Source organism: Colletotrichum gloeosporioides (assembly GCF_011800055.1).
Source record: "Colletotrichum gloeosporioides strain Lc1 chromosome Unknown consensus_101, whole genome shotgun sequence".
NCBI lineage: Eukaryota > Fungi > Ascomycota > Sordariomycetes > Glomerellales > Glomerellaceae > Colletotrichum > Colletotrichum gloeosporioides.
Genome location: NW_025544746.1, coordinates 387,618 through 456,886, shown reverse-complemented (window position 1 = coordinate 456,886; position 69,269 = coordinate 387,618). Strand labels below are relative to the sequence as shown.

At 54.4% G+C, this 69,269-nt stretch overlaps 11 protein-coding genes across 11 annotated transcripts; 6 read left to right on the top strand and 5 right to left on the bottom strand.

The window, feature by feature from the left end:
* Positions 1-3,510: 3,510 nt before the first annotated feature.
* Positions 3,511-4,896, bottom strand: GCG54_00010586 (cAMP-independent regulatory protein pac2; the record flags this gene model as incomplete). The annotated part of the gene is made up of 1 exon (XM_045410507.1): positions 3,511-4,896. The coding sequence occupies one exon, from the start codon at positions 4,894-4,896 to the stop codon at positions 3,511-3,513; it is 1,386 nt and encodes a 461-aa protein (XP_045257398.1).
* A 24,534-nt stretch (positions 4,897-29,430) lies between these two features.
* Positions 29,431-31,146, bottom strand: GCG54_00010585 (Asparagine--tRNA ligase; the record flags this gene model as incomplete). The annotated part of the gene is made up of 3 exons (XM_045410506.1): positions 29,431-30,636; positions 30,702-30,828; positions 30,893-31,146. 3 exons carry the CDS (start codon positions 31,144-31,146, stop codon positions 29,431-29,433), a joined length of 1,587 nt encoding a protein of 528 aa, XP_045257397.1.
* Positions 31,147-32,938: 1,792 nt separating this feature from the next.
* Positions 32,939-34,130, top strand: GCG54_00010584 (uncharacterized protein; the record flags this gene model as incomplete). The annotated part of the gene is made up of 4 exons (XM_045410505.1): positions 32,939-33,128; positions 33,178-33,311; positions 33,370-33,487; positions 33,544-34,130. 4 exons carry the CDS (start codon positions 32,939-32,941, stop codon positions 34,128-34,130), a joined length of 1,029 nt encoding a protein of 342 aa, XP_045257396.1.
* A 4,669-nt stretch (positions 34,131-38,799) lies between these two features.
* On the bottom strand, positions 38,800-42,034 carry GCG54_00010583 (uncharacterized protein; the record flags this gene model as incomplete). Its single annotated transcript, XM_045410504.1, has 4 exons — positions 38,800-38,886; positions 38,941-40,477; positions 40,519-40,622; positions 40,664-42,034. 4 exons carry the CDS (start codon positions 42,032-42,034, stop codon positions 38,800-38,802), a joined length of 3,099 nt encoding a protein of 1,032 aa, XP_045257395.1.
* Positions 42,035-42,954: 920 nt separating this feature from the next.
* GCG54_00010582 (Cleavage factor two protein 2) lies at positions 42,955-45,898 on the top strand (the record flags this gene model as incomplete). The annotated part of the gene is made up of 2 exons (XM_045410503.1): positions 42,955-43,118; positions 43,156-45,898. The coding sequence occupies 2 exons, from the start codon at positions 42,955-42,957 to the stop codon at positions 45,896-45,898; spliced, it is 2,907 nt and encodes a 968-aa protein (XP_045257394.1).
* A 5,983-nt stretch (positions 45,899-51,881) lies between these two features.
* Positions 51,882-54,989, top strand: GCG54_00010581 (Phosphatidylinositol 4-phosphate 5-kinase its3; the record flags this gene model as incomplete). Its single annotated transcript, XM_045410502.1, has 3 exons — positions 51,882-53,125; positions 53,173-54,145; positions 54,192-54,989. 3 exons carry the CDS (start codon positions 51,882-51,884, stop codon positions 54,987-54,989), a joined length of 3,015 nt encoding a protein of 1,004 aa, XP_045257393.1.
* Positions 54,990-55,677: 688 nt separating this feature from the next.
* On the bottom strand, positions 55,678-56,170 carry GCG54_00010580 (Cytochrome c oxidase subunit 6B-like protein new16; the record flags this gene model as incomplete). The annotated part of the gene is made up of 2 exons (XM_045410501.1): positions 55,678-55,848; positions 55,940-56,170. 2 exons carry the CDS (start codon positions 56,168-56,170, stop codon positions 55,678-55,680), a joined length of 402 nt encoding a protein of 133 aa, XP_045257392.1.
* An 846-nt stretch (positions 56,171-57,016) lies between these two features.
* Positions 57,017-57,736, top strand: GCG54_00010579 (Protein SYS1; the record flags this gene model as incomplete). The annotated part of the gene is made up of 2 exons (XM_045410500.1): positions 57,017-57,267; positions 57,346-57,736. 2 exons carry the CDS (start codon positions 57,017-57,019, stop codon positions 57,734-57,736), a joined length of 642 nt encoding a protein of 213 aa, XP_045257391.1.
* Positions 57,737-60,014: 2,278 nt separating this feature from the next.
* GCG54_00010578 (uncharacterized protein) lies at positions 60,015-61,674 on the top strand (the record flags this gene model as incomplete). The annotated part of the gene is made up of 5 exons (XM_045410499.1): positions 60,015-60,212; positions 60,274-60,487; positions 60,542-60,635; positions 60,693-61,032; positions 61,084-61,674. The coding sequence occupies 5 exons, from the start codon at positions 60,015-60,017 to the stop codon at positions 61,672-61,674; spliced, it is 1,437 nt and encodes a 478-aa protein (XP_045257390.1).
* Positions 61,675-62,236: 562 nt separating this feature from the next.
* GCG54_00010577 (Glutaryl-CoA dehydrogenase) lies at positions 62,237-63,614 on the bottom strand (the record flags this gene model as incomplete). Its single annotated transcript, XM_045410498.1, has 3 exons — positions 62,237-62,283; positions 62,333-63,358; positions 63,407-63,614. The coding sequence occupies 3 exons, from the start codon at positions 63,612-63,614 to the stop codon at positions 62,237-62,239; spliced, it is 1,281 nt and encodes a 426-aa protein (XP_045257389.1).
* A 2,390-nt stretch (positions 63,615-66,004) lies between these two features.
* Positions 66,005-66,962, top strand: GCG54_00010576 (Ubiquitin-conjugating enzyme E2-16 kDa; the record flags this gene model as incomplete). Its single annotated transcript, XM_045410497.1, has 5 exons — positions 66,005-66,048; positions 66,283-66,328; positions 66,453-66,482; positions 66,591-66,774; positions 66,823-66,962. 5 exons carry the CDS (start codon positions 66,005-66,007, stop codon positions 66,960-66,962), a joined length of 444 nt encoding a protein of 147 aa, XP_045257388.1.
* Positions 66,963-69,269: the final 2,307 nt, after the last annotated feature.

Sequence of the window (69,269 nt, the reverse complement as noted above, 5' to 3'; positions counted from 1 at the left end):
ATATTATTTACCCCTATAATATACTTATAGTTTATATTAACTTAAAATATTTTAAAAATACTTTATTTCTAAATCTCTACTTATTTATTATAAAAATAGGTNTATAGATATAATTCTCTCTATTATAGTTATAATATTATATATATTATAGAATATTAAGAAGTAAATTAATTTAAGATTAATATTAGAGTAAATATACCTTATTCCCTTACTAAACTTATATAAATTAGTATTTATATTATATTACTAAATAGCTATATCTAACTAGATTCTAAATTACTTCTTAAGCTTTTACTAAGGCTATTACTTTATTAGGATTAGTAAAGCTCTTATATAGGTTATAAAGCATTTTACTACTATATTTAGTAATAAACTCCTAAAACTTATATAACTAAAAGAATATATTTAGGATTAATTTAGAAATAATTAAGAAGTAATATTTATTTAGTACTTATTTATCCCTATATAAGGTATACCTATTTTTAGAACTACTTTAAAAAGCCCCTCTATAATATTATAGGGGATAGTTAAAGGTAGGTTAATAAAGTAATAATATATACTATATAATATTAATAATATAACTAAAATTAAGTCTAACNTTATATAGAATAAAGAAGTTCTACTTAATGCTATAATTTATAGTATTAATTATATATAGTATAATATAGTCTATTACTAAATAATTTAGAAATAATTTAGAATGCTTTAGAGTTAATATACTTATAGTAGTAGGTAATCTTCTATAAGGTTTTCTTAAAGATACTATAATACTTTAAGGTATTATTAGGTAGATTATTATTTATAATAATTACTTAAATCTATTTATAATTACTTATATAATTATTTAGAAGGTAGTTATTATAATACTTATAGCTTATTAGGTAGTTAATATACTAAATATAGAGTTATACCTTTCCCTTAATATTTTAAAATAGTTAAGAAGTAATTTAGAACTAGTTCTAGAATACTTACTTTATATTTTATAACTATAAATTAATAGGAATCTAATTAGTTATAATAAGTAGTATACCTCTTAAAATAAACTATTACTCTATATACTTAGCTATATATAAATATACTAATTAGTAAAGTAATTTAGAATAAGTTATTAAAGTAATATTTTTTATACCTTACTACTTTTTTATATATAGTCTCTTAATAAGTTTATATTATTATATTTTATTATAATTATATAAGTTTAAAAGTAACTTTAGAGTAATTCTAAAATATTTATATTTAGTTATTAAGAGAGTATACTTTCCTACTTATATATATATATATAATATATTTATAAAGTATATTTTAGAGGTATATAGATATAATAGCCTTCTAAACTATTATTTATTTATAATAGTACTAAAGTTATAATATAATTAGTTATATATTAATCCCTAATTAATCTAGAATTATTTATATTAATAAATAGGTTCTTAAGTTATTTTTTATTTAGTATCTAAATATTAAGTATATATAGTACTTCTTCTTTACTTATATTTAGGTATAAAGGAAATCTAAGAATCTAAATTAATTCTAAAGTAGTTACTAATACTATATTATTAATTTAAAAGTAGTTTTAAGTATTTAGTTCTACTAAGATTAAAATTAGTAGTATTTTAGTAGGTAAATAATCCTCTTTAATCTAGAATAAATTTAGAATTACTCTTAAATTACTTCTAAAATAAATCTTATTTAGAGTTAGGTTTAAATATTTTTAAACTTTTAATACTACTATATAACTACTAAGTCTTTAACTACTTTATTTTTAATATTAGGGATAATAGTAATAAGTCTAAGAGGAATAGAGAAGATTTAAAAAGTAACTATATTAAATAGGAATAATTTAGAATTAATTAGGGAGTAATTATAATAAACTTATATAATTTATAGTATTAGAGGTATAGGAGGGAAACTCTAGTATTCTAGGTTATTATCTAACTAGAGGGGTAAGATAACCTAACTAGCTAAGTAATTTTCGTAAAGTGGGCCTCTTACCTAGTTAGGCTAGTGCGGTCAGGTAAGCCCCCTCCCCCTCTGGTCAGTTTACCCCCTAACTGTTATTTTCCCACAAAGCCAAGACCGCGATGCCCCACGAACAGCCCCCGTCCACCGTCCCGCCAATGTGGGAAAAGAGGCGAACTGTACTTCGTTCTGGACAGTAAGGTACAGCCAAAAAAGCGACCACGCGATGATATCCTAAGAGGTTCAACGCCAGTATACTAAGTAGAAGCTTAACTCGCCGCCTCAAGGTCACAACTATCCGAACTGTAAAGTAAAGAGTTCATAAGTGAAGCCTCACAAAAAAAATAAAGATAGGCATCCCCAGGTGACAGACCAATACCGCCGAATGGGAACACCTCCGTCTCTCCACAGTCCCAAAAGACCAACCACGACCGTTACACGACCCTCCCCCGTCCTCCAATGCCATCCATCCACACACACACACTCGAACGAGGCCGTTTCATCTACGCGTCTATCGGCAGTCAGATTCGGGTACGCACTCCCAAACTCCTGCACTCTCTTTCCCACACTCCGTTTTTTCCTTCGTCTTATTTGTGCGGCGGCGTTATGAAAAAAAATGCCTTACCTAAGCCATCCCATCCCATCCATACCTGGGCACGGCAAACTCCACACGGCGGCCGCGCGCAATTTGTATCCCTCGGCCACCGAAAGACAGAGCCCCAATGCAGGAGAACCCCTGTGGCGGACAAAGACAGCGAAAAGGGGGGTCCCCAACGCAACCACAACGACAGACGACAGGACAGACACAAGGTAGGCAAGTATGTACCTCGATTCTCTTATCTTTTTTTTCGTCTCATGGTACACCCTGCCACGCGGTTGATGCTTAACACGACATTGAGCCTAAAAGGTTCAAGTGAGTGATCGACGGGGGAGGGGGGAAAATACTCCGCTGTCAGTTCGCCTCCGTTTCGGGGCCTTAGCTTTTTTACGAGGTAAAGAATACAGAGGTTCGCTCGTGTGGTTTTTTTGCGCGAGGTACCACCCGTTCGAAACCGCTTTGCGACGTGTGGCGGCTGTCATGATCTGGATTGGATCTCAGAGGCGTTGGCGTGGGAACTGCAATTTTGTCATGGGAGAAGATGGTTCGCGTTTGTGGAGTAGAGACTCGAAAGGTAGTTTGAAGTGATGCCAGTCTATTCCGCTGCGGTCGTAACCGGCGATTGGGGCAAATTCTGTAAAACTATGTACTGGTTCAAGTAATGACTGTAAAAGACGCAAAAACTACCGGTGATGGGAACCGTTTCTTCCCCCCGTTTTTCTGTCCGTGATGCAAAACCCAAGTGATCCTTCCCCCTGAGGTCTGTGAAATACGCAAGACCGATATCATGATCTGTGGTCCGTGGTTCCCTAATGGACTGCCCAAAGTGGCTGGTCTGATGACTCCCATACGCCGTGGCGATGCAAAAAAAAAAACATATTGAAAAGGTGAAAAAAGAACCGAGGCTAGTAACAATGCAATAGTGGTGTCCATCACGCGTTGTTCCTCTTCTTCTAAATGCAGAACTTGCGGTCCAGCATCTGGAGTGCCTTGGCGTCGTGGCTCATGCCCGCAGGACGGTCCATTGGCGGCGGCAAGCCGGCAATGGCACCCGCTGTTCTCGGGGAGCTGTTGGCGCTGCTGATGGCGTTGGCGCTGCTGGCCTCCGAGCTGGAGGGAGTAGGGTGCAGCAGGAGTGCCGACAAGCTGGCCTTGTTCGCCGGGGCCGCAGTAACACCGTTGGTGTCCGAGTGCGTACTCCTGGGAGGAGAAACGGACAGGGTGCGGTTTGGAGGTGTGTGGGTGATGGGGTGGCTGGTGGAGGGAGGGCCAGAAACAGCGTTGACTCCCGGCAGGGGCCCTTGAGAACCGCGGTTGCCAAGTCTGGGATCGATCATCACGGCCTGGGCTGCTTGGGCCTGGAGGTGAGAGATGCGAGGAGATTCTGAGGTGCTGCGCATCTGGATCTGGGCGAGACGAGGGGACTGGTGTTGAGGAGCGTACGGCGGGAGGGTCTGCTTCTGGGCCGTTGGCGGTGGGAGGGGAGCTCTCTCGTAAGGAGAGAGGGGGTGAGGCGGCGGCGGCGCGTGAGAGTAGTGAGGAGCTGGTACAGGCGCGTGCGAAACCTGCGGAGGAGGCAGGTGATGTTGAGGAGGTTGTTGAGGAGGGTAGGGAGAGGTGGTGTAGTGGCTGTAAGGAGGAGTGGCCACGGGCGACGGAGGCCAGTAGCCGGTCTGCTGCTGGGCGTACTGAGGAGGGTAAGGCTGGGCGGGCATCTGCTGTTGAGGGTGTTGCTGAGCCATGTAGGGCGCCTGGGTCATCATCGGTCCTCTCGTGAGGGCGGGCGTCGGGTTGCTCTCGTGGAGGCTGGACTCGGGGTACATGCCCTTCATGGGCGTGATGTGCCTCAGCTGGGGGTCGGTGCTGGGCTGCTGGAGCTCTGGTGTTCCGGGGTGCGGCCTTGAGTAGTAGGAGATGAGGTGGAGGTGCTGGCCGGTCGAAGTGGTGATGCTGAAGGACTGCTTCATCAGACCGTCCGCCTTGTATCTGTAGCCCTCAGGCTCGCCGTCCTCCTGGTCTTCGTCGCTACCGCGACCAGAGTCGGGAGTCTTGCCGGCACCACGTCTGCCGCCGCCAAAGCCGCTACCGCGCTTGCCCTCCATCTCGCGGTACGTCAGGAAGCTGCCCGAAACTCTGCTGGCACTCCACGACTTTCCATCGGTCCATCTCCTCATGCCGGCTTCCCTCTCGTCCCAAACAAAGACTGAGCCCGATCGGATGGATTGGCGTTCCTTTTCTGATAGCCTGCGCTGGACGCGAGGGAGAAGGCCGAGTCTGCAAGCCTCGAAGAGCTTGATAGCGTCTGCGGGTGTCCGCACAAAGCCGTGATATGTTTCCATTGTGGTGAAGTGTGATGAAGGTGAAGTGAGGAAAGAAAGGTAGGTCTACCAAGAACCTTCAATGGAAGAAGGTGATGGCTGGACAGAACCTTTTTAAGATGAAAGTAACCCTCCGGTGGTCCTCCACGGCGGCCCCACTGGGTTCGTTTGGGGCAGGGGTGGTCCGAGTTGGTATCGGCACAAGTTGCCCTCGACTTCGTAAGATCCCTGACAAGGTGCGCCTTATGGGAAAGTCGGGTAATCCGCGGCCACAAGACAGAGTTAAACCGAATCGCTATGGTTAAAACCCTTGTGACCAGGCTGATGGTATCGGCGGTCACGCCAAGGAATCAACACAAAGTGCAAGAACAGGTGAGACGTCTCGTCAGGTTGGTTGACGGTCCAAGCTTGCCGTCTGGCGGTCGTTTAGACGGCGTTTATCGTAGGTGTTCCTGGCAAACGCTTGCTTCGTGAAGAATCGGTGTTGCGTAGGCTAGATGACGCAAAGCGAGAGTGGGTTAGCTCCTCAGGTTCGGTTCGGCGTGTGAGGGCGAAGGCGAGGATCTCTCTCAAAGACAGGATGAAGGTGTTTCGCAGGCGGTGATGAGAGGTGATGACAGAAGCTTATTCACAACACGATAAAGTGAAGAGTTGCGGCGCATTGAGTCGCACGTCAAGCTTCGAAAGGGTGGATCTTGTAGAAGAGAATGGGATGTTGGAGTTGGTGAAGAGCGCTTGCAGCAGGCTTGCGAGACGTGCCGGGTATGAGTCGAGGCTGTCTGACTGGGCTGGAGCAGCACCTGTACCATATATATCCTGATACAACACGCGCAAGCCCACACTAGCAGTCGCACCCCCCAGGCAGGCCAAGCTTTTACCGACAGGGGAGTCTGGGTAAGGGAGGGTACTGGAGTGGACAGGGTTGGCAGGGGGGAGGGGTGCGGGAGGGCGTGTGACAGCGAAGGGAAAGGAGGGGGGGTGTGGCTGGCGGGGAATAAAGTGACTTTGGACTTGACTTGGGACCTCCACTCTCCAAGAGAAGAGGAGGTGACCCGAGTGACCCAAAATTCCTTCTGGAATCACCCTGCGCGCACAGCACTTGCGCCGTCACAGCCGATCCACTGAAGAAGATGACGGGGACGAGGGGGTATTGGCTCTCGACTAAAATTGCCTCTTGGACCATCCCTGAGCGGGTTGTGTAGAGAGGCCGAGATGACCGATGGCCGAGTGACACTGGGCCGACCATGGGAAAAAAGGCGATGTGCATAAAGATGAGAAGCCAGACAACTGAATAGACTTGGGACGACGATCAAGTCGTCGGAGATATGGGAGATGTGCGGTGCTAAATGTGCTTGCTGGGTGATGATGCTCAGCCGAGCCGATAAGCACTGGGAAATACATCGGCTCAGACGTATGATCTGCCTTTGACAGGTCTCTCTCTGTGCTGCGTCTTTGGACGACGACGCCTGCTGCTGAGCCTGGAGTGAACTCACTCCCTCCTCTGTCTGTCCGTCTCTGCCCTTTGCTGCTGATGCCTTGCGACACCACTGGTGCATCGGGCCCAATCGCTGACAGGCCCCTGCAAGGCTGCTGTGGCCCCCAAAGTCGCTCAAGACGGCTGGCAAGAGGGTGACACTGGACCAGTCGAGGGAGACAAGAGGTGACGCAGGTGCGGAAGCCCAGCTCAAACAAGGAGACAATGCGCCTGATCGACGACGAAGCTTGATTACGACAAACCGAGGGAAGAGGGGCCGAGATGGGGTCAAACGGGGGCAGAACAAAAGAGGGCAAAATGGATTGGTAATGATGATTGAAAGGTGAAGCGCAGACGTACCTTTCACAGTGAGCAGAATGAAGTGCCGTTCGATGCCTGCCGGTGAGGCTGGTGTATGGATTGGATGGGTACCGCAGTGCGGAAAGGTGACCACGATGATGGCGGCGGCGTCGGCGGCGATGTGGGTGCGGGTGGATGCGTGCGTCAATGTCGTGTGTCGGATCGTCGTCCAAAGTCTGGAAAGCTCGATTTTGATGGGCGTCAGGCCGCGGAATGATTATGGGGAATCTTGACACTTGTTATAAGAGCAAGACACACGGGAGATGAACGACAAGGCCCGGTTTGCGTGTGTATGGTTGAGACGAGATTGGCTGCGGCGAGCCAGGAGCTGCCGATTGCGTGGGCTTCTTTATGCTTGATCCAGTGCCGAAAGAGCGAGTCTGTCGGCGGGCGGTTCTTTGGCGCCTCTGGGGAGGGTGACGGGGCCACAGAGTTAACGGTCTTCAGGGATACCGCCGCAAGTCAAGGCCCGGCGGATCGGGGACATAGGACAGAAAAGGTTGGGTGCGCAATGCCGCTTTTGGGTTCCCTGCTGGGCGTGTCTGGGATGTGACCTCGGGGCGGGTTGGGTTTACGCGGACAGGCCGTTGGTTGCTGCGGTTGTGTCTGCAGTAGAGTTGGTTGGTTGGCTGGTGGTGGTGGTAATGGTGGTCACAACGGTATCTGCCATGTATTTGCAGAAGTATCCCGTAGTGGTGACAAGCTTTAGGACGGATGGCCGGTGGGTTTGCTGGTTGGACGGGAGTGAACAAGAGGCCGAACGGACGGGAATATTACTGCGTAGAGTAGAGTTAGGGATTTCCGGAGCTCCACAGTAGTCAAGTTTAAAGGACACTTGTGCAAGTGAAGTGACTGGTCAGCATGTGTAGCGTTAGCTAGCGTAGGGGAGTGTGGACGGGAGGGATGACGACGCAAGACGGGCGCAGTTTGGGATGATTGGCAACGGGGGAGCAGTATCGGTATGTTAACAATAATATGTGGGAACATGGGAATATGCAGTGGGCAATGATTGACGGCGGAAAAAATTAAGGTAAGGAAGGGGACGAGGGACTTGGGTAAGCTATCCGTACCAGACTCAGGGCTGCCAGAGTCTGGACGTCTCCCGGGGCTCCAGAGTGAGGGTACAGTACAGGGCTCCTTAGGATGCTTGAGATCCCAGGGCTGCGTCGGCATCGGGATGTGGGAGGTGGGTGGGTATTGTGAATATGAATCTGAGTGTGCAGTGTGGTTGTTGTCGTCGCCCGTCACCCCAAGTCAAACGCAAGCCCCAACTTTCCCGCGGCCTGAATGAGCTTGTTCTTGATCATCGGCGTAAGGCGTAGCCACCGTTCAGGGGAGAGCCAGGCTGGGCCACGGATGGGCAGAGGGCTGCGTACGTCTTCGGGATGCGGGAGGTGTTCGGCGGCGGGAACTGTAGATGGAGACGGAGGGCAGGATGGGGCCAAGGGCGACGGAACAGACGAAGTATGCCGTGTCTTGTGTAGAGAGCGAGGTGTAGCGTTCGGTGGCTGTTTACCTACCTCGGATAGTGCGCAGGATACGCGGTGTCCCCAGGAGTCAGAACGGACCAAGTCCCGACCAGTCGGACTGATCTGTTCTTTTTTTGGGGTATGGCGCTGGGGGAGACTGGAGACGGTTCAAAGACTGGCGTGCGGTGGTGAGGCTGATGATGACGACGAGGGCTCCGGCGTACGTATGTCGACGGCGGTTGTTAATTAAGTGCGTGCAACAAGTAGGCCTCCCTTATTATTTGCATGCCTCGGCAGGTTGGATGGCTCAGGAGGGAACTGGTGGTAGCAGCAAGGACTTTGTGTGTTTGATGGCCGCCACAGTCAGTAACTCAAGCCGGCCGTCTCTCTCCGTGCCGTACTTGACTCTTGTCGTATTAGGGTGCGGATACACGGCAGGACCAGCGGCACAGATTGATGAGATTGAGACTGAAGCGATGTCCGGGTGGAATTGGGGCTCCCACGGGAATAAGCTAAAATCGATAGGCTCAGGCGGTAGGATTGGTTCCCAGGGTCTGGCGTTTCTGGCGTGCCGAGTGATCCAGATGGCGTGGGTTTGCGTGTTTGCACTTTGCAGTAAATGGTGCTGTGCCTCAGGGCGGGCGCGAGAAAATGTGCTCACTGGACTGGCAACCCAACCTTGAACCCAGGGCGTGAGTCGTTGGAAGTGGTGAGGAGTGACAATCTTGGCTCGGATTTCCTCCACAATGGTCTGGCCACCTGCACCACCGTGGTGTCTCTGCCACAATGGAAGAAGCTGACGACTCGCTTCCCTTCGTTTTTTTCTGCCCCTGGGTGGCCCTCGCGCTCTCGGTCTTTGACGAACAACGGCTCCGCTTAAGCTTGTATCTTGTATATGCGGTGGGCAGACGAAAGTCCCTCTGCCGATTCGGCTGCGATCGTGGGTTATGGTATCAGTCGAAGGAGTGAGAGTGGTTGGGGTGAGAGTGGCGCCAAGAATCCCTGATGCCCCAATAAGTGGTTATCTTGTATCTCCACGACGATGGTGAGGGCGAGAAAACCGGGGAGTGGCGGACGGTGATTGCTGAGGATGAAGGTGAGGAGGGGAGGCCGTGAGTGATTAATAAAAGCTCAGCGCAGGCAGACAGGCCCTTCGTCGGTCGGCAGAAATGGCAAAAGTCCACGAGGTGGTAATTGTATAGGCGGCAGCGGATGGAAAGCACGAATGCGACGACGGGTGCGGCAACGGCTATGGCTGCATGTGTGGGATGCGATGCGATGCGTTGCGAGCATGGGATGGCAATAAGGTGTCTGTAATAACCGTCCGACCCGAGAGTGTCAGAGGCAGAGTGTAGATGATGCCGAGTAAGAAAGCAGCAGCAGTAGCAGTAGCAGCCAAGGGTTGACTTGATGCCGAGACAGACGCTGCAGGCAGGACTGACGAATCGACGGACTTGAGACGATGGGACGCAGATGACGGAAGACGAGGTGAGTGGCTGCGGGAGGTTGACGAAGACGAAGGTGGTGGTGTTGATGTTGGAGGTGGTGGGGGAAGCCACGGGCTGCTATTCGGACGAGATGGAAGGCACCTACCTACCTACCTTCCGTTCACTTGAAGCTTGGGTGGAAGGCGCGGCAAGTTCATGTCACCTGCGACTTCCTCGAACCTTCTCACTTTTAGGGTCTCACCTTCCTTGTCTTTGATTGATAGACTGGTGATATCTACGGATGGGCAGGGCAGGAACTTCTAGCTTAGAAGGAAGGGGCTTGTACCCGCACCTGCCTGTAGGCACCATAGGCAGCGCTGGAGGTGGAGGATTTCAGTGGTGACTGCCATTGCCAGAAGGTGCTGCCTACCTAAGGCAGGTGCCTGCCTGTGGAAAGTACGGGGCCAGGTAGGCGGCAGCAGCAGGCGGGTACCTCCCTCGGTGGTAAGGTGGTGCTGAGGGAGGGACCTGACTGAAAGGAAGGGAAGGAACTTTGGCCGGTCGGGGGTACGTACTGCGTGCACCTGCCGTATCGTTTGGTTCCTTCCCTCCCTTCTCGAAAAAAAAATCAAGCTTATTTCGACAGTCGCTGCACCAAGCTTTTTTTGAGTGGAGGTCCATGTCTCCGTGTCCGAGGCCGGTACGTACCCTTTCAATTGCTGACTGTCCCATGCCTCTCGTTCGTCGGCCGAGTCAGGGGTGTGTGCTTAGGCGGACGGGCTTTTTTTGTGGAGTGCATTTTTACGTACAGTTGGGAATAAGGTGCCCAAAAAGGAAAAAAAAGCTGCAACTCTGAAGTCGGAGAGACGCTCGACGCCTCGACTCGACAGATGGATATCCTCTCCTCTGCCTCATCTGCTCCACATGCGACTGGCTGCAATGGAACTGCGACGGCGACTGCATACCAAGGCAAAAGGAACGATTACGATGCGCCGCCGAGGCTCTGTCTCTGTCTTGGCTCACCTCTAGGCTCTCAGCGCCTCGCTCCGCTCAGCTCAGCTCAGTCTCTCCAGTGTCTTCGCGCTCGCTTTCGCCCAGTCACTGTGCCACCTTTGCCTTTTTCTTAGCCTCACCCCCAACTCCCACGCAACTCGACACTTGACAAAAAATCATCCTGGCCGTGGGAAGCCAAGCCAAGCCCAGCCAAGCCAAGCCAGGCCGAGCAAGCCTCCGGCGCTGGGCCCACTGGAGAAGGTATTCTGCTAACCAAATAACCGTCAAACAAGGTGCGAATCGTCTCCAGAAAAACGCCAAAACTGTTCCGTGCTTCCCGCGGCCACACGAAAAAACAACGTCACCACCACTGTATTCGAGATGCCGGGTTCCACTTTCATTTTCACTCTCACCACTCCGTATCTGGGCTCCAGCATTCCCATCTCATTCCCATCTTCGGTGAGTCTATCTGCCTGCCAGGCCGCTATTTCCCCGACTTGAGATGCATACGATGCACGCAAACCCCTCTCTCCCCTGAAGCACTCCAACAGGTACGGGTACCTTTACTGCATACGTGGTACGGATACTGTAACCCAGAACCGCTAAACAGAAAAGAAGAAAAACGGACACCAACTCCGATCGCCGATAGAGTGTGCCTCCCATCAACCCGAAATCTGGAGAACAAACCACCGTCCGTCGTCGCGCGAAACGTCCGCCCTCAGAGCCCCGACTCGTGCAACAGTTCGTCGCTACCGAAACAAGGAACCGCTCCAGAAAAAGAACAAGCTTCTTTTTTCCATGCGTCTGCACACTCAAATAGAAGAGCCCAGTCTCAACTCCCAACCGCCGGCGTCTTTTTTTGTCACCTCGACTATCCGTACGCAGTGCAGTGCAGCACGGCGAGTAGGACGAATACGTATCCCGTATCCAGTAATCCGTATCCGTCCAACCCCGTTAACTTCGGATACGGGGTGGCTTGTTGATGATGCCCCCCCAAGAAACGGACCCAGACTCCGATCTACCTTGCCTACCTTAGGCATGCAGCAGCCTCCGTGCAAATACGGAACTTTGGTCGTTGCTGACTACAATCACCTAATCTCTACCTAATCACCAACAAATCAACCACAACCATCCCTCCTCCACATCCCGGAAAGGCGCGCATCATCTCAAAATTCCCACCGAGAACGAAAAAGCCAAGGTTCTGCCGAGCATCAACTCAACCTTGTTCTCCATGCACCTAATGACAAAAAAGTAAAAAAGAACGGCACACACGCAGCGCAGATAGCGTACCGTCCACCCATCCAATCCCACCTCGCCCACTGCACCGCAGCACCATGCAACACGGCAAAGTCCGCCTACCACTTGCTTGTCTTGTTGTCTGCCAATGCTATTCTACAAACGGCAACCGCTAGCATGTCATCTTTTTCTACGGATACCTTTCAGAAGAGGCAACCTCGCGCTCTGGACTGGCCCTCAGCCCATGTCCAGTCCAAATAGCGTCGACACGCCCCCCTTCCGTGCCTCCCCCTTCAGGCTCCCCCCGTTCCCGACAGGACACTATCCAAAACCCTAAATCTTCTATTGGCGCATCGTCAATCGGAGGGGAACCACCCAGAGGGAGGCGGCCTTGGCGAAATGACACATACCAAGGCTAATGTGGACGTCCCAAGACCCCGAAGACCTTTTCTGCTCTCCAGTGAAAGGGAAACAGGGCGACCGGTTCAAGACATTTCTGCACAAAAACCATTAAAGTCCCCCCCAAACTTTGACTCAGAAAATTGTCCATGGACATGCTTGGCTCCGACACCAAGCGTGGACAGGAGAGACATCTCAGCCACTCAGCCAAAGAACCCACCAGAGACTCAGACCAGTGAACAACCACCGCACACAATGATGGGCCAAGACCTTGAGAACAAGACCGCACCAACCGCAGCGAGGCTCCAGGCATGACTGCTCATCATATCGGCTCACCCTTTGTCTCCATCCAGTATCTGCATGTACCTCTGAGGCGCAGAAGAAGCATAAACCGAGAACGACACCCACCCACATCCCATCCCATCCCATCCCCAACGGCGGCGCCCATCCCCCATCCCATCCTTCGCAAATCCTGCGACCCAGACCGAGCCTGCATCGCCCGACGACCCATAGACCAAAAAATAAATCTGACGACAAAAACCAAGCAGCATGCATACATACAACAAAAAGCCCAGAATCCCATCGAAATAAGCACCAAGTGTACTTACCTCCATCCGAGAGCCCGCAATCTCACCCACCCCCCGTCAGCAAATCATGTCATGACCAATTTTCCGGCCCCCATCCAATCAAAACACCCGGATGTAAAGCACCTCAGCATGGTCGATCATCAACCACATCTTCACTCCCGCTGGGCAAAGCCTCACAACGGCCGCCCCTAACCTTGCCCTCGCCCACGGGACCAGACTTGATAACCATAATACCAAGCATCCTTGCCATCCTTGCGGTCGACCTGACCTGTCCCCAAGGCCGCCCGTAACAGCCCCCCTCCCCTGATCCCCATCCCATGCGGCGCCTGCCCACACCCTTCCCGTGCCGTGTGCCGTTCGTGCCAAATAGCCAATCAAGCTGGTCCCGCTGTATCTGACAGGTCCAGGCAGGGGGCATGTTGAGTCCACAGCACCTGCGCAAACAGGTTATCCGTCCGTCATGCCGTCGTCTTCGGCAGGCAACTAATAACTGATTGATTTGAACTGACTGAGACTGCTGCAGCAGTCGCTACAGTCCCACGGTCACGGGGCTTCCTCCATCGCGCGCCCTGAGTCAAAATATGGATGGGCGACCCTAATCCTGAGACGAGGCTGGGTAGGAGGGGGAGGGTGGGCGACGAGGCGTCCGCCAAGCATCGGCTTAGCTCCAAGTCAAACCAACGTTAATTTAGTGCTTCTTTTTAAGGTGTCTCTCCTTTCCCTTTGTAATTAGGAAATGTCCGGCTGTATTGTAGGTGCGAAGGGAAAAACCTTACGTACTCTACACGAGACATAACAGCCGCACAAGCGGGACTATTCGTATTTTGAATTCTGACTTGTGAAACTCTCCGACTGGATGTCTCGGTCGCGGGAACGCGAGCGCAGAAGCAAGTCGCGAAGATCAACAGCGCATACCTTATCCGTTGAAGAGCAAGAGATGCAGCGCGGTTTTTTTTTTTTTTTCTCTTCCCTCAGCTGCAAGGTTTGAATAGATTGGCTACGTGAACATGACAAGTGCGTTCTGGAATACCAGCTCAAACTACCGCTGAAATTTCCCACAAATCTGCCCCCATCTCCATCTATTCACGATTCATGCTGGAGAACCCCCGATTCATGATTCGCCAAGACCCCCATATGTCCCATTTGCGTTCATTCACTCGATTGAATAGAGAAGAAGTGATGGATCCTGACGGATACATCCAGCGGCCCACGTTAACAAGCTTCATGACAGCAAACCGCCCGCTGTTGACTGGCCCTTCTGTCCTACACGCCCATCCTCCCACGTTCCATCGGGTCACTCCGCTAGCACCAAAGGTAATCGACAAAGGTAAAATTTCAAAGATTCCAATTCCCCAAGCGCCGTCGACCGACCGCCGCCCCGTCCGCCGGGTAATCCATCTTCACGAGCAACCTATTCCAGAACGGGGCATAGATGAGAAATCATCGCCTCTGATGAAAGGGCCAAGAAAGAAACGACTTGCCCAGGTGTCCTTTTTTTCGTTTTTAATGTTCTTCGCATCCGTCTCACCCAGATTAGCACCGAGATAGCACGGCGTAGCCCCCCGGGGACGCAAATAAACTCGGGGGGACGGGTGGGAACTTTTCTTGGTTCAAACTCGGAATGTAGATGCGCAAATCAGCCAAGCCCGGCGATCAGAGAAATAAGGTACACCTGCCTCTCCAAGGGGGCGTGTCCGGCCGCCCGCGGTGCACCAAGTAGCTTCCACCGCACCATGGAATCGCTGCCAGAAAGGTCCTTCGTCCCAAGAAGAGAGATCGGGCGACTGAGGAAGCTGACAGCTGCAGCAGAAAGTAAGCCGCAGTAGGAAGAAGAAGCATCCTCCAACACGTAATCTGGCCAAGGCACCGAGATAAACCTCATCATAGCCATAGCCCACAGCCATGACAATCCCTCGCATTCCAACGGACAAGACTCAGCCCAATCCCAAAAAAGGTTGCACCGTAGTCTCAAAGAGTTTCCCAAAAGAAACTAGAGCTCCGGGCTATAGCCTCCATCATCAATTCGGTCTCATTGTCTCTGCGCTCTCTCTTCGCCCAGACGTCAGCAAAACGCTAACAACCAGAATACGCCGACACCGACACCGAAACCGTCATGTCGGCAGCCTACGCCATGAACAGTCACACATCAAGCAAACAGTCTCGCGTCACTGAACAAACGTCCTTCCTTCATGCACAGGCAGTTGCAAAAAGAGTAGCCTTACACAGACCACCGCCACCCAGCCGCTCGGTTCCGGTTTCCCTCGCCGGGCGTAGCCAACATCAATCACATCACCAATGAAGCCGCGCCTTGACTCAGGCTGTATTATCCCTTAACTTATCGACATCACCAAAAGGAACCACACCACCAAAACCTTTCTCTCACAAAAGTCTAGCTGTCCGCGTATTCCATCAACCCTCCCTCCCCCAACGCACCCACAGCCGCAACCCGCCAAGCCCAGAAACCACACACAATCTCGCCTCGCCTCATGTGCCCCCTTCACTTGGCAAATCCCAATATCAAGACCAAAACATAACTGACTCCGTCACCACTCACCCCCTCCCCCACCGAAACGACATCATCGCCAGTTAACCCCCCTGCCCCGCGCCCGTTCCGTTCGCCCACAGTCCGTTCCGCATCGCCCTCGCCGTCGCCGCACCGGGTCTTGGCCTCCACCGGGCCCCAAACCAAGTGGCTGATGCTCCCCTCCCTCCCACCCCGGCCGCCTCAGCCCAGCTGTCAAAAATACTCGTAAATCATGCAAAAACCAAGAAAACCCGCGAAGCCACCAAAACGCCCGCGCCCGTCCACCGCAAACCCTAAATCCAACCGCTGTCCTTAAGATAAAGACCGCTATTGCTCGCCGTCACCCTCGCCCCTAGTCGTGCTAGTAATTCTCCGACTGCTGGCCCTTCTCCCTCTCAGCTCTCAGCCCGGGCGTCTGCCAGGCCAGCCATGCCCACAAAGCAATTAACCTTGGCATCGTATACGCCGTAGACGCGTACCGTTCTTCATGCGGCTGCTCTACCAGAAACGCCGCCGCTGCGGGGGCGTGCACCGTTCAGCCCCGAAAATAGCATCCCTCCGTTCATGCGAATCCCGTTCAGCCCTCTGATGGCGATGTTGATCTATGTTAATCGTAACCTCCCCCTCTCATGATGAACACGCAGTGGCGATGGATGTGCAAGGGGGAGGGAAGGGGTGGTGGTGATGTCGAGAGAAACGTTCATGCACAATCCACGGACGCATCCGCGCGGCTGACGCTGACATGCCGATGCTGGGCTGCCTCTTGCGAAGAAGACCTTCCGTTTTCCACGCGCTCTGTGTGTTTTCCCCAATAGGAAACTCAAGGTTCTTCCCCAATCATCCGATGTGTCCAATCAGCCAGCCCTCGGCATTATTCCATCCCATCCTCGCTCTCCCAAACACACCCAAACCCAGCCGTCTGGATCGCTCTTCTCCAATAGAACACGAGGGAAGACGTAGAAGCGCCAGCATCAATCCGAACTTCAAGGGAGACAGCACTGGTCACATTGACGTCCCAGAAACCGAGTGTCAAAAACGTAAAAACGAATTGCGCACAGAAACAGCAAAGTAGCAAGCAGCCTGCTCAGACTTGCCGGATGGGGAGTAAGTACCTAGGTTCACACGCAAACCCGGTTGAACAATATGAACGTTCAAGCAGAGGCAATTCAATTACACAGCCTCCCTCTGCCCCGTCACGTCCGGTGCGCCGTTGATGTGCACGTCACAGCCGTTGCGTGGCACGGTAGTCGTCGTCCCAGGCGGGAACCCTCCCGTAGAACACGTACATCACAACGGGCAGTGCCAACCACTCAACCTACACCGGCGGTGAGGGCGCAGACGGTAATATCATGAGGCTCAGAAACCTAGCACACCGCCAAACCCCAACCGTAGCCCTCGCAAGCTCCCACCCTAAAGGAACCTTTCATCCCATCAAGCAAAAAGCGCAAGCCAGAAAGCGAGCAAGCGCCCTCCTCCCCAAGAAAGAGTAAACCGTACAATCGCACATTGTGTAAGCGTAATCTCAGGCCAGCAACAGCCCGAGTCCCAACCCCGTGCATCGTCACCACCATCCCACAAAGGGCCGCCCAGAACAGAAGGTTAAGACCAACTCCCCAACTACACCCGTCCCGCCACCGCAACACGACACAGGAACCTCCGAACCGCCCGTCCGTCGCAATCAAACCTCCCTCGGCCGCCGAAAAGGAATCACCACTCTCACAGCCAAAATGAACTCCCACCAAGAGGACGGACGCACACGCGCGCTGTGCCCGGCCACATCCCACCTGTCACCAAGCATCCCCCCGGCCGAGGCGGCCTTGGCAGTCAATCATACTTCAAGCTTAATTCTGCTCTCCCTCTGGCGGGCGACGAGTTCGTCTCAGGATTTTCCACACACCGGCCATTTCTCCCCCTTATTCTCTTTAAACTTCTTGGTTAATTCGTGCGCGCCGGGATTGGGCCATCTCCAGCGCTCCGTATCACGCATCGTCACCGGACTCCTCCGAGATGGGGGTTGTAAGCGGTAGTTAACTTCTGACAGCAACGTCCGGGGAAGATGAGCCTGAAAAAGCGTCGTACATTGTGTCTCTTATCTCAAGAAAACCCACCGGCCACGCCGCAGCCCGCCGGCAATGCGCGCCCTTGCAACTAACAAAGGTAAGGCGAGAAGGTGAAAAGGTCAGATTGATGAAGATTGCCAACGGGCCCAGGAACAGAGGCCGATCAGCGCAGCGCTGCCCGGACGTGCCGGAAGGCCGGCGGTAGCAGTCCGTCCTGAACCCCGCCCGCCCCGGATAAGCTTCAATCCCTAATTTCCTGCTTCCCCGCGAAATGCACCGTCTCCCGGGGACATCGCTCGCGAGCAGGATGTAAGCATCGCAGAAGGGGACGGCGTCCCGGATGCTTCGAGTAACTTCCAGAAAGTAAAGACGATGAGATCCAAATTGCCATCATACAGCCAAGCCCGCAAACAGTACCCTCGGCCCCCCTGGTATCACCTCCAACAGGCAGTCCGCCACCAACAACCCAATATCCAACCCCCGAAGAGATCACCAACCGTGCCGCACCACCGCACCAACAACATGCCCAATCCGTCTTCTCACCTTCCCGAACCGGACTCGAAATCAAGTTGGGGTGTACAGAGGACGATACAGCCGAGATTGGGAGAGCCCGACACACACATACGCACACAAGAGACAGAGGTAAAACCTGGGACGTCGTACTCCAGACTCGAACTCGCCCGTTGTGTTTGTGTATGTGTGTCTCTGTGTGTGTGTGTTGACATGTCACACTGATACCCGGCCCAACGACGTTCGGCTCCCAAGCCTCGCCAACGAACAACCGTCTGGGCTGTGCAACAAGTTCCCTGCTCCAAACCCAACGGGGCCCAACGCGAAATGATACAGCGGAAATGGGCAACAGACGTTGGGAATGTATCCGTACACAAGTGCAACGCCCTGATTGCCCGTCGCAAACGTTCCCTCCTGTTACTTACAAACAAACCGTGATGATCCAAACATTCGAGTACCCGCGTGCACCGCCCCCCAACGGTCCTGTTGCTCTCTCCCAGGATGCCGGGTACAATGACTAAAAGCGCTCCCAGGTTCAGAAACGCCCTGTGGCCCATCTTACCATCCCGTCAACGGGAACAACGGCAAAAGGTGTTGCGGCGGTACGGATACAAGGCACGCAGGCAGCATCATTGCAGCATGGACCACGGTACACCGGCATGTGCTGCTGCAGCGCCGTTTAGGGAAATGCTTCTCGAACCACACACCTAACAACCCAACCTATACGGTGCACGCACCTGACTCCCCCCCTTCCCCCAAGGACCGCCGTGGTATTAAGGTTGTCAGATAGACGACCCCCTCAAATTGGACGAACGGGATTTCCGGTGCGTGTGGTGGGGGTGAGCGTTTAATCCTTCTGGTAGGTTGGTGGTAGCCTGTAGCAGCAGCGCTAGGCCACCAGCAACCTGTGCTTTCGTTGCCCGTTTACCCGTGTTGTACTCCTAGGCCCCCAAACAGGAAGAACCTGCCACCACGCCCCCCTCATCAAGTCCAAGGGCGCCGACGATCCGGTTCATTCGTAACGCGCGTGCGCAATCTCGGGAAACAAGGCATCTAGCTCCTCATCTTTAGTATATTTCGCACACACGTCTCTTTCCAAAGAGATGACTGATGATGTATTGGACGTGCGATGGCCGAGTCGGTGCCGGCGTGCCAGCTGCCCCAAACCGAGTTCGTCATAGCTTCCCTTGATAATGGTGCGAACACCTCGCACGCCGACGTGACTAGATCGCGGCGAATGAACCGAGATAGACTTTTGCGTTCCGTTTTTAGGGGTTCTCCGTCCTAACAGCCGCGCAGCAGCAGCAGCTTGGAATCTCGAAACAAGCACTAAACCTGGTCTACGGCTCACAGAAGCCGATCAGGTCGCAGCGACGGCAGCGCAGTCGAACGACAAAGGGAATGCGCGTGCGCGGCCTTTGGTGGGAGAAGCAGACCATCAGCCCTGCGGAGCTGATCCGAACCAACCCCCAACGAGCAAGAAAAGCCCGTGAGCTAACACACTATTATGGTTGATTTGAAAGGGTAGCAGCTGCTTAATTGCAGCCGGTGCCGTGGCAGCCGTGCAAGTGTGGCACGCGGCGGCCGTCCAGTCCAGCAACTTTCGGCTTTTGGGCCCTTCCCGAGTCAGCGACTCCGCGGGCCACAGACGCTCGACTCGTCAGCACGGCATGGATAGTTCCGGGCTGGGGTGGTGACTAAACCCCTTTCTGCCTCTCTTTGCAACGCTTCACGATCTTCATCTCGAGGGAACCGCACCGATCGTCGACGATGCGGGCCCACGGAAGGTGAAATTGCCTCGTTTCGACGGGGCCAGGGGCAATGATGATCCTCCTCTTTCAATGACAGCTGCGGCGGCAGGTGGGTAACGAGGGCGGCGGCACGGCAAACCGTAAAAGCGGTCTCTAATCTACCCCGGGCACCAGGCATCGGCTGGGCCATCTGTCGTCGCCGCTGGGATCCCCTCTCTTTGAAATCCAGGTAGCGTAGCGTTGCTAGCCGTACTCTAATGCAACTCGGCAAAATTGACACAGTGAGAGAATGTGTGCGCGCGACATTTTTTTTTTCCTCTCTTAAAAAATGTTCCGGGTCCTCGGCCTGCGTCGTTCCCACTCTGCTCGAGGACCGTTCCTTGGAGTCGAGCCGTGAACGAGGGGGAAAAGGGGGGGCGTGAGGCAGCAAAGCGGAGAGCTGGAGGGCCGGCAGGATCATCGCTCATCAATTCCTCGGAATTGCCTGTAAATTGGACCGCATCGGGCCCCGTTGCATCCGTATCGAGGATTGAATGTGGACTTTGACAAGAAAACGCCGCTGTTTCTACCGCCTCGGCGCCCTGGGCAGCCAGCAGACAAGAAAGGGCCACCCCTAGCCCCAGGGCATATCTTGGCGATGATCCTCATCGGGGTGTTATCAGGATGATGCCTCGAAGCGCCTGCGCGCAAACGAGGAGGCATGCACCAAGACCTTTAGCACCGGGCCTAGCTGACTGGGGAGCCAAGGCCAGGCTGGCATTCCCACGGGCACAGCGTTCGTATCCCTGGGACCAGGCCGGGGATACAGTTTGTTCAGGTCCAACATGATTTGACCGTTCGTATCTTCTTTGCGCCTCGTTCTCAGTCTTCTTCCCGCTCGAGTGCGTCGCCCCCCTCTGCTCCATCAAATGCGAGAAAAATTGCGAGCGGGACCTTTTGAGGTGTGTGTGCCGCAGGAGAGGCGGCCGGGTATGCGGTGCCTGATGTCTGCAGTGTGGGCTTTTACGAATACTTGGTAAGCGAAGAGGCGCCAGATGCAATGACCCTTGGCGGGCCGTCCAGTCACGATCGCAGATTGACAACAACGACCGAGCCTAGTCTCAGGCGAAAGGGTCGAGCTAAACAGAAAGCGGCTTTCTTGGATTGCGCCTTTTTGGTTGGATGGTAATCTGGAATAACGCAGCAGCAGTGACAAGGAAAAAGGCGACGGCTGAAAATTGGCCTGCTGCTGTGTGCTGCTGCTGCGCTGAGCCAAGCAGACGCCATTGCACCACGAGCAGGTTTAAGCATGAATTTAAGCGTTGTCAGCCACTGCTCCTAGCGTCGTCTTGGTATTCTTGGCATACCTCACAGCTCCTCTGGGATCTGGCGATGCTCCTCTGGGAAGGACGACGGAGAGGGGGCGTGAACTTAGTGTCCAAGTACAAAAACGAATTAGACCGAGAATGATGGTCTTGGCCCCATCCACTCCCACCCCTCCCCTCCCCCCCCCTTCAGGCTTCCGCAGCTATGGGGGCCTCGTCGGACTCTGGAGCGGCACCGGGTCCGAAGAAAAGGTTTCTGGAAAAATTGAGACGCGCCCGGCGAACGGTCAGCATGGACATCGATCCCTTTTGCTCTATACGCTGGGATGCTGCTTGGCCCACGGAAGCAAGGCGGACAAGCGCGCAATAGAACGCCAGATAGCGGTGCTCGAGTAGGTATTCCACCGCATGGCGGCTTTGGTCTATCGCCTCGGGGTGTGCGTCCTGGGGTGGCCCATGTTTTCGACGTTCTCCCAAGTTGCCCCAAGGTTTGCCTCCGCAGCAGATAGAGTGAGCCATCAGCGCAGCCCCAACCTTCTTTCTCGTGCCATCCGTCCCGCGTAAGATGCTTAATCAGACGGGGCGGCGGCTTCCACTCGTCGTTCGCTGTGAACTGTGTGTCTGTGGTGGCTTTTGGGCGACCCGGGAGGGACCAAGGGGAAAAGCTTATTGTTAAGATCGTTGCGACCTTGTTAAAGTCCGGGTCATTCGCTTTCGGGTGAGCCGTGCTTGCCCGCGCGGGTATCTCTGACAGGACCCCCCAACGTCCAAAGGCTGATGGACGGGTTTGTCTGAGGATGCCGTGGCTGCGTGGGTATTCTCGCCCTGCAACGGATCGCCGCTGTACATAAGCGCAGAGAGAAAAGTCTATATCGCTGTTGGCTGTTGCCCTCTCACCGAATCAGCCGCCACACACGATTCCGCGGCAGCCGGTGGGAGCCTTTTCCGGGGCACCAGAGCCTCACCACCACTGGGCTTACTGCATGCCGTTTGCAGTTTCATAATGACGATCCCGCTGCAGAAGCAGTCGAATAAGCTGAAAGAACGCGCCGTCGGGCGGGCGAAACGGCCTAGCAGCCCGCGCCCAGACGATGACTGTGCCGCCGCCGTAGTTGGAGTCGCAGTCGCAGGCGTAGGCGTAGGATGGAGGGAGGGAGGGCACAGGATGACAGCAGCAAGGCGTCAGCCCAACCAACCGCAGGCCGTCGATTTGCTTGCCCAGTGCGACCATCTCGCCCGAGCTTACCTTAATCGAACCTGCCCGCCATCCCATTTGCCTGTCTGTTTGCTTGTCTGCCTGCCTGTTCGACTCCGTCTCAGGGTGCCGCCGTCCAGCAAGCTTCCTTCGCATCGGAATCTGACATGCCCTCCTTGCTGGGAGAGACAGAGTGTGTGGGATCGATCCTGCAGGAGGGTACGAATAACCGTATTTTCCTCGCTGCAGCCTGCATGCCTGTACGGAAATGTACTTGACGTACGAATACGCTTTCCCAGCCTCCAGGTTACTTTCTCAGGGTCCCGCTGGCGTGTTGGCGTGCTCCAACAAGCTGACTTGTCAACACGATTGCCAACCATGGGCTCTCGTAAGGTTGCGACCAACGAACCCTCTTCTGGACCTTGCTGCCACGCTGCACGCCGTCCGACATGTCCGAAAGAAAGTATCGCGGTATCCGAAGCTCAGCTCGATATCAAGGTGATACATCGCCAGGGCCAAGACTCCAGCATGTCCAACAAGTATACCCTCATTCAAAAAAGAAGGTATAATCAATGAGAAAAGCCTCCGGCTGGGCACATCATCGCTCCCCTGCTCGCCCTAGCCGAAGGCTGACAACGAGCCTCCACAGGGCCCGGTACGTTTTCAAGCGGCCACAGTCGGGCGATTGTCAGCTGAGTCAACGCCTAAAGAAAACGACTTTAGCATGCCGCCAACCAACTCATACGCCCCAGTTCGCCCACAACCTAGCAGTTCGGCCGCCGACGTTCTGTTGCGTCAGGTACAGCGATGCTTGGCTTCCCACCCTGACTCGCCGCATAAAAAGGATGTGTCGTGACAGCAAACCCTAAATCAAAGTGTAAAAAAAGAAGGGATGTCGTTTCGGGGAAGGGAAATGGTAGGCATCAAGAAATCAAGGTTGGCATTCAGGGACAAGTGGCTGCCAAGGCCCCTTCGCCTCAGGGACAAGAATAGATGTCGTAGGCACCGCTGGGTGTGTTTTGCTGTTGAACCCGAAGCGACCGAGCAGCCCGTTTCCCTGAGAGTCTCTCCCCAGATAGATCCTTGGATGCAACCTTTTTGACATGTTGGCAACTCTTTGGCGCCTGTTCCTTGGCAGGTCTTCTGCCGCTGACTGAGCGGCCAGATCAGACTTGGATGTCATGATTAGTCACGTCTGCTCGCGCTGCAGCAGACGTCCTCGACCACGGACGGCATCATGGCTTTCATGTGTTGGCGATGTTACAGGCGACTGCGTCGACATCGTTCTTTTACACATCTGCCAAATCTATGGGCAGCCTCCTAGCAATCTGCAGGGTGCCTTTGCTTCGCAGGTCGTCGATGAGCTACCGCGATATACTGCGGCGCACGCATAACACTGGCTGCCCGCACTGGAATGCAACATTCCACATTGCATGTTGAACAGCGGAACTCGCGGGTGCCATGACATGATAGCTCAAGGCTCAAGCGCCAAAGACGCAATAATTAGTCTTGCGAGCCAAAATGTGGTCAATCTTAGCCGGCCTGCAAACTTTCTAGGGGCCACCAGACTTTCACTCAATTACTCTCGTGTGCGCATCAGACAGTACTCGCCCTCGCCTAATGTAGCCAAACACAGCTAATCATCTGTTGTCTAGTTGCCCAGTCCTTCCGCGTGAAGATGCCCGGGCTGTTGTCGGCAACGGTTGGGAATTGCTTGCTCTACATCGCATGTTGGTGCTGTGCGTAGTACGCAGTGCAGGCTTCCGTTGGTGTTGTGATTGAGAGGGCAACTTGAGCCGTTGGTGGTACTGGCCGTCGGACAAAAAGCTGAGATCAAGCAAGTGACCGTTGATCGCTGACTGAATCCAAATCCTCAGAGATTGGATAGTGACAGTTTGTGGCCGGCTTGCGCCGACAGGTCGACCAGCAGGCAGCTCGTTGCCAGATAACGCATTCTGGGTTGGACATTGTTGAGCCCTTGCAACCTATGCCATCAAACTCAACGTCAAGTTATGCTTGCTTAGAGACGCAACCTCAGTGTCTGAAGCCTTCTACGCATCATGCTGGGACACGTTTGAGTTCGAACGGGCGAGCAGTAGGCGACCCCAAAAGCCTCTTATTGATCAGGGAAATGTTCTTTCGGAGCTTCACGTGGGTATGGCATGCCTAGTTGCGGGCAACCTGCGGCTGAGGCATGCGCCAAATCTCGCCTGCATTAGGCAGCACCCTTTCTCTAGGCCTGTGCCTGTCGTGCCATTCGTCGACTGAAAATCGTCAAAGTTCAACGAGATGGTGTGAGAGATATCTTGGTCAGAATTAGGCTATACACCAGAGCTGTGGTCAGGCGCAGGCTAATACTGATAACGACCAGAGGCTAGTTCCAGTCTGCTTGGCGGTCAACCGTCCGGCCAAGGTCCGCTTGAGCTGCAGCTAGGTCACTGGTATCGCTTCTGCAACCCAAGGATGCGGTCGACCGAAGCGTGAACGACAGCCACTAGCAATGATTATGCCATGTTGGGCCCGCCGCGGGAAGGGAAAGATGGTCTGTCACAGAACTGTTTTGCCCACGACAAGCTTTCGACTTGTTGCTGAAGGGAGGATGAACAGTCCGCCGTGAGATGGGTGTGCAGCCCCTGCCCGAAGTGCATTAGCGGCGTTGAGGAGAAATCGACTCGTCAAGAGCGGTCCATTCTTTCACACTCTAATCTGTCGTCCAGGTACGATTGCTTCACACGGCCGGGCGCGGCTGCCTGCTGCATCATGAAAGCACTTGGCCGTGGTTGTCAGCAGGCCCTGCCTGGCGCCACAGCCAGATCCGATCACAGCGGTGAACATGTCGCACGCCGCTCGTAGGATGCAGGCCGGACGAGCGTGACGTTCGAGGCCGGCCGATTCCCCGGAGAACTTTCGAGGGTCAAGAGAACTTATCGCTCCATGGTAGCCTTTTGTCGCAAAAGGACGAGATCCTTGGCTTGCCTGTTGGTGGTTGACTTGAGCTTATTGCAAGGCTCCTTTGCCAACAGTCCCTTGCGGGCAGGTGGCCGGGATACCGGTGGGTAAACGAACGGAAGTCGACTAGGGGTCCCGCTTAAACGGCACAGAACGGTGCCGCTTGACAGTCGATTTGCGGCCTGGTGCCCGGATACGTCGGCCACCGACCAACGGTTGTTCAAAGGTTCCAGGACGTTGGTTAGCCCTAACTTTTGCAGCATCGTATTCCGCTGGTGGCCGCCCGATCGATGCACTGGCATTGAGGCAGTGCTGGCCGCCATCCACCTGCGCATGCCACACGGACGGAGATGAGATCGCAAAGAACGCAGCAAATAATGTTAGCATATCAGTCACGAGGCGGCCGTCTTAGCCAACGGCAGCGCTTGGTACAGAGTCGCCGAGGGCCCTGACAAGGATGGAGACATTGGCGACTGCTCAGCATCGTAGCCGATGGCCCAAAAGGCTTGTCGCATGCAGCTTGGCGGCTTGTGAACAACTCAAAAGAAACACAAACGATGTGTTTTCATTGGCGACGAGCAGGCAGTAGACTCGGCGCCGGTGAACCACCACGGAGTCTTGGAAACGCCGTCTCGGCGGCAGCCCGTGGGAAGCTTGGATCCCCTCGCGACCGATGGCCGCATTATCGAACGTGAACGGCGGTTGTTTCTTCGCGACTGACGGGAGTATGACCCATCGCCAGTGTTTTCAACCCTTGCAACAGGGCAGCGTATTGCAAGCGTCTCCCCTCCTCCGTACTATGTAGACGAGAATCGGACTGTTTCGACGATTCGCGATGGAATGCCAGATGGGCAGATCCGAAGAGCTGAACGTCTGCTTGTCAGGCCACATCATCGCCAACGGTCCCCTTGGGACCCCTCGTTTGCGTTCCCCCGGGAAAGGAGAGCCAACTCCGACAAGCTTAAAGTGGGTGTGATTCACCACGTTCCTTGGCCAGGAAAAGGCGCACAGGCTGGGAGTCTGCGCAAATTAATCGTCCCTTGGTCATTTTTCCACAGGTAATCCCGAGGGTGTGCTTAAGCTTAATTCGATACTGAGTGTCATCACCACGCCATGTCGACCTTGATTCGTTCGACGCACGCGGTGAGCCCCACCACCGTGACTACTATCCCCTGCTTGAGCCCGAAAGCGAATGCTTCTTCCGCGGTGGGGAACTCTGTGCCCGTGGCTTAATAAGGGGGGATTTCCTGTCGAAGAAAAGGTCCCGGTTGGTTGCTTACGCGGCCCTCTCAGCACATCGACGGCGTTAGGGTCGAGAGGGATGGAGTAGTCCGCACTAGTCTTTGACGGCAGAGCGCTATCGATAGCGCCATCCTGGATACCTCGTGGCGTGGCATGCGGGCCGGCAAAATCGGAGCACGCAGCAGCTCTGAAAGGCCTTTCGTATCTTTGATGTTGGTGTGAGTGTCGAGACAGGCAACTACTGGAGAGGCTGTCCGTACGTACTGCGCATAATGCTCGCTCACCCACTCGCAGCGGGTTGTGGGGATGAACGGAATTCAGGCAGCGGGTTCAGCCAAGGGTCTTGTCTGTCATGCGTTATTGGTTATTGTTGATAAGAAAGGATGCCGGATTTGATTGCCGTGAATGAGGATATCTCGCTCTACCTGGTAAGACGGGCGCTGTGACATGGGCGCTTGGATGCCAATCAAGGTCTTGCCCCAGCCCTCCACTTCAGGCGAAGCTTTTGCTGATCTGCTGTACAGTTCAGGTGCACTTTGTTCGGCGTTTGTGCTTAAAGCCCAGGACATGTTATGTTACTGCGGAACTTCGGAAGACGGATCACTTAGCCAACGGCGGCCGTCCGGATCCGAAAACCAGCGGAAACGACCTCCAAAGGACCTAGCAAGTAGTGGATACTGCCCAGGGACACAGCATGAATTGATGTCATTTTGGTGGGTCGTCCGTGATGCACAGTTTCTGGCTGGTTAAACAGTCGACAGTCCTCAGCCAGTGGATGAGAGTTTCGCGGCTTGAGTAGTGACACCGTGTCAGTTGTGCTCCGTCCTGCGTCGGTCGCCAAATCTTTCCTCGGCCGGGGCTTGGTTCCGTGATGCGCACTGTTCAGTCTTCGCATCACCCTCAAGCAAAGAAAGATTCGCGTTTGCTCTTGGATCAGTATTCTTGCCAAGCATTCTCCAAGATGCTTGGCAGATTTGGCGTGCGCATGTTTATTGCAAAGCGCCAGCTCGTTCTCAACACCTGCTGCCAATTTGGGCTTACAGGGGCAGCAACGGGTGAAGCTAAGAGAGGCTCATCCCTTGGCGATGCCAGCGCCGAGCCCTGTTCATTCGGTGGAGATTCATCATGGTTGGCGGGTACCATCGCTCTTGAGTCTATTGCGAGTATCCATCCGTATTGCCGTCTCGTCTGAGGGCTCGCAAATGCCCCAACTGATCTTCGTCCTGTCTTGCGTTGCCGTCATGCCGCTATGCCGCAAATCCGATGTGCCGAAAATCCGCATGTGTAATCAAAGTCCAATCAAACTTTAGTGAACTTGAAAGACGACTCAACTTGCTCCTTGCTGGCAGGTCGCTGGTAGGTTTAAGCTTTCCTCTAGATGAAACTAAATTGGACGGATGCAATAAAACTGTCTGGTCTTGGGGCAAACGGGACTTGTAATGCGTATTCGCACGCACCCGCAGCGACGACTCAGTGAGACTTTACAGTTGCAAGTGATCTTGTCTTTGGAATGTGGGGAAGTATCCCTGGCCGCGAATTCGTCGCCGATGCGAGCGCGCCGGTGGTTGACGTCAGCCTGTCTAAGCTCTTTGCACTGTTCGTGATGTACAGACCGTGGCTCGACGTCTGATGCTCTCGAACTTCTGCATTCTTCGGATGCTTCGTAATCTCCAAGCGCGCTTGGTCTGTGTATCTCCTTGCGGTCTAACACTGAAAGAATCTAACACTGAAAGAATAGTGGATCAGTAACCCGGCGGCTGTTGAGACAATGAGCCTAGCTCTTCAAGACTTGAAAATATTGCTGTTTCCAATTGCAAGATCCTCTGCACATTGGCGTCGCACGAGAGCTGCCAACCAAATACGTGCTCGTGCACGTAATTCTTGACTTGTCGCAGCAGTGTCACTACAAGAGACATGTTCTTTGCTGATTCGAAGGCTGTTGTTGGTACCGTACAGTTTGCCATTGGTCGTATGAAGACTCTTCCCATAGTCATTGAAGTTGTGTGTCATTCAGCAATAGGCTGTAGCTGTTGCGTAATTCGCCAACATCTGAGCGAACCGGCCGCCCGGCGAGAGGTTATTTATCTGCTTGTCAGAAAGACAAGTCAATGCAATCCACAGGTTTGGGGAGAAGAGCCGCAGTAATGTCGTCAAATTTTCTCTAAAGTGATGGAGTCTTGGTCCCCTGCCACCATGCATGGCCGGATCGCCGGATTCGCCGGGAAGAACTCATTGCTATTAAGCAGCCGATAGGTAACCGATGCAGCCATGTCATGTCGCACAATTCCAGTCTCAAGTGAGGTAACGTTCTGGAGGATTGGACCTCGAATAGTCGACGTGCAAAAGGTTTGATCGAGACAAATATCAGTTGACCTGCTTAGCTTATGTCAACTGTGTCTTTGCTGAAAGAACGGTGAAGAAATCTGTGCCAAGTAAAGGAGAACTCGAGACATCCAGAGTTATATTGTACAAGTACGGTATAATGATACAGGGTCTTGCGCTGTGTGACGTTCCATGAATGTAAGACTTGGCGTGGCCGAGTCGATGAACAGCAACTCGTGCAGAATGCGGATCTCACCACGAGTGTTGCCAGCCACTGGACACCTGATGGGCCCAGCAGTTCGAGTCGACTTGAATATTTCCCGTAATCATCTTCGGAATCAGAGATGGATGACATTCATCAACCCAGAGCTGCTGAAGATGACGATCGCTTCCCTGAGATACAAGTCTGATGCTGTGGTCAAGGATAACGGCACCCGTCTGTCGTGCAACCTCGCGTGACCATTCCGTGGGCTTCTGAATCTGCCATCTGCAAGCCAACGGAGGATAAGACATTAGGTTGTATACCCAGGTCTCGGGCAACAGGTTGTCTGGATGGGGACGCTGCATGCGTGGCACACAAGCACGAGGTGACTCGGTAGTGGACTCGGTCTCCAAAGGTACCACATGGCGGTCGATCGCCGTGCAACACACGTCGTGCTTGTTTCATCAAGCCAGCTTTCAGAATCCAAGGTAGGCAAAGCTTAACGAACTCTCATTGCTGGGTCCGCCAACCGCGGGTTTGGCGATTGCAGTTCAACAGTCGCACCGGCCAAACCAGCGAGGGAAAGCCACCACGTCTCTGACATTCGGAACTCCCACAAGGTAGCTGAGAAGCCTGTCAAAGCCCAGACCAAACCCACCATGTGGGTTGGAGCCCCAACGGCGTAGGTCAACGTACCAATCGAGGTTGCCGTCGGCGTTGCTCGCTTCTTTGCCGTTGGACGGCGGGATCATGCCACGAGCCTCCATGGTTTCCAGCAACTCTTTCAGGCGATGCTCACGCATAGAGCCACCAGCAATCTCGCACAAATCAGGCACCAGCAAGTCGAAGCAGTCAACCGTTGCACCAGCTTCATCCGGTCCAAGATTCGAAGAGGCTGATGTACGCATGTAGAAGGCTTTGATCTTGCGGGGGTAGTGGGTGACGAAGACGGGCATGTAAGCGCCAGCCTCATCGGTAACACCCAGGCTTTTGGCAAGGAACTTTTCGTGCTCCGAATGAAGGCCTCCTTCCCAGGTGGGCTTAATCTCGAAACGGTTTCCCTCCGCCTGAAGCAGCTTGATCGCGTCACTGTAGGTAATGCGTGGCCATCTAGATGACGGGCTTTGCATAATACCCCTCCATCGACGCTCGACTTCTTCTAATGGAACCAGATCGTCCTCGGCGGTCCGTGTCTTGCCTGGGGCTCGCCTGTGACGCAGTTCCTGAGCAGCCCGCGTACCGGATAAGTCCGTGACCAGCCCACGCAACATGTCCTCAACCAGGTCCATGACGTCGTCGAGGTCGTCGACAAAGCTCATTTCGGCTTCCAGCATGTAGAACTCGCTCATGTGGCGGGTGGTATCGCTCTGCTCAGCTCTGAATGTCGGAGAGAGGGTCCAAACATGGCCAAGCGACTGGGCCAAGGCCTCGAGATGAAGTTGAGAAGATACGGTGAGGTACTTGGGCGAGCGGAAGAACAGGTCAGTCTTCTTGTTGCGACTATTGGGTGCTGATGACGGTGTCTCGGCCGGCCCCGTGGTGACATTGAAGACCTCCCCGGCCCCTTCGCAATCAGACGATGTAATTATAGGCGGATGGGTCTGAATAAAGTCTCGAGAGGCGAAGAACTGAGTCAAAGTAGCAACGGCCTCTGAACGCAGACGTAGGATGTTGGCATTGAGTGGTATTCGCGGTCTAAGATGAGGCATTGTGCGGAGGAATTCCGGCGTCTGGTACTTTTTCTGGATGGGAAAGGTCTGTCGAAGGGCGAGTGTTAGACGCATGGGACAAGAAAAGGAAATGAGTGCTTTGGTAGACATACCTTGGCGTCGGAAGGGCCGAGAACTTCAACGTTGTCGACCTTCAACTCATGAGTCTGGCCGTCGGTTTTGGAGGGAACCCATGAGCCCCGTAGGCGGACTGCAGCACCGACTCGCAGATTTGAGCTACTCGATCATGAATAATCAGACGTTCCGAGACATGTACGAAGCTGGGGCAGCTGAGTTTGCCCACCTCTCGTCTTGGCTCCTCGAGACCATGGCCTGGAGAGGGGTCCTTGTTGACCCATCACCAATGTTGACAAACTGCTCAGTCTTCATGTTCCGGACGGACCGAACGTAGCCGTTGACAACGACATTCTGAACTTCTGTATCGGGTTTCCAATCCAAGAATTGCGCAACTGTCCGGCGGGACTGTGTCGTGAACTGTCGTCTACCAATGAGGTTGGCAGAGGGGAGGGCCCTTGCGAATTGGCGGGGTATCGTCATGGTTCGTAGCAGACTCGTCGAGCAGGGCAATCGCATGGATCCCTTTTTGGAAAGAATACCGGTTTCGCCTGGCGCGAGCACGTTGCGTCGGCGGCTAGTTCCCGGGCGATGTTGCGCGATGGAACTGGCTGCAAGAACGATGTCGAAGGTGACGATGACATGCGACAGAGAAATAGGAGCTTCAAAAAAGCAGCTTCCACTTTGGTAGTGCTGCGCCAATGGGAAGCTCCAATGCCGCTGGACCTTCCTTGACTCACTTTAGATAAGATAAGAAAAGTGTTATCGCCGATTAGATAAGACACGTCGCGGATAAGGAAGGTGTAAGGTAGGCAGGTACGTACTTGCGACATTGAGTACCTCGTCGAATGCTGTTGCTACTGCTCCTTTTTCTCTTCCTTTGACCAACTTCAAGACAGCCTTGGACCTTCGACACTCTCCAGGTCCTCTCTGTTCATTGGGAAAAACCAGGCAGCAGACAAACACACACAGGCGGCTCCTGTTTTGCGGACCGACTTGCTGTCGCAGGGACCCGGCTCAGCTCCGCCGGTCATCGACTCCTGAGACATCAAACACCAACCCACGGGCGACGACCTCGGGATAATGCAGTCTCTGATTTGCAATCCCAGGACGTGGTCTTGGGATCAGAGCATTTCTTCGGGTCCCATACCGTTCTTCCATCTCTGCAAGCGATACTCAAATCATGCCGGATGCACCTTGTCACAGCACCAGATGTGACTGACAACAAACACGGTCAAATTACGGGTTCACAGCTGCATATCCTCACAACCAATATCCTCCCAAATTTGGCATTCCCTCCGAGCATGGGTCTTGCAAGATCCACCATCCCGTCTCCCGTCTCCCGTCTCCCGTCTTGCCTCACTCTGCTCGCCTTTTCTTCATTGCTTCCAAACCCTGGCAAATCGGACACCCTAGTGGAGATCCAAGAACCACAAAGCTGGGTTTGTTGCTTCTTCCACGCCCATTAGGTTGCTTATTGCTGCCCAGCAACATGGCTAGGCCCTGCATTCTCTCCTCCCTCCTCTTTCTATGCCATCAGAAAATGGGCCCCCTGCTTCTTTCTGCCTTACATTCCCTTCCCTGCCTTGGCTGCTTAGCTCCCGTCCGCCCTCCCATGCTCCCCTCTGAGCCAACGTGTCTGACCCTGGTTGCACTGCTTGCTCCCAATACTCTCCCCCCCGGCTCGCAAAGACACCTCAAGTGAGATCTTGGGAGACAGGAAGATCTCGTATAACTGCGGCAGATTGCAGTAGTATCTCGATCGGATTCCACCAACCAAGACCACGGGAGGCTCCATGTAGCACGACCCGGGTTTCTGTATAAGCAAGACACATCTCATCACGACCATCCGCAAACCCACCCGCTCTTTACGCGCCCTTCCTATACACTACCCTGGAATGTCGCAGACTTGACTGAGATCCGGCAAGTATTGGTTACACTCCCCTCCTACATCCTTCACCGCTCTCGCTTGCTAGAGGCGAAGCAGCTTCTCTGTAATGGCGGCGAGAGAGAGAGAGCTATGCTCATGGTTTCTTTTTCTCTCTACCCTTCATGCCGCTTCTCGACACGGCATGGACTTTGTTGAAGCTAGATAGACTGCCTCTTCGTTACGAGATAAATATTTAAGGTCGGCCAGAGAACCCCCGTCGAAATACTCCTGGTTCCTCATCTTCAAGCCTCTTCATCCATCCTACATAGAGAGCAGTACTCGTCCGGATATTTGTCTGTCTCCAGTCACCTCATCCGTCTTTCATCTCACTGCCACGAGACCGAGATGCCTTCTTCAAAGCCTTTGAAGGTCAAGCCCTCCGAGGTTGCGGCTGACACCAAAAAGAAGCTCATTCCAGAGGTCAACAAACACTTTCGCGACGAATGGCCTCCGTACTCGGTTCTATACGCACAGCCTTTGGAGCAACTTTGCCTGAACCGTCCCAGCTTCATGAGTTCAGATCTTCCCAAATTCTGTGAGTCAAGCTTCTGGCCTCACGAAACATTCCCAACTAATGCCATCAGACGTCGTTCACGGAGACCCGGTTGACTGCGCCATCGGATGGGCTCAGAGCGAGGGCGTCCGCATTCCGTTCATCTGTGCTGCCAACGAGAAACGCCCGGGAGGAGACTGGGAAACGGGAGTTGTTGGATATGAGGTATGACGACGGTGGAACCGTTCTGGTGTCAACAGAAGGTTAATCAGATCTGGTACAGGAGAGACTATGCCGTCGAAGCAATCTCTCGGCAACGCTGGCCGCCCCACATCCGGAGACCTACTTGGCGTCCAACTACCCCATACCGATCGAGGGAGCCATCTACTCCCCTGACGTTGGTAAGCAATTCCCGACCCCACGATCTCGGAACAAGCACTGACTCCACGTCATTAAGTCCGATTTCGCCAGTTCCAAGACAGAATCGAGTCGCTAGAGATGAAGGATTGGAGATCGCTGCCGGTCATCTCCATGCCGCCGGCGCGCTGGCCCAAGCTCACCGACATGGGCAGGAAATACTCGTTCTCGACGGAGCGTGAGCTGGTAAGGAACAAGATGCGAGCAGCGCTTCGAATTTGCGCATCTATTGGCTACAACCATGTGGTCATTGGCGACTTTGGTCTCGGCAACGGATATCGCAACCCGCCCAAGGAGTTGGCAGAGCTCTGGCGCGAGGTCTTTCTCTACGATCCGGAGTTAAGGGGCCAGTTCTCAGCCGTCATGTTTGCCTTCGAGGACGACCGACAATGTACGGCCAAGTGCATCCTTGACGATATCGCCAAGAAGAGCAAGGGCAGCAGCAGCAGCAGCTCGAAGAGCAAGTCCAAGAGTAGCTCGTCGTCATCGTCGAGCTCCAGCAGTTCATCTGGCCACAAGAGCGATTTCAAAATCTTCAGCGATGTCTTCGCTCCCAATGAAATCGCACGAGTCCGAAGCCAGCCCGACCCGCGCTACGCCTTCTCTGCGATCATGGACGGTTCTTGACCGACACGTTCTTGGCGCATCATTGACGGGCTGTTTGTCTCAGTCGTGGGTACTCAACATGGACCGGTGAGACTGGGACGTACGTCAGGCGGGCTGAGGCAGCATACCATGGGAGAAAAGATTTGTCTTTTGGGCACGGCCTTGTCATGTCGACATGATGAATACAAACAAAGGATGTTTGTATGTCTCGCGACCCATGCACTCGTACGCCATCAGACAGCCGCTTCCCTGTCCGGGTCTTCCTATTGGTTCGAAACCAAAGGACAGGGAGCCCAGCATCCGCGTTATTTGGTCAGCTTTTCAATCTAGCGGCCCACGCTCTTTTCTTTTTCTGCCCCTGCACGCATCGGGCTGAGGCTCCTTGCGATCTCGAGGGACCCCAGATCTACAATATCGGGCGCCAACAGCAGTCCTGACGGGTCTATTGGGCGGGAGCTATGATTTTCCCTGGGTTTTCTTTTGTTTTCAGTCTTCACGGGAGCCTGCAACACTATCGTGGTAGGCATGATCTGCGATGCAGTCGTGGCTGGCGGCGTTCTGACGAGTCACGAAGCTTGGTCAGGGTCTATGTAATTGAGTGTATTCTGGGAGCCTTGGACGGCGTTTGGTGATTTCAAGCACGTTAAACCTATTCCCCTCGCAGACGAGTCTTAATTTGGACATATTGTTCGATCATTCCATCACATTTTCTCTTTTCACGAACAGCATTCACTGGGCACGCACCCCGGGTGACGAGACGCAGGGGGCAAGCATCGTTCCTCCAGCTTGCCGGGACGTCGAATCGGAGACGGCCCTGACATCCGCCTCATTTTCCGAAATGATATTTCAAATCAGTCAGTGATACAACTACGAATCAACACACTGTCTCTTCCACCAGGCTGTTCAGCTCCAAGTGTGCAGAGATCTTCGACTCATTGTCACGGTGAGGCTGAAGTCAACTTACGATTCTAACTTCGATCATCAGACCACCGATTCTTTGGCAGACGCCTGGCGGCAGCCCCGTTCGGCCTTCACATTGCCAACAACTTCAGAGCTGGCTCATTCACTCGTTCAACCACGTCTCGCCGAGTTTGCCCTAGCGTCAACGGCAAACCTAGAATCCGTGGAGGTGGAATGGGCCAGCAGACCAGCATGTCTCTGCCTGTTCGTATTCGTCCCGTCTCATTCGGTCCTGTCGAAATCTGCCCAGCACGTGCTGCGGCCGGACAACAGACGAAAAAAAAGCAAGGAACGACTCGCCTTGTCCGCAGGCAATAGGCCGCGGCTTCCTTCGAAGGGCAGTCATCCCGAAGCACCCCCCCCCCCCCCCCCCCCCCCCCCCCCCNCCCCCCCCCCCCCCCCCCCGAAGGGAGAAGAAAGTATTTTGCACGAGTCTCCATTCTGCATCCTCTAGCGATGATGGGCAACGGGACGTCCTCGACGCGGAACGATAGGCTAGCAAATACTAGCACCCAGGCGGGATCTTCGACAGGGTTTGCCTGCGTCGGAAGGTATTCCATGCTTGCTTTTTCGGGAGCTGACATGAATTTAGATGCAAACAATGCTCCTCGGTGTCCTCGTCATTACTTGGTATGCACCTCGACGCAAGCCAAACAGCAGGGGCCCCCATAATCCAAATAAAAAATCCTTGCTCCTCATGTCAGATCTTGGCCAGGGGTGTACGATCATCTCGATGGTTAGGTATCACTGCGTATCCCCTGCCGCATTGGCCCCCACTCCCAGAACATCAGGCAAGAGGCGCTGGAGGACTATCTAGGTGGACGCCGAGTCAGGAAAGAGAATTTGCGGTATCCGGACTGCTGCCGTCACTTTTCAGTTTTCACGGCCTGGAGGCTGGCATCTTCGAGGCTTCTGTGTGACGAATCATTACGGCCGAGACATGAAGAGGCCTCACTTACGGCCTTTAGAGGGTGGTTGGCTCGAGCCGTCATTGAGGGTCTCTCTCACCTTTCGGGAAATTTTTTTCAACGAGCAAGAGAAACACACGACTTTAATCCGGGCTTTTGGTTTTGGGTGCCAAGGGGAGTGAAGGAAGGGGCACATAATGTGTAGGCAAGAGGGAATACTTCTCGACCCCTGACCCGGGCTGACGCCACCCGAGCCCGACCACGCGGAACCGGAGAGGACAACGCTCCTCGGGGCACGCAGCCTCGTTCAGGCCCTTACATCGGACATCCAATCACGCAAGACAAGGACCCTCTGAACCAACTCCCTTTGAATTCCTTGGTATGGTCGGTTACACAACACACATGCACACCCGCAAGGAGGCGGGGTGAAGATGCCCAAGACAGCTCGCGAGGACTATCTCCATTAGGAAGCACCGTGGGCATCATCATCCTCTTCTGTTGAAGTGGGTGCAACAAGACTGCCGTTCAGAGTTGGGCGTTGCTTTTCCCCTTGATGATGAGGTTTCCTCTTCCGGCTTGGCCCTCGAGAGTCTATGATAGTTGCTATTGCAGCCACGCTCTGTCGACAGCATTCTGCGCGGTTCGTCCCATGAGCGGCTCCTACCGGCGACCCGTTAGCTGACCGCCACCTTTCTCTGAATGGCCGGGGAGGGCTTGTAACCGTCAAGACGGATGTCGACATGGGATGAGACGGAAGCCCGCCTCTGGGTCAAATTACCATCCATGAGGCCAATGCGTCGAGCGGAATCGTTCCCCGGCTGCGTCCAGGCGATTCTTCTTCCATGCGCGCAAGACTTTTCTTCACCGCCCTCGGCAGGCAACCTACCACAAAGGCACCCGTTCCGTGAAAGTTTCCTACTTTGGCATGTTGGACCGCAGTGCATCCCAGGAATCAGTTCATGTCCCCAGTCCCGGACGAAGATCCCGCCCGCCCTACGACGGCGTTCCAGACCACTGAGACACTGAAGGACCGCCTCGCAGGGACTCGCTCGACAAACACCGACTCTTTGTTTCTCTGGTGAAAAGCAAATGCAGCGATCTCCGTCAGGGATTCACATTCAGCATCGCCGCGCCCCCCACCCCCTTACTCTCCCATTTTCCCGGTCTTTCCAGCAGGCGGGAACCAGTCGAACACCTCCCATCGACCGCTTTCCAGATCATGCACGACACACGCCCCCTCCTCCCGTTTCCGTTTCCCTTTAACACGGTCTTGGCCTTGGAGCTGGCGGGCGGGGGTTTGAAAAGCGGCTGCCTGCATGTTTCACTGCCCTGGGATTCAACGTCAACCACTCGTCTCTCGCCTGGTTATACCACGCGCCGCCGAACAAAGGCAGTCATGTACGGATACCCGATGAGCCATTCTAATGCAAGAAAACCCCTCCTCGCGGGAAACAAACAACAAGAGCACACACACAGTTGGGAACCCTCACCCGGCGGCAAGAACGGGGTGTTGCTCATGTACGCCCACAAGCTGTCTCAGCCAGAGAACGCCAAACTTATCCTTTTCCCAGCCCAGCGCAGGAATCAATCAAACCCATGACGGATGAGAAAGAGCCCCCCGCCCCATGCCGTGTGAAGCTTGGCAAACCGGTAGACTCTGCGGTTCATCCATACCGAAAGGCCATGTCAATGTCTCGTTCGCCTTTCCCAATTCGTTGTTACCGGCAGCGAAGAACGGGTTAGCCTGCGCTGTACATGCCTCCCCAAAGAATAAACCCCCATCTTCTGTCAGAAATCAGATCTCACAATCTCATTATTCCTGAACCAACCCGGTCCTCTTTGATCACAACGCCGATTTGACTCTTTTGGTTGTGTCCCAGGTTAGCAGGAACTGGGCGGCACAGGGGGCGGGCACAGGTAGTTAGTTTGATCAGATGACAGGCGGCACCCCCACCCCCTTGGGTCCGTTCAGCTCGTCCACCCGCTCCCTTGGGATAGACACTTGAGAAAGACATAGGCCCGGGCTACCTTTCATGTAGATGTCTCTCGACTAATTGGGCCGTTCTTGGGACTATCTTTGGCGGGAGCGGTGACGACGTTCGCTGCCTGGGCAGATTTACGTTGGGCGCCGCGTCGAACATCTCTCTCTCTCTCTCTCTCTCTTTCTGTCACGTCTTACTCGTTGGGCCGTAGGGATCTTCATCACTTTGATGCGCACTTTTCAAGAATCATGACGGCTGGATAAGAGCGAAGGGCATGTGAACATCGCACACAAGACGAAAGGGGGAGGCAAATATTGGGCCTTCCGGGAGCTGTACCGAGGTTAGATAGAAGGCGGTCTCGAGAATATGAGCATCACTTGTGCTGTGTCACCTCTCATTTTTGCAGTGCCACGACAGCCCATTCCGTAAAGGTACAGCGCTGCTCACCGCCTCGAAAGTGCGGTATCGTACACGCAAGCAAGCAAGAGAGCAGCAGTGGTATGAAGCCCGTTGCGTTCCAGGCGCACCGAGACAGGAGCCCTGTAACGGGAAGTTCCAAGCGGGATCCATCGATGGGGAAAGGGCCGTGTCAGTTCACATACTCGACCAACGGCGGATAGTTCGTTCAGCATGAGCTGGGGAGGTATTCTTTTTCTTGGACTGTTTTGCGGAGGGACGAGGGCCCCCTTGGACACCGCCCACCAAAATGTATATGCATTTCTGGAAAACGCTCAAAAGCACGAGAGAAGAAGAAAAGACAGCTTGCCGCATCCCCCACGCCCACGCCACAACCCGACTCCTTTTGCCCACTACTACCAAATCACTTTAGTAACCTTTTTCCTACCAGTAATTAGGCCGCAGGCCAGCGAAGCCGGCTAGGGCGTTGGCGTCCGTCAACGGGTCGTCTCTCTTTCTCTGGCCGGACAGCTACGTAGTCGCGTTAGTAAGTGTTCAGAGGGTAATAATGGGGGAGAATCATACCTCGAGCTGCACGCTCCTGTGGAGATGTACGAGCCAGTCGACGTAGCTCTGGGCTTCGTTGTTCCTGTCCTCAACCAGCATGCGCGCAAACTCGTACTCGGCGCCATCGATGCCTTGCCTCGCCAGCTGGATGCCCAGGCCCTTTGACCCACGCATCGTCTTGAGGAACTCGACGATGTTGCGGATCTGGGCGTTGAGGTGCGTCTGGAGCATAGGCAGCGACGACGTGTAGGCGTCGAGGCTCTGGAGGGTCGTCTTGTCCTCACCGAAGAGGTCTGCGATGAGGTTCGGCGATGTCTGCGCGTGGAACCAGAGAAGGCATTGCTGGCCGTTGTCGACGAGGTAGACGCCGCCGGGCTCGACGCGGGAGAAGGACGTCCTGATGGCGGGGGGCACCTTGAGGTGGCCTGACTCGTCGGGGAAGCCTTCCTCGGGGGCGAGGTTGTGGACGGGGATCATGCGCGGGTAGAGGTAGAGACTGAGTTCCATGGCGCCCATGGAGCGGATCATGCGCATCTCGTGTACCCTGCGGTCGGAGCTTTCGTTGCCGCCCTTGAAGGCGCGGCACTTGACGAGGCCGAGCATGTACATCGAGAACTCCTTGAGGCGCTCCGGCATGACGAGCTGGCCGTCGGGCTGGGCTGCGGTGAGGAAATTCTTGCGGTAACAGGAGAGGATGTCGATTGTCCTCTCGGTAAGGTGGTTGCGGACGTCCTTGAGAGACGCGGAGGTGGTGGCCAGTTTTGTGCTTGCTTCCTTGGCGAGGATAGCGACCACGGCGTCCTGGTCGATGAACTTCACAGAGTCTCGCGGGTTGTCACAGACGCTAGCAATGATGTTGGAGCAGCGTACTCTGCGTTGGCCTGATGCGGTGGTGTAGAGAAGGGCGGACTGGAAGTGCGCGTCCAGCTTGGAGTCGAGCTTTCCATCGTAGGAGAATGTGACACCCATGGCCTTGTCGGCGTCGATAACTCCAATCTCGAGGTCGGCACCGAAAGTGTGGTGAATGAAGTTGCCGTGGTAGCCGTTGATCTGCAGCCCGTTCGAGCAACGGACCTTCATGAGAGCCTGGAAACCGGTCTCGCGGGTGACCGCGTGCTTGATCTCCATAGATAGCTTAGTGTTGTCACGCTGGCCGATGAAGTTGGGGTAGTAGAACGTTTCGCCGCCTGTTGAGGCCGCGATATGGCCAACAGTTGCGATGTCGAGGTAACCGCCGGACGGTGAGGCGAGGAAGAAGTCAGCGCCGATACCAGTAGCAACCATCTTCTCAGCAACCTTCTTCCAGGCCGGATGTTCCGTAGAGAAGAGCTTCTTGTCAATCTCACCACCTGGGTGCTTGCCGTCGTCCCTCAGGAACAGACGGCCGGGGCCCCAGGTGGGCAGCGCAGCCAGGGAGCAGACAATCTTTCCGCCAGTCTTCTCCAGTGCGGCAACTGCCGAGTTAAGAGTAGCCAGGAGAGCGGGTTCGGGGTTCTTGATGTTGGAGAACATGGTGGGAAGCATGGTGAGCAGGGAAGTGATAACGGCCCTGATCCTGTTAGTCATGTCACTGTGGTCGTGAGTTTGGAAGCTTACTTGGACTCATAAGGATCAACAAAGAGGCCGTCGCTCAGGGGCACGAAGGGGTCCTCGAGATCGGGCATGATCATCATCTGAGCTTGATCCAGGGAAGGCTTCGCCTGTCAGCGTTGCTTTTCAAAATCACAGACGAGCCACTTACGCTGACGTTGTAGAAGTGAATATCCTTGTCGTATGTCACGAAACCGACCTTGGCACCCTCAGGGATTACACGCTTTGGCTCGCCATTCTCATCCCGCTCAGCATCCTCGCCACCGTAGAGCGCCGCGAGAACACCTTCGCAGAAGGACTCGATGAACCCCTTATTGAAAGACTCCTGGGTGACGTCAATCACAAACAGCCAGCGGAGGCCTGTGGGCTCCTTGGTCCAGTACTCCTTAGGTACAACGAACTCGACGGTTCCCCTGGTAAGCTCGGGGCGCTGGTCGCGGTCTACTCTTACACCCTGGGGAGTGAGGGCGGAGAAGTATTCGGACGGGGTATCATTAGGGTATGTGCACAGGTTGCAAACGAACTTGTTGCCGCCGGACCGGAACATCATGAAGGGGTTGATGTAAGCTCTGCAGCGGCGACATCTCGGGGGGCCAGACTCGCCAAAGTCGAGGACAGGAATCTCGAGTTCACCGGGTTGCAGGGGTGCCAGTGGCTGGAGGAGAAGACCCATGGGAAGGCCGGTCAGGGCGAGCCCCTCGGCACTCGCGGGAATGCTGTTCAACGTCAGGCGAGCGAATTTCGGCGAGGCATTGCCCTGATCGAAAGCAACGTAGGAGACGGTAGCTGGGGGAGGCAGGTGCTTCTCAAAGGTGGGGTAAACATTCGAGAAGTAGTGTTGCTGGAGGGAATCGCGGGACACGGGGACACTCGGTAGGTCATCGAGAGAGAGCTTCTGGTGTCCGCCGGTCTGGACGACGGCCGGGGGTCCACCGGCATCGGCGCCGTTCCGGGTCGCGAATTCGGCTTGGGTCGCGGGAATACCGGGGGTGAAGGTTTGACCAGCGGCGGCCGGGAATTGGTTCATGGCAGGGGTAATCTGGGGGTTGACATATTGGGCCTGCGAGGGATCGGCATTCAGGAAGGCCGTGGCCGGGGTACCAGGGGGAGGCATGCCGTTGAAAGCTTGCGAGGACCCTGTGGCCTCGACCTGGTGGTATGCATGGCGATCCTTCTTCTTCTTCCTCAGAGTGTTGTGGCCGTCGCCGGGACCCAAAGACATGCCACCCATCTGCGCCGCCAAGTTCTCCTGGGACTGGAAACCCGGGCTCTGAGCGTAGGGTTGACCTTGAGGAGCACCGTACGGTGAGCCTTGAGGCTGCGCCGAGCCAGGCATGGGCGGTTGGCCGCCATAGTATTGCTGTCCCGGCGCGGGAGGGGCTCCGTAGGGAGCGCCCTGCTGATATGGCTGCCCCGCGACGGGAGGGGAGAACTGGGGAGGTGCGGGCTGTGTCGATCGATTCGGGTTCGAGGGGTCCTGCTCGCCCTGGCCCAGGTGGTGATATGTGCTGAAGTCGGACATGGTTGCAGGAGGTGTGCGGTGCTCGACTTCTCGGGAGGTTGCGTGGTTCTAGGAATCGTTCTCGATGTTCGTGGTCGGAAGGATCGTATTAGGTGTGGGCAGCTACCGTTGAAGGAGTATGTAGCTGAGCTGTAGTTGGAGCTATGGTGCCCGGTTGTAGTTGGGAATCGAAAGGGAGCTTCGCAGGAGAGATTGTCGATATGTGCGCACGCATTCAAGAGTGCGCCATTCTCTGGGATCTGTCGAGAAGTGTCGTCGTTCGAGGGCCAGCCGACTTGACCAAATAAAAAAAAAGTAAAGTGACGGCTCGAATTGTGTCCCCTTTGCAGCAACACGCTTGTTGACCACGTATCGACAGGGATCTGGACCAAATTGACACGATAACTTTCCGATGCGTTTTTCCAGACCGATGCACCGCGCGGAGGGGCTACCTTAGCCTGGAACTTTTCCATCCAATGCGGGAGCTTCAGCTGCCCCCCGTTGCACCTGCCACTTACAAGAGAACCCCACTTTATGCAGCTTGACGGAGCTAGACCGAACTGGGAGCGGAAGAACTCACCGCCGCTCCGATCTTAGCAAGGCCGGCTCCACAGTGACGGACCTCTTGCTGGAGCTTCCGTGGCCCCTGCACCCGACCTGCTCTTCGCATTGAAGACCAGACCACACGGTGCCTGGCAAGGTTCTGGGTACGTACCGCGTCTTGCAGCAGCCGGTTCTCATGATCCTGGATTCTTTTACGCGACAGTCAAACCTCGACTCGCAGCTCGCTATTCGACTACGACACGCACTCGTTCGACCTGGTCGCTACGCCAGCAATATGGTCATCGCTTGACGACGATCACTCATCATAACATTTATCATTATCAGTCGCAGTTAGACACTGGACGATGCATCACGACCCTCGGCCATAAACAGCAACCATGTTTACCTTCTGCCCCCTCCAGGGCGCTCTTTCCGAGTCGTCGGCGTCGCAGTCTATTCTCGAGCTCGATGGAGGTGTCAAGATCCTCATCGATCTCGGATGGGACGAATCTTTCGATGTTGAGAAACTGCGGGAGCTCGAAAAGTACCGTACCCTCTGCCGGTTGAATGCGCTTCAAGATACTAACAAGTGCCTACAGACAGGTCCCGACGCTGTCCATTGTCCTCCTGACCCACGCCACGACGTCGCATCTCGCTGCGTTCGCACACTGCTGCAAGAACTTTCCTCTATTCACGCGCATTCCCGTGTACGCGACTCGCCCTGTCATCGATCTCGGTCGCACCCTCACCCAAGACCTCTACGCATCAACCCCTCTAGCTGCGACCAAGATCCCTCACGGTTCCCTCAGCGAGGCCGCCTACTCCTACTCCCAGCAACCGACCGGCGACAGCGACTTCCTCCTGCAAGCGCCGACCCCCGAAGAAATCACACGATACTTTTCCCTTATCCAGCCTCTCAAGTATTCACAACCTCACGAGCCGCTGCCGTCCCCGTTCTCTCCGCCCCTCAATGGTCTCATGATCACTGCCTATAATGCGGGCCACAGTCTGGGAGGAACGATATGGCACATTCAGCATGGCTTGGAATCGATCGTTTACGCGGTGGACTGGAACCAGGCAAGAGAGAATGTCTATGCCGGTGCCGCATGGCTTGGAGGAGCGGGAGGTGGCGGTGCGGAGGTTATCGAGCAGCTACGCAAGCCAACCGCGCTGGTTTGCAGCAGTCGTGGCGCAGAGAAAGTTGCCCAGGCAGGCGGTCGCGCAAAGCGTGACGAGCAGTTGGTCGACATGATCAAGCTTTGCGTCAGTCGAGGAGGCACTTGCCTAATCCCAGTCGATTCAAGCGCTCGCGTTTTGGAAATTGCGTATCTGCTCGAGCACACATGGCAGGTTGACTCCGAGACTGATGACAATTCCCTAAAGGCGGCCAAGCTCTACCTCGCTGGACGGAACATGTCGAGTACGCTCCGGTATGCGCGAAGCATGTTGGAGTGGATGGACGACAATATTGTCCGGGAATTCGAATCAGTTGCCGACGGTCAACGCAAAGCAAACGGCGCAGATGGGAAGACCAAGGAGGCTGTGCCCTTTGATTTCAGGTATCTCAAACTGGTGGAGCGTCGAGCACAGATCGAGAAGCTGCTCTCTAGCAGTAGCGGCAACGTCCAATCGGAAGGCAGAGTCATTCTTGCGAGCGACGACACTTTAGAATGGGGCTTCTCCAAGGACTTGATCAAGGGTCTGGCGAAAGACTCCAGGAACCTCGTCGTTTTGACAGACAAGCCCCCAAAATCTCGAGCGGAACAGCCATCAATAGCAAGAACCCTGTGGGACTGGTGGACAGAACGTCAAGATGGCGCCACGGTGGAGCAGACGAGCAGCGGCGACAGCATCGAGTTTGTGTACGGCGGCGGGCGAGAGCTGGAGATTCAGGAGGCCAGGAGACAGGCCCTCGAAGGAGACGAATTGACCGTTTACCAGCAGTGGCTAGCAACGCAACGACAGCTTCAGGCCACTCTGCAAAGCGGTGGTGGAGCATCATTACAAGCACCAGCAGATGCCGCTGATGATGTTTCATCAGAGTCCTCCTCAGACTCTGGCGAATCCGACAATGAGCAACAAGGAAAAGCTCTCAACATCTCAACAACCATGGGCCAGGCAACACGAAAGAAGGTTGTCCTGACAGACGAGGATCTGGGCATCAACATTCTCACAAAGAAGCGTGGTGCTTATGACTTTGACGTGCGAGGTAAAAAGGGCCGTGAACGTTCTTTCCCCTTGGTCATGCGCAGGAGGCGTGACGACCAGTTTGGAGATGTCATTCGCCCCGAAGACTACCTCCGAGCTGAGGAAAAGGAGGAAGATGTGCCAGACACTGAAATGCGTGGTGACAATGATGAGGACCGACTAGGAAAGAAACGCAAATGGGACGATGCAAGCACCAAGGGCGCCAATAAACGCCAAAATGCAAAGACAGCTGGAGACGACCAGGATGGCACGGCAAGCGAGGATCATGTGGCTGATGAGCTGGATGATGTGGAAGACACTGTTGAGGAAGAGATCCAAGGCCCGTCGAAGTTGATTCTATCTTCGGAAACGGTCTCGGTCAATCTCCGTATCGCCTTTGTCGACTTCAGCGGTCTACACGACAAGAGGAGCTTGAACATGCTTATACCACTAATCCAGCCTAGAAAGCTGATTTTGGTCGGCGGTACGACGGAGGAGACCACAGCGCTTGCGACAGACTGCAAGAAGGCTCTCGCTGCGCAAATCGGCGCATCAGAAGAAAGCATTGTCGATGTTTTCACCCCGTCCATGGGCACCTGGGTGGACGCTAGTGTCGACACCAATGCCTGGGTGGTCAAGCTGACGGACAGCCTGGTCAAGAAGCTCAAGTGGCAAAATGTGCGGGGCCTCAGCATCGTCACAATCACAGGCCAGCTCGTAGCGGAAGCTCTGGCCAAGGAGAAGCTAGCGGAGAAGGACGACGGGGCCAACAAGCGGCAAAAAACGGAGGCGGAGGATGCCGATGCGGCCCAGGAAGACGCCGACGCCGAGGTCGAAGTCGTGCCGACGCTGGACCTGCTGCCGATGAACATGGCCTCGGCTGTACGCTCGGTCGCGCAGCCGCTGCACGTCGGCGACCTCAGACTCACGGACCTGCGGAGGGCGATGCAGTCTGCGGGGTACACGGCCGAGTTCAGGGGCGAGGGCACGCTCGTGATCAACGGGGCCGTGGCGGTGCGGAAGACGAGCACAGGCAAGGTGGAGGTGGAGAGCGTGGGCATCACGGACGCGGCGACGATGATGCAGCACCGGAGCACATTCTACGAGGTCAAGCGGATGATTTACGACGGTCTGGCGGTGGTTGCTGGGGCCTAAAGAATGAGCGGCTGTTTCCGGAGATAAGAAGTGTGATCTTTTGTAAGATGTAAAATATGGCTTTGCGGGCTTTTTTTCGGAGGGGCTGGAATAGAGCGGCCTTAGACTTTTGGTCTTGACCTCGGTTTCGATTCTCGTTTCTTGTGACATTGATTCGTGCTTGAGGGTGATGAGGCAAGAAAATTTAATATTTTAAAGGATGAAAGACTGTTCTATGCGAAGAGCAACATATGAGCAAGGCTCTGTGACGTTGCTAGCCTCACCGATATCTCCTTTTAAAAAAGTAATAATAATGAAAATAAAAAACCCGATTGGGAGGTTTCAGCCTGAAGTTGCTCATGTTGACCGGTTGAAATCCCCCGTCCGAACGAAGTTGGGGCGAATGAAGGCTGGTGAGAACGCCTTCCTGGCTGTTGAATTATTCTTGTCCTTATGTTAGAGCCCAGCCAGCATAGCTTCATTGATCTTGACATTGAAGGAACCACGTCAGTAAAAAGAAACCCGCATCTTTTGACATATCATGATATACACATACTGGAAATACATATCTATTGTTTCAAGCTTGGATTTCGACGTTCGTATGAACTCGAATGCATGCATGGCGTCTTGCACGCGAGGAAAGCATTCATATTGTCGGCTAGCATTGGAACGTAGCTGCTAAGGCGTATCGCAAGATGCTTGGCTATTTTGATACAATCCCAAACTATTCACAATATTTTAATAGCTGTGGTTTTATTGCTATACAGTCTATAATAGTACTTAAGACAGCCGAGAGGTGCTAACCTAGGTACAACCGCCGTCATGTTGAATGCCTTCTTTCCTATGCGTCTTGTAATGCGGAGTCATGTTTACACAGCCGCAGTCTTCTTGCATGGCGTATGGAATATGGGACAGAGGGCACTTGTTCTGGTGGCTAGATACACATGTAAGACTTGTCGACAGGGGCTGAAGGGGGCCAATGGAGGCCGTGTCTGTTCTTACTTGATAACATCATTCTCGGCTCCTCCTTACTGACTTCTCGACGGCGTTGAAGAGCTTATGTATTTTGAAACCTGTCTCCCGGAAATCGCAGGGTCATTCTTGTGACAGGGGAGAAGATACTAGTATGGTGGAAGCAGCGCTTGGTAACATCCCCTGCTGGATCACGTTGATGAGAGCATATAACGTGGTACTTATGGTTGGCAAGGACGATAGAGACCAACTCATCGACGGCCATAGAAGAAACGTAAATATATATGATTTACACGTTCCAATAGCGCCAAATTCATGGACCTCTAAGTTGACATCTAATTCAGACTGTTGCACACAACTGCGCTGCCTCGTCGAACCTCACAGACACGGATATTGCATTCTAAAGAAACAGTCCAGGCATTTGACATTGCAACCTGCACCAGATCACTTTGCGTAAGCCGGGAGCGTCCCGGCGGATTCATGGTTAATTCCCAACGCTGCGACCAGACCTTTCAGATATGCCTTCTCCCTGGACGGGAAGGAAGCTTACGATCCCATCCGGTGGGATGGAAAACAAGTGCTGACTTCGTCCCATGAGAACCAGCAGGATTTGTTCTTGGGTCCAGTTCGCATGTAAGGAAATCCCTGGTGGACACGCATCTACGTCCAGAATTACGGAATAGTTCCGACGCAAGGGGAAAAAAACAAAAAAAAACACCTAAGACGAGAACGACATCTTAGGTCGAGTTGATCGCATGGGCATGGAAAAAGGGTAGCGCGCGCCCCTTCCCGTGCCGCGCCACGAGGGGGGGCGGGTGCGGGTGCGGTGTCGTGGTTCCTCGGCGGCGGCGCTTGGCGGGCTGTGCTGGAAGGGGTTCATCCTTGGTGGGGGAGGTTGAGGTGAGCACTGCGAAGTCAGCACGGTCGAAGAAAGGAGGCATGCATGGGGGCGCCGGCGGCCCATTTCCACGTCACGGTATTTTTGGGAGCTGGTTGATGCAGCTTGATGCAGCTTGATGCCATTATCACATGGCTTTTTCCATCTTTACATGGAATCAATGATACGGAGGACGTCGTAGAGCCTCTCTTCGTTTTGGTAAGGTACATACTACTGCAAAAGCATGGGCACGGGTGGTGGACTGGTGGTTGATTGCTTGGGCGGTACGGTAAGCCTGATTCATGACGATGCGCGGCGGTGACCTCATTGCGTGTTTCCTGGGGGCTCGCGTTGCGTGTTGTGTGTTCTGGCGATCCGGGAATTCAGGGAAAGGCGTGTTTTCTGGGTAGGTAGGTACTGCGAGCTAGAGCCAGCCCATCAGGGCCCGCGGCAGTACGACGTCACGGATCGGCTTATCATGCTGTACATCTTTATTATACTTACCACAGGTTTCTTTCCTTTTGGCGGTCTGGAGGGGGCGTGGGGGATGGATGTGGCCGGTTTGGACGACAATCATGGGCTGTGCGTGGGCGGTTGGTGATGAGTTGTCAAATGCACCGGTGACTTGTTTCGACAGCGTTTAGTGGCACGCTCGAGTTCCACGAAGTATCTTGTCTGCACTGGATGGCAGAATGGAGCATTGCTTTGTTTTTCTTTCTGCTGGTGGCATTTTTCCATCGACAAGAGCTGCGGAAATGGAGCGCTCCCTGCGGTTCTTTGCGCGGTCAGGGATGCGATGATGGGTACCTGTTGAGGGTGCCGGGTTGATGCTGTATGGTGCTCGGATGAAGATTTCAATGGGAGTGCTCACCGTTCACCGGACCGGTGTGGGAGCTTCCTCCTCCCCCCCTGGGATGTATGTTGTGCGTCCCGGCAGCCAGGTAGGGAATTTAGGATTCGCAAGGAGAGATTTCACAGCCCCAAGCCGGATTCGACGGGACCCAGCTTCGAATGAAAAAAGTGAGTTGTTAAAAAAGGGTAAAAGGACGACGACCGAACGGCCGGGCCACGGGGTGCTCGGGTTCCCCGTGCCCCGCGGCTGCGCTAGCAATTGCGGCTTACCTGAGATATTTCGATTGTGGATTGTCGCCGTTCTTCTTGCGTTTCTTTGAGATTGGTGACTTGTGTGTTGTGTGTTTCGCTGCGGGAGATTTGTGTCTTGGTGTCTTGGTGAAGGTGGTTCGTTGCTATTTTCGAGGCCCGAGACTGACGCATGCGTTCCCGCATTTTCGAGTCCTGATGTGTTCTTTATTTGTTGACTGGTTGGACTCAGGAGTGACTGCGACAGCCAAAGGGCAACGGAGGTATCGGTACAGGAGGTTCGAGTTCGAAGGTACGGATACTGGGTGCAGGCGGATACCACCAGAGAGAGTGGTAATGAGGGTCCCCGCTATGCAGGAGGGAGTTTCCAGCTGCGCAGGGGTCGAAGGGGCCCGGCTTCTGAGGGGGCGGGATGCAGGTCGTTGATATTAAGGTGCGTACGTGATGGGATTGGCGAGGGATAGGAGGTGTCACGCGTCAACGCATTGCGGGTTGGGGGATTGCGGCTCCCTTTTTGAGGCCCCATGTGAAGGTGATTCAGGTAGAGGGCGGGATGGGGGGTTGATGTTCAGACGTTTCTTGAGAATTGAGATGAGGGCTGCCGGGATGTGCATAATTGAAGTGAGGGTGATTTCGAGCAGCAGCAAGACGAGAGACGGCCCCTCATCCACGGGCAAGACATGCGAGGTCGCCGTGCCGTCGCCGCCGCCAACTCGATAGACTGCAAGAGGGAGCAGCCAAACAGGAGACAATGTCGCAGCCGTTGGCTGAGGCGTCTTAGTGAGTAAGAGATGGCAGTTGGCAGGTAGCGGTCGGGGTCGGCATCTGCATGGTGTGCTATGAATAGTGACAGTGAGAGATGATGAAGATGGAACCGCATATGCATGTAGGTACGGCGCACCACGACGCGGGGTGGGCGGCCCATCTGATGTGGACTGGACGGTGAACGTCGATTCCATGTACAGATCTTCAACGGCGCGATGGTGCCCCGAAGATTTACATAATACAACGGGGACGAGAAGTGGCATTGATAGCGTCGCGTACGCAGTGCTTCTTGTGTCTTTCATACTGAGACTGCCTTTGTGGGTTCCATTGAAAGAAGAATCCAAGGGGCTTCCGCCGCAGGGCTGCTTCGAGTCGAGGCTTGGCACCTTGGGTGTTGTATTTGCTGTATTCGTCAAGATTGGGCGCGGGCTTGTCCGAATTTGACCCAGTTGGCCGGAAGCACGGCGTTGACGGCGTCTTGGGGCCTGGGCTGGGCGGGAAGGGATTGGACACGGGACCTGCAGTGCTTGTTGGCTCCGTCGGCCAGAGCGAAGGGCGATACCATAGACTTGTAGAGAGGTAAGTACTCTGTAGTCTGTAGACTGACTGGCTGCTAGTGAAGTCTTGTGTGAGCTGGCGGTGGTTGGCTTCGTTTCGAGGGGCTGACGATGGCGGGCTAAATGACGGCTGGCTTGCGTCCCGGGCGGCCCCAAATGATGACAGATGACCTTGCTGGAGCTCTCATCTCTGAATACGTGTATTCGGGAGGGAGGGAAGACGGTGGCCTCCAGCAGACGGGGACAGGAAATGCTTCTGGAAGGTCGATGGCAGAAAGCGGTGGTGGTGGTTGTGAGTGACGGGAGTGAGTGACATTGGATAGGCGATGGACTCATTTCCCAAATCTCCAGCCCCCCCGAAAAAAGACTCAAGGGACGCTGGACGGTGGACGGCCAAGCCTCGTTCGGCCCAGGTGCCCTTTCCGCTGTGGCCAGTCAGGGTTGTCCATTTAGCCCTTCATTTGGTTTTTTGCGGGCCGGCAAGTATCGCCCTGCTAGTTTAATATGGAGAGATACCTCTTCCCCGCCCGTCACTGCCTGTTCTGTCCTCGAATGTCCTGTGCCTGCCCTGTGCTGTCTGTCTGTCCCGCCCAGTCCCGTCCAGTCTTCCTGCCTCCTGTGGCTGCTGCTGCTGCTGCTGCGAGGTGTGCTGTCCCTGTCTGTCCAGTGTCTGTCGTCTGTCTGCCTGCCTGCCTGCCTGTCCGTCCTGTCTGCTGGCAGGTGCCCGCCCACCCCCTTCCTTCCTGCCTTCTCTGCATCTTGTCTGCACCTTCCACTTCCTGCTGTATCGGTACCTGAACATCGGTGGTACGTACCCTTGCCGTCTCCCTCTGCCGCTGCCTCCACGTCCCCTGGGCTGGCCCCGTCGTTCCCCGTCCAGCGCCCACGTCGGCCCTTCAGTGGCTCTCAGTGGTTCCTCCCGACCTCTCACAGTGGACTCACCGGGTCCTGTTCCTGTCTCTCAGCGCCGCTTGCCCCTGTATCCTTGGCTCAGCGTCTCTCGTAACCCACGCAACAACGCGCGCTCATCGTCAAAACCTCTGCCCCCCAGCTTTTCCTTCCCATTCACCAAACCACCACACCACACCACACCACCACTGCAACCACCACCACCTGCCAACTCGCTCCTCCCATCGACCAACCTCAAAGGAGCCATGCGTACCCTCGCCGCAGAGACATGCCCGATCCATTGATTTATCCTCCTCCGTCTCGACTTTCAATCCGCTCCATCTTCACCACCACCGCTCCAACTGCCATCGTCGCCCGCTCTCCCCCAGCCTCGAGAACGAGCACGACGGCGACGCAATCGGGAGCACCTTTCCATCCCCATCCCTAATCTCCGATCCTCTGCCCGGAACGAGGCCTCTCGCAATCGATCCTACCAGGCACGATAACGCCATCGCCCATTCTGCTCTACACAATACTGTCAACGATACCCAACCGACCAACGATTCCTACGAACGGCCGCCTCTGCATTTTACTTTCTTCCCGTTTTTCAGGTCACCAAAGCATGTGCTGAGGTCTCGCTCAGCATTTTTCCTTCTCTGCCGACTAGTAAACGAAGCCAACCACACGAAATCCTCATTCACACCCCCCGACGTCGCTTCAGGGACAGACACCAACAGACGACGTCGCTCACAATAGCAGTAGTCGTTGACCCCCCCTCACATCCTCCACTCCTACTCTCCTTCCGTCTGTCTTCCCGAGCGTCTCGAACCCCGGCCGACCGACCATGCCCACGTATCTTACCCGCGAGAACGACCCCATCTACTCGCCAAACTCGGACGTTCTGGAATTCGACCCAAACCACACACTTGACCTGTCTGGTCACAAGCAGCACCCAATTAATGGGTTTGCCCACTCCCTGCCCCTTCGTCCCTCCCGCTCAAACAACCTCCATGATAGTTTCGACGAAAGCTCAACATCCTCAACACACGCCTCCGACGTCTCTGATTCCATCCCCACGCAGATGAATGGGACGAGGCCGACTAGCATGAGCTCGTTGCCCAACGGCTCGGCAGGGGCCGGAGGAGGCCAAGACTTTGATTATCACGACACCGACTCCCGTCACGACTATCAAAACATTCACTCCGATTACAGAAGCCACAAGCACCCGCTGCAAAATGGCGCGACCATCGCCATGCCCGATCGCACCGCGCCCCCGCCCCCAATCAAGGTCGTGAGGAAACCCGCCTCCGATACAGACAACTCGAGTTCGACCGATGCCTACCTGACGCCCCCGTCAATTGCATCCCCCGCCGCCGGCTCGATTGATCATACAATAAAGACGAATGGAACGAGCAGCCCTAACTACGCACCCCCGCCGATCCCCTCCCAGAGCAACGCGAACGGTTACACGACGCCGGCAACCGCCGTCAGCACCTCGTCTCTGTCCCCCAATCTGAACAGCCACAACAACCCCCAATCGCCGCAACGGTTCTCTTCCCCTCCCCTATACCAATCCGCCGGCGCGACACCTAATGCATCCACATCGACGGGGCTGCAACCGCCAAACCCGGGCCTCAAGCATCGACATACTCTCGAGGTCCCGGGCACCCAGTCCAACCGCGGATCCAAGGACGGGTCCGACGCGGCATTCTCGAGTGGGCGCTTCTCTCCCACTTCTCACACGAGCACCACGCAAAGAGTGCGTAGGGCATCGTTGAACTTGGTGCGGAGAGACACCCGATCCATGCAATCCGATGCTCCCCGCGACGAAGTTGTTCCGGATGACGATGCTTTGCGATGGGCGGAGCACTACAGGCAAAAGCGGGCGAGCAAGAGGAAGAGGAAAGAAGAGGAGGATGACGACAGGGTACTTGTGGGAACAAAGGTGGACGAACATCACGCCAATTGGGTGACCGCCTACAACATGTTGACGGGCATTCGTGTCTCCGTCTCTCGGACGAACGCGAAGTTGGATCGCCCATTGACGGATGCTGATTTCGACGCGAAGCAAAAGTCGACTTTTGACATGTACGTGCTTCTTATCCCAGCCTTTGCTCATACGCTAACATTCGCAGCGCCGGCAATGAGATGGTTCCCTCGGCGAAGTACGATTTTAAATTTAAGGATTACGCCCCGTGGGTTTTCAGACATCTGCGCAATCTCTTCCGTCTCGATCCGGCCGACTACCTGATGTCGTTGACGGGCAAGTACATTCTTTCGGAGCTTGGGTCACCGGGAAAGAGTGGCAGCTTCTTTTACTTTTCCCGAGATTACAAGTACATCATCAAGACCATCCACCACGCCGAGCACAAGTTCCTGCGAAAGATCCTCAAGGACTACTACCACCACGTCACCGAGAACCCGAATACGCTGCTGTCGCAGTTCTACGGCCTGCACAGAGTCAAGATGCCATACGGAAAGAAGATTCACTTTGTCGTCATGAACAACCTCTTCCCTCCGCACCGCGACATCCATACCACGTTTGACTTGAAGGGATCTACGATCGGCCGCGACTATAAGGAAGACGACCTTGACAAGAACCCTCGAGCGACGCTGAAGGATCTGAACTGGCTGCGACGACAGCGCCACCTTGAACTCGGCATACAGAAGAAGAAACTCTTCCTGGAGCAGCTGCAGCGGGACGTGGTACTGATGAAGAAGCTCAAAATAATGGACTATTCTCTTCTCATCGGCATACACGATCTCAACAGGGGTAACGAGGAGAATCTCCGCGGCAAGACGCTTCAGGTATTCAACCCGGGCGGCGAGAACACAGGGGAGGACGGCGAGCCTCCGTCGGTGCTCTTGCGCACGCCCTCTAAGTTGGAGAATGCGCGCAAGGCTAGGGAGCTGAGGCAGATGATTCGACACGAGCGTCCGATACCCATGGGCGAGGCGGCGACCCAAATGCCTAATGAACTTGAGGAGGGGCACAGCCGGTCAAACTACATCTTCAATCAGGACGATGGCGGTTTCCAGGCAACCCACGAGGACAACTCGCCTGCCGAGGAGATCTACTACCTGGGCGTCATCGACTGTCTGACTCACGTAAGTTGACCCATATTGTGAAGTGAGCTTAAGCTGACCATTGTAGTACGGAATGATCAAAAAGATTGAGCACTTTTGGAAGGGTCTTACTAGCGATAGGACGCAGATCTCCGCCCTCCCCCCTGAACAATACGGTGACCGCTTCTACAACTTCGTGGAGGGTATCACGATGTCACCTGAGGAGGCGCACAGGGAAGCGGCGCGGAAGGACCAAGAACAAGCCGAAGCTGCAGCGGCTGCTGAGCGCCAGCGCGTCGCTAGCTGGAGTTCCAGCTTGCGGCGGCGATCCACAGCGAACAACATTCCGCCAATGCCTAATTACCAACCTCCGCCAACGCCGCCGGAAGGTGCGAGATCTCCTGAAGCCCGCGAGACTGTCGAGCGCGCCAACCAGGAAGCTCGTCGTACCGAGAGACACGGGGCATCGGAGGCCAACGTGCCCGAAATGGTGTTGACGACCAAATTGGGAGACCGTCGGGAGTCAGGGGGCCAGGGGGCACCCATCCTCCCAGTTGTTGAGGAGACGGCCGAGGCTTCGTCTGTGGGTGGTCGCAGCCGTGACGGGGACGACTACCGACCGGCAACCCCCGCCAAGACGAGCATGGAGAGGAGGCTCGCTAGTCTTCGGGACTACGCGCCTCCAACGCCGCCCAAGGGGCACCACCTCAAGCCCGAGAGTCAGGATAGCGGTTACGGGGCGCTCCCCAACGGCAATGGCTCCATGAGCCGCGAAGACTCGTTGCGACTCAAGTCTCGCCTGAGCAAAGAGTCCCTCAACAAGGACCTGCCTCCTCTTCCCAAGGAGGCCGCCGGCGAGAGCCAGTTCCGTGTGGGGCTTGCGTAGGGCGCTACCCTTTTACGGAAGAAGAATCGAGGAATTCGGGTTGTGACGACAGGTGAGGTTCAAAAGCAAGGGGACGAAGCAGCAGAAGCAGCGGAGGGATCGACAAAATCACAATTGCATCAACGGGGTCTATGACAATTCTGCAAGCTCGTTCAATGAGGTCTCACAGCGACCAGAGGCAACAGAGAGCCGAGCCGAGCCACAGAGCTTTTTACTAGTGTTTTCTCACATGGATGATACCACCATTGCATTAAGCATGCTTCTTCTTTTTTCTCCTTTTTTTTCTCTTTTCCCTTATTAGTTGTTTTTTCTCTTGTTTCTCCATACAGAAGTCATACATACAGGTCATCACGTAAAAAATCATTGTGGAGTGACGACCCGAGGCGGTGGATATGGGGTGAGGGTTGAAAGGGAAAGACTCATGGGTTAAAGTGGTATTCAGAGGCGGTTTCCTCCCATCATACGGTTGGTCTCGTCCAGGTATCAAAAATAGAAGAGTTGTTTCTCATTGAATATGCCATGCTTCTAACGGCAAACTTTTGTTTCATGAATACATTATATTACACACATCCCTTCGTCGCGGGGCATCGATGGTGTTGTACAGGGGAGATTTGGTATCAAGTGGGTGGTGGGTGATGCCGGGGACAGAAGGACTTTGTATCGGCGGGGAGGTAGGCTGATGCTGGTCCTACTGCCTCTTGGACGCCAGCATGTCTTGCAGATCGGCCTTGCTCGTGCCCTTGGAGTTGTCGGCGAAGGTGGTGGTCACGTCCATCTTGATGGCGTTCTCGGCCTCGAGCTGTGCTATCCGCTCCTTCTTGGCGATATCGGCTACGCGCCATTGCTTGAAGTATTTGACCTGTTGTCATGGAGTGTTCAGTCAGCGCGGCTTCTTGGGAGGAAGGAGACAATCCCGGGGAAGAAGCAGTCTGGGGAAGAGAGGAACGCACCCACGCAGCGGCACAATCCCGCTCAAAGTCGGCGTTCTGAGTCGGGCATGCCTTGCGGGCCTGGCGGTCGTCCTTGAGGGCGTCGACGATGTTGTTGGCGTCGAGGCAGCCGAAGTAGGCGTCGCGGGCGTCCCAGCACTTGCGGCGCTCGCTGCGTTTCGGGGCGACGGCGCCGGAGCGGACTTCCTCTGCGCGGCGGTCCTCGTCTGACTTTGTGGAGAAGAAGCCCATTGTGTCTGTCTCTTTCAGCTGCTCGAAGTGGAAGGTGTTCTCGGTGTTCGAATTCGGGGGTCGAGGACGGAGGGGTTCGCGGCGGTTTGTGTGGTTTGAGTGCTGGGGTGGCGACCGGCTTTCTTTGGTGATGTCGGCGCGATAGAGGGGCAGAATTCTCCCGGGCGGGCGGTGAGCCGGACGGCAGCGTAATGCGAATTGTGAGGTCTGGTAGTGGGGGCCGTTGCTTCCGCGCCTGTTCAGCCTCAGCCTTGTCCTCTTTGGGCGCTAGCGCCGGCTTCGACTGTGGCTTCGACGATCCCCTGACGTGGCAGGTACTTGCGGGTTACCTTGGAAGCTTTCCTTGCTGCTACGGTTTCCAGAAGCTCGGGCGCGCTGTGGCGCAAACTGGACACGCCTTCCATCCCGCTGACGCTGCTGCTGGGTTGCTTCGCATACCTGTCGGGGTCCGGCGGGCCGTTTTTCTTTACCTGCCTACATACAACCAACTTTTACACTTCTTTGTTGTTATAGACTGGGGTTTAGACTCTTCTTTGATTACCGTTCCAAATTAGGGAGCAAGGGCGCAAAAACGCAAAAAGACAATAGGCCGCCCTTTTTTTGATATGCGACGCCGGTAGCGAGATTCGGAGCGCCGTTGGCCCATCTTAAACTACCCGTCCCCCCCGGCTTGCCCATCCCTGGGGAACGACACCTACGAAAGGCAACCTATTCTTCTTCCCACGAACAACGAACAAGATACACATACGCCGTACCGCAAGCTTGACATAACATCCGCAAGAAACGAGATCGAACACACACGCGCACCCGAGTCGAGACCTTCGTCGTCACTGAGAGAGAGAAACGATGCCCCGCCGTCGTAAGCCGCCCCGGCCAGGCGCCCTCGGCGAGCTCCCGCCGCTCCGCATCGCGTCGCAGATCGCAGCACTGCAGGGGCTGTACTACGCCGGCGCGCTGGTGCTCATGCTCTTCACGGCGCTGGTGGCCGGCACGCGGTTCAGCATGGAGCTGGTGTTTGGGTGGGAGGCCGTGAGGGGGGACACGACGCAGGGCTGGCTGAGCGCGTTTGTGTGGGTTCTCGACGGGGGGCTCTGCATGTGAGTTTTTGCCTTTGCTTCTGGGGGTTCCCGGGGGAGGAAACAGATATGTGCGGTTTGGCTGACTTAGGAACACAGGGCCGTCGCAATCATCGTCCTGATCGGCCGCTCCAAGCTCGTGCCGGACTTCGCGCTCACCATGCACGGGCTGCACCTCGTCGTCTCGTCGCTGTACACGGGCCGCGTGCCGCGGAACATGATGTGGTGGGGCGCGATGGCGAGCAGCTCCGCGATATGTGTTGCGCTGGCGGTTTGGGGGTCGCGGTACCGCGAGCTTAGGCCGATTTCGTTTGGCGGGCATGCTGCGGGCGCGGCGACGGGCGGAGGAGGTGTGGAGGGGCAGCAGAATGGCGGTGCTGGAGGGGACGAGGAGGAGGGTGTTGGGTTTGGGCGGGGGAGAGGGAGGGGGAGGGGGCGCGATGGCGAGGGGGGTTATGAGATGGTTGGCATTGAGAGGAGAGATTCATGATGATGGGTGTGGTTTGGAGAGAGGGCATGATGGCGTTTTGGGGGTTTCTGTATGATTATTGTATGTTGTGGCGATGATGAATAGACCCTTTCTTGTGGTTCGAGTATCTGGATGGTTATAGTGGGAAGTTGGCTTGAAGCAGGGTGAGATATCCTGATGGAGTTTTGGTTACGTCTGCTCTGTCCTTCAAGAGGCATGGATATCGGCAGCTATCCGTGATGGTTTGTTGAAGTCTTTTTCGAGACTTTTCATCTGCGAAGTAGGCGGTGCCGTGGATGTTCAAGGGGTCGAGAAACAATTCACTTCTTGCTGACTTCCTCATCTACAAACCTCCCGTTAAGGTAGTTTGTGGGTATTTCAAGCCAGAGGCATCAGCATCCCCGGGAAATGCTAGTGTCAGAAACTACTACCCTGGACAAAGGGCCAGGTTATGTTCAGGGCGGTTCAGGGCGCATAGTCGAAGGTGTTGCTTAGCCAAGGAGTCGGTCCGTGTCATCAGCCGTCACTTGATGAAAGAGGAGACGGTGTAGAGACTACTTCAGGGGGTGGAAGGCATGTATACTGAATAGGCTCGTCACTCTTTCATTCTTGTGCTTCTCGACATCAATCTAGATGCCGGCAGTTCCGCCTGAGCTCCAGCTGCGGGCATTGTACCTTAGCTCCTGCGGCTTCACTCAGTCATGGATAGGGCACATAGACTGTTGGTACGTTGCCTCGCTACTCTGAACAGACTGCCTCATTCCTCTGTGTGCGCGCGGCTGTGTTTCCTGTGCAGCAAATGATTTCGCTCGGGAACTATGGTACTACATTCCACGATAGTATTGACGACGATAATAGAACCATTCTAACAGTAACGGCAGAGGTGACGACAACGATAACGAAAATAAGCATGGCGATAGCGACGAAGGCGACAGCAAGTTAAAGAATACTTGAGCTCACGGGAAAAGTAGTCGCTTTAGCAAATCAAAAATAAGGGTACGTCTCAAGCTCACCCGATAACTGCTTGAACATGTGAGAAATCAAGGCTCAAAATCTAAGAATAGATTTTCGTCTACAGACTTATAAATGATTTATGAGCCAGTAAGTCATCCAAGATTTCTCTTCTCTCAGGTACAGACGCAATCTCTATCGCGTTTTTGCCGTCGAATCTGGTGGCTTCAATATCAGCCCCGTGGAATAGTAATAATCCAACGATACCTATGTGACCAAGACGAACCGCCATGAGCAGTGGTTTTTGTCCAAAATTGTACTCCTTCGCCTCTGTGTTAACATCATACTCGAGCAGCTGTTCAACTATAGCATCGTGACCATGCCTGTTGGCAATGAGCAACGGTGTTTGCCCAAATTGTTCTCTCGCCTCCCTATCCTCGGGCGATAGAGACTGGCAAAGGAGAGATACTATAGAGTTGTATCCTGTGCACGCAGCAGTTAGTAGTGGACTGTACCCTCCATTCAAAGTGGATTTGACATCTGCTCCGTAATGCAGTAGCAGTTCGACGATAGCTTCATGCCCCATCGACGTGGCGATGAGCAGCGGATCCCAACCGTCTTCCTCTTTTGCCTGAATATCAGTCCCCCAAGCAAGTAATTCGCGAACTGGATTCGCCGTGTCCATTCGCCGTTGCATGTAGCAACGGTGTCCAAGCTTGTTTGTCTCTTGTGTCAACATCGGCCCCATACTCAAGAATAGTTGAAATAATGTTTTCTTCCCCCATCATTGCGGCAATTGCGAGTATGCAGACGGAGCTCTCGTCCGCATCTTCAATCGAAGCACCGTTCCGAAACAATGATTCGACGGTCTTGCTGCAGCCACAAATTGTGGCTCGCAGCAAAGGTGTCCATCCCATGTAGTCCTTGCCATTGACTTTGGCTCCTAATCGAAGTAGCTGAGACGCAGCTGAGGAGTTTTTGTCACCGGCAGCTGTGTGTAGCGGCGACATATGCCAGTTGTCTATCACGTTGACGTCGGCTCCTAACCGTACATGGAGACTTACCATCCCTTGGGACCTCTTCAGCAGCTCTTGGAGAATGAGATGTCCATATCCTTGGCAACTATTCGGATAAGGACAAATTGACGCTCTGCTATATCTTGACCAACTCGATGCTCTTCCTATACCCGGGCTCCTGGCTAAGGGCAGCGTGGAGCAGTAACAAAGTCTACTTTATCCGGCGGACGGGCGCCTCAGCGTTGAAACCGGTTACGTTGACATTTCCCTACCTATCGGTCGACATGCAAGATACGCAGTGTTCTACTAGCACATCCAGACAACACACACACATGCAAGCTCACTCTCATCCGAGTATCCTGGCTCTAGGCATCATCTTCCTCGAGATCGCCACAGGTTCCATGTTCCCCAAAAGTTCCCAAACAGCGGATTCCAGCTGGGAGCAATGCAGTAAAATTTTCCTGAAAGCCTGGGACCAGATGGAGAAGCTGGAAACGGAGCGAGAGTATATATCCTCTGCTCTCCGCAAGGTAATTAGGGTTTGCATAGACCTGAAGCCGCCGCCCGAAATTCCGAGCACCAGCCTGGCAGAAGAAGGTCCAATTACGCCAGTACATCCTGTCATGCATCCTTCTTCCGCTGGCATCGGAGCTGGTGGATGGCTACAACATTCGCCTAGAGGAGTTCCATACGTCGTTGGACAAGGAGCTGAACGGTCTTGGCAACGTCGAGGAAGCAAGCGTCAAACCATCACTTAAGCAACCGCCGGAGAGCTGCCGTCACAGCCTAGCAACGGTGCCTGAGGGTTCGTGCATATAGCAACAATGTTCAAGCATCCTAGAGCTGACCTTTTTCTTAGTTGAAACAGCGCCTCAGGTTCAGGTTGCGAGACGACATGAATTGTGTCTTATGGCAGATGGGGATGAGAGGGAAGTAACAGTCAATGAAGAAGCGTAAGTTTTCTGAGTCGTATTGTGTGGGACGGACTTGCCGCTGAAGAGATTGCTCAGCAACAGGAGAACAAATGAGTGGTTTGAGTACCACGAAGACGTCCTTTTCCGAGCCAAACAGTTGCGCGACGTCAGAACGTCAAACGCAAGAAGAATCAAGATTGCCATATTGGATAATGGCATCGAGTTGAGATCAGAACACCGAGAATTGTACGACTTCGAGCCGAGGATCAAGTACAAGAGCTGGGTCGACGGGCACACCGAATGGAGAGATGACGTCGGCCATGGAACCCATCTAGCCATCCTCCTGCGGAAGATCACGCCAAACGCCGAGATTCATATGGCGAGAGTATTCAAGAGCAGACCTAATGGCGACAAGTCTGCGCTAATTATTGCTGAGGTGAGTGACCCGTCCTTTGTGACCAGACTGTCCAATAATTGACTGGATTAGGTCCTTCAATACGCTGTAAATGTGTGGAAAGTTGACATTATCGTCATGTTCTTTGGCTTCTTCGTCAACAACGATGTCATGTACCAAGAAATTCAAGACGCCGCTAGGAAAGGCGTGTTGATGTTTGCAGCAGCATCCAACGGGGGAAAGAACCGGCCGGATGGCATTGTATGGCCAGCTCGGGAAGAAAACGTCATCTGCGTCCATTCGGGGGATGGATACGGCAACCGTTCTGCATTCACACCGAGTCCGATGGACAACATGCGGATCATGGTTCTCGGGGAGTGCATCAACTCAGCATGGCCACGAAAGCTGAGGTCGCCGGGCGACCACAGACAAATGAGTGGTACATCGTGTGCAGCGCCCATTGCTGCCGGGATCGCTGCTGTGGTTCTCGACTGCGCAAGAGGCTTCCTCAGTGGCCAGGAGTGGAAGAGCCTTTGCCGGGTGCGTTCTATGAGACGAATGTTTGAAGCGATGAAAGACTCGGGCAAGTCAGATGGGTATTGGTGGATCAAGCACTGGACTCTGTTTCATGAAGACCGGGAGGATTCTTGGATACAGGAGGAAATAAGAAGCTATGTCAGGTAAAGGCAAGCCTTTGTGATCAAAGTTTCGCACAGCACAGCTTCTCATAAAACCACCACAACAAAACTAACAATTTGAAGTGATTAAAGGAGCCTAGATATTTAATCTTTAATATATAAAACGAATTGCGTTTGCAAGGTTCTGAGGTTTAGAACTGGGAGCCGCTTCACAGACGTTTGTCCCGGCCTCTGTAGCGCGGGACGGGTGGAGAAACGCACGATCGTGAGCACTGAATCGCCCCACAAGAGCGCCTTCGTCGCCGACCTTCTCCAGCAATTAGCTTGCGATACATGGTCTATTAGTCTAGTTGGTTAGGACGTCGGATTCTGATTAACATCAGTACCTTCCGTAAGCCCAGGTTCGAATCCTGGATGGACCTATCTTTTGCCTCCACGGCCAGGGAAAACTCGTCTTCTGGTTGAACTTGCTTTTTGTACTGATTAATTTGCTCGCTCAACGAACAGCTAACTAACAGGCATAAATGACGGTATTTTCGAGTTATTCACACAAGCCGTGTCCGTTGCCCGGCACAATCTTGGATACATCGACCTCACTTCATTTTCGCTTAAACGAATGCCTGGATGCCCGTAATAGCACGGCCAAGAATGAGACCTGTCCCATGTTAGTACAGCCTTATGACTGGGCCACGCGCAAAACTCACTGTGAATGTCACTCTGCCCCTCGTAAGTCTGCGTGACGAACAAGTTCGCCACATGACGGCCGATACCATACTCATCACTGACCGCATTGCCGCCAAAGATCTCCTGCAGAACACGCGCATTCCACAGCGCGCGGTCGCAGTTCTGGCGCTTGACCATGCTAATCATCTCCGGCGTCGCCTTGCCTTCATCCTTGAGTCTTCCGACCTGGATCGCAGCGACAGTGCCGTAAGCGGCATCCGTCGCGGCGTCGGCGAGCTTCTTTTGAACCAGCTGGTACTTTGCGATCGGGTTATTCTTGAACTGCTTGCGCTCGAGGGAATATGTCCTGGCGCGAGCGACGCAGTCCTCCAAGGCTCCCATAACACCAAGAGAGATGCCGTAGCGGGCGCTGTTGAGGCAAGAGAAGGGACCACGGAGACCCTCAACCTCGGGGAACATGTTCGCCTCCGGCACAGGGCAGTCGTCGAGCTGGATCATACCCGTGATTGAGGCGCGAAGACCGTTCTTGTTCTTGATGGCGGGAGTCTCGAGAGTTCCCGGCGGGCATTGGGAGCGGTCAACGAGGAACCCACGGATCTTTCCGGTCTCTTGCAACTTGGCCCAGACCATAAGAACGTCTGCGATAGGGGAGTTTGTGATCCACGTCTTGGCCCCAGAGAGGGAGTAGTAGCCCTTCTTGGTCGGGTGAGGCTTCGCGGTGGTCTCCATGGAGCCGGGGTCGCTGCCGTGGTTGGGCTCCGTCAAGCCAAAGGCACCGAGAACCTTGCCCTGGGCCATGCCGGGCAGGTATTTCTCCTTCTGTTCCTCGGAACCAAACTCGGCTATGCCGCCCATGACGAGAGATGACTGGACTGACATGCCGGAGCGGTAGCCGCTGTCCACCCTCTCCACAGCCTTTGTGATGAGACCACCAGCGACGGTCGAGATGCCTGCGCAGCCATATCCTTCGATCGTCGCTCCGAGAAGTCCCAGCTCGCCCATTTCTTCAAGGATCTTTTTGTCGTAGTTCTCGTCTCGGTAGGCCTCTATAAACAGTTAGAATGTACAACGAGGATGGAAGCTAGAGCACATACGGAGCACGCGCGGCAACATGCGCTCCTGGCAGTAACGCTCGGCGGTCTCTGAGATAGCGAGTTCCTCCTCAGTCAAGAGGTTCTTCGCATTAAGGGGGTCCTCCCAGTCAAAGACAGGGCCGCTGGAGGAGGCAAAGGACCTCGAGGCGGGGACGGCGCGTCTGGCGACGCATTGCCTTGCGCATGTCCTCAGGGCTGGTCGATACATGTTGGAGAATTGCCAATTGAGACGTCCACGAGGTGGTTTGAGGGGAATCGTGTGAACGGCATGATGGCAGTGTTGCCGTTCAACTACCGACCCCGAGGCGTTGCCCCGCCGGTGGACGTCCCGAGCACCATCCGAGGCACAAACTAGAGCTGCTCTCATTGGCCGGGGAGAGCAGTATCATGATTACATAATGAACCGACGTCGGCGAATGACGTCGTCGGCGACATTGCTGCGGTGTCGCAGTGACAATCTGAACGAAGCTGCTCGGGTAGTGCCAGCCAGTTGCGGCGATGGTGCCTGCATATCTGTAATCAGTTCGGCGTGGTAAATGCGCACTGAACAAGAATTCCCCAGATCCCCAGAGTGCCGGCACCGTGGCTCTCGGGGGAGCACCGCCACAATATGCAGCAGCGAAGATCATGGCAAGTGGATGAAGCCGAGCCGTCAGCAGCGGTGCTGGATGTCGACACGAGCCGGGGAGATGCTTTCCGGGAGTGGCCCATTGTTCGGCAGCAGCCGGGTCAGAGTTCAGATCTAGGATGGGATGCTAGAGTGCACTGTGGGCGAGGTACCACTGCATTTGGAAGTGTATGGTGCCTGGAGGATGTACCGTTGTCAGTTTGAGAGCGACAGACGGACGTCATTTCCGGACTCGCGATGGGATGGCAGATGCATAGATGGGCTTTTGGGCAGTCGCGTCGAGGATGAACAGCCTCGCTTGATTGCAGCAAGAAGGACACGAGGTTTCATGCGACGCATGCTTTGGCGATGACACGATTCGAGGGTGTTTTGCTCGTGCGTGATGCGTTGTTAGGCGGTTAGGTTGGGTCCAGGGTTGCCAGTCATGCCGGCCCGGAGGATCAAGAAAGTGTCTGGCGGACGTGAATGCCGCTGCTTCCACGGCCTGCAGCAACTGGGACAGTTCGCTGAAGATGGCGGGCTGTCGTGTCAGTCGCCTGCCAGTCGTGGTAGAAGGACAGGGAAGCACATGGTCGGTTGCACGAGCCTGAGGCTGAGGAATGGGCTGAATAACCGGGACAGTCAGCAAGCATTACCAATCCTGACGCAGCAGGAAGTTGCCATCTGTTAGTGGTGCAAGTATCTCCGGAAGGCATGTGTGGCGGTGCGCATGCTCCGTCCAGGTTCCCATTGCAGCGGGGCGCATCCACCAGATGTACCTGAGGTGGAAAGCGAGCACTAAAAACAGAGCACACGACTCTGAGGGACGAGCGTCATGACTGAAGCCAACCAAAGTGCGGTTTGTCGGGCGGCAAGCCCACTGTTTGTTTGGGCTGCATGACGCTACTGGACGGGCAGCTTCCTGCTGGGCTGGCAGGTAAGGTACCTGGACTGTGGCTCAGGCAGGTGAAGGTACTTCCACTTCCGCCTGCGGCCAACCTGAGTGGAAGCAGCCAGCCAACCTTGGGTTTGCTCCCCCTCTACAGAGGTACTGACTGGTGAGTCGTGACTGGGCGGCAGGAAGGAAGGAGGGGAAAGGCAAGCAAAGGAACCCCCCTCCTTCCAGTCACAGTGACTGACTGGTGGGCAAGAGTGGCTCTGCACACTGCCTTCCACTGCCCAAAGCAAAGCAAAGCCCACCGCACACAGCAGCGACCCTTCCCGTCGTTTTTCGTAGGCCCGACCGTGACTTCCCCTTCTCTTTCCTCTCCTCCACCCAAATTCAATCTCGACATCAACCTGTAACGGGAACGTACGTAGCGAATCGAATTCTCCACGACTTTCCTTCGGGCACCACCACGGTAATACCTCCGACCGACGACTATTTTGAACGACTCTCACACTCCAAATAAAAAGTCCTTTCTTTTCTGCATCGAGTCTCGGCGGGATAGACACTCTCGCTCATCAGGTACGCAAGCTACGCAACACATGATTTGCACTCACTGTCCCCGTCCCAATCAACCCAACATCTCGCCACGCATCGGCTGCTGCTGCTGCTTTCATTGCTTCGACGACCGCGATATCCTGGTTCGCTTCACCCGATAGCCCTGCTGCATCGACTTCGACGAATCCCTACGACGACTCTAGACTGCTGCACGACGACAGAACACCCGCGAGGCTGCTTTGGTTTCTTTGTCCTCTTCTGCCTGCCTGCCCCCTCCTACGATCTGTGCATCGCCTGTATCGACTGCCTCGACCTCCATCTGTCATTTTCCGCAGCAAGGAAAAGTAGCAATAAAGCAGCTCAGCCATAAAGTCGCCAGCAGCAGCCGACCCATTTGCGTCTTGCCTTGCCCACCGCCCGCCGACTCCAGAAAAAGCCCACCTCGACCGCTTTCGCTGACTTTTGCCCCTCACACCAACAGACACAGAGCATTCGCGCGGGCGACCGATCATCTTAGATACCCCAACAACCACACAACTCTGCCAAAATGGCCCTCAAGAGAATTAACAAGGAGCTCACTGACCTCGGCCGGTATGTTTGCTTCCCATTTTCCCAGCCTTGCCATCCGCCGTCGTCGCCGCAAGCTTTTGTCGCAGCCCGAGACGTAAGGTGGGGCGATCGGGAGAGCGGGGTCTTCTTCAGCGAGACGCCCTCCATCATCCATTATATCTCGGGTCGTTGATGACGACGGTCACGGCGGAATGACACCTACAAAGGCAACCAGTTTTACAGAGAGACAATACGCTAACATGGTCGGCTTCACAGTGACCCGCCCTCCTCCTGCTCCGCCGGCCCCGTCGGCGAGGACCTGGTAAGCTACCCCGATAGAAGACCGTGGTGATGATGCCTCGAATCATGACTCAGCCGAGTCGAGACGATGGCTTCACCACACGTCTTTGATAGACTCGGAATAATGTGCTGACTTGGGACTGTAGTTCCACTGGCAAGCTACGATCATGGGACCTGTAAGTACACCACTTTGATGCTGGACACGGCATGTGGGAATACCACATGCTATGGCCAGCATCAAATCCCGGAGCAGCTGCGACCGAACACAAGCTAACGCGATGCAGGGCGACTCTCCCTACTCTGGCGGTGTTTTCTTCCTTGCCATCCACTTCCCTACCGACTACCCCTTCAAGCCTCCCAAGGTCAACTTCACCACCCGTATCTACCACCCCAACATCAACTCCAACGGCAGCATCTGCTTAGATATTCTGCGTGACCAATGGTCCCCGGCGTTGACCATCTCTAAGGGTATGTCATCCGTCCCCTATACCAGCAGCGCTCGCTAACCGTCAATAGTCTTGCTCTCCATCTGCTCAATGCTGACGGACCCCAACCCCGACGACCCGCTCGTCCCCGAAATCGCACACGTCTACAAGACGGACCGCGCTAGATACGAGGCCACTGCTCGCGAGTGGACTCGCAAGTACGCCATTTAGACGGTGCCGGAGGGTGTGGGATTGGACGAGTATGACAAGCGATGGCTTTCCTCTCTCTCTCTCTTCGACGGCTGGCGTATGATTAGGTCAAGGTTATTGCTCTGCGTTGCGGTTTGGGATCTCTTTCGTTTGACCAGCACAAAGAAAGGATGCTGTGCTGCGGTCTCGGCGGCAGCAAACAGCACCCTTCGAGAGAGGTTGCGAGGAGCGGTGTGGATAGAAGACAGACCGATCAGAGTTAGCAGCACAGGTACCACGTACGGGTTATCATACGGCAAGGCTTCATGTTTTCTACTGCATTGACGCGTGCGTTTTGGTTTGACACCGAGAAGAGAGACGACCGGCAGTCACCGCTTTACATCCAGTGTGCGAGTGACGTTTTACGTGCCTATCATGGTGACATGTTTTCGCTTGCGGGTGATAATTAAACAAACCGAAGGGGGAGGTGGGCCTGGCGACTAGATATCCCAAGTGCTCCTCGGGTACACAACTCCGTGGCGGGTTCCGTCAGGCACGTCACCCACCGGAATGTCTCGGCATCCGAAGGCCATGGGGAGCTGACGTCGCCGCCCTAGGTAACAGCCGACACCATGACAGAGATGGTGAGACGGGGTCTGGCCTCGCGAAGAGTAAGGCAAGACACGGCAGCGGAACGTGACGTGACATTGGCGAAGGAGGAACAGCCGTCCTTCGCTACGAGATGGAAGTCATCCGTGCCGAAGCCGCTTTGTTTAAAGGCCGCCCGGTATCTCGGGTCTGTCTTACGTTTAGGACCGGGGGACGTCATAGGAGGGCCTGGATCACTTGTAGATATGGGACTGGACTGGGCCTGGTAGGGCGCCATGGGATGGGGGTTTTAGAAGATGAGGACTTGGGGCATGCGCGGATCTCGTGGGCCGGTTCCAGGCTGTGGTTCCGGGCTCCGGCTCCGAGGCGGGTTCGGAGTGTTGGCCGGCGGTGGTTTTTGATGGTGATGGCACGGGGGATTTTGAGGGCAGGAGGTCGTGATGGGGGCGTTACGGGAGATGGACGTGGAGAGCAGGGACGGGGGTTGGTGCTGTTTACGACTTTGACTTGCATCATGACTTGGCAGGGTTCTTTTATCTCGGGTATCGCCATTGGAAGAAGAAGGATATCCTCGTTGTGGAGGCGGCGATATGCTCTGGAGAAATCACGGTGGCTTGGATCACGGCTTTCGAAATGTATGGAGAAGGAGGGCGGGTTGTGGAAGATCAGGTCAAACGAAACGTGTGAGGGGACCCGAGGTACGGTTGGACGGGCGGGCGAGTTTGGTGCGGCGTCGGGATTTGAGAGGGCAGAGATGGGACGGAGGATGTGGTTGTCTTGTTGGCGAGTCGAGGTTCTGCGGTGAGGCTCTGCGCTGGCACGTGGGTTTGGAGTTGTGGGAAGGGGAGTTACTCAAACGGGCGGCGGATGCGAGGCAGGCGCCGTGCACGTCTGGCGGGCAACGAGACGGGAATCTGTGCTTTTTCAGATTGAGAAAGAAGGGGTTTCGATGCGTGCTGTGCTGCGTGCTGCCTTGTTTGCTTGATGGTCTCTTCCCACCTCGTTTTGAAACTGTGGTTGGGTTGTTTTGAGGCTGAGGTTCATGCTCGGAAGTTGGTCGCCTGTGGAGGAAAACGGGGCCTCAGATTGATAACAGTAGCAGCAACAACAACCGACTCCTGGTTACTGCATAGAACGTTTGGAAGGAGGCCGTGATCCGGATGTTTGTGCCGTGTAGGTAGACATCGTCGTGCTGGAGGTTGAGCCACGGCGTTTGGATTGTGGACCGACGACGACGGGGCCAGGCAGGGGGTTCGCGTAGCAGTTGCTTCAGTTCCGTGGAGCTGTTCGGGTGACGGCAAAGTTCGAGGAAGAACGAACGAGTGGTATCTGTATAGAGATAAGGTTGATAAGGTTAGTAGTCATCTGGTCGTTGAAGCACGTCAAGAGCGCGGCAAATGAATGAAAAAGAGTGCCGGTTTTCGACCTAGAGAGCCGTCTGTATCAGATAGATTGTTGAGGCTGAAGGATGGCAAGTCTGTTTAGTGGGGGATCTTCTAGAATGCAGCAAATGCCGACGTTGAGTTCGCGATGACCTGCAGTCATGCTTCAAGAGGGCGGGCCAGCTGGCGGTTGAGCGGATACCCGGGAATCTGGGCAGAGTTTTGCTTTGATTGGCAGATGGGAGATTGTTCTTGGTGTTTGTATGCAGATGCCGGCTTGAGTTGCATGTATGGGGATGATGCTGACCTCAACCAAACCCCGGCGGCGCTTCGCAGATGTCTAATGGCAGTTGGCGCG